Below are 72,089 nucleotides of genomic sequence, written 5' to 3'. Positions count from 1 at the left end.
CTTCTGTTCTCAGTGTGTTCTCTTTACCAATTTTTTTCTCCTTCCTTTTTTGATCCTTTTTTGAGGTCTGAACCACCACGGTTCATTAAAATTTTGTGTAGAATATCTTAAAGTTGAACCTTCCTTAGCCACCTGCATTCTCTCCAAGGTATCCAGATTATGATAGGACCACAATGATGATGATTTTGAGATTTGATTCCTGTTTGAGTTTACTTAAGGGATAGGTGTTAGTGATCGTGGGCTTAGTTGCAGGGCACTTCAAAATTTAAGTCATGTACATTTTAACAAGCCATCCGTCTCAGCTTGACAGCCAAGAAAGAGTGGAGCCCCCAGATTGAAGTTAACATGGAGGTTGGTGTCTGGCCATGGGCGCAGGTATCAGATCAATCCAGTGGCAAATTATGCATCTGTTGGCCGTGGTTGGAGCGTGTGAGCTGCAGGATTGGTCTGCGGAATGTTGTTTCATTTTGATGAAGATGCCGCTGGCCAAGACCAAGAACACCATCTTACCTATCCCGCTAGACAACAACAAGGAAACAGAGTGTCAGCTATGTTTATGAAACTTATTAAACACTCTTATGTAAGAGGAAGATATTTGTAATTAATAAGGTTTACTTATTGAGAACAGGAATATATAAGGTTTTTTGACGTAGAAATAGCTGGTAAGCGCTTAAACTGATTGGCTGCACGTCAGAGGCGGAGGTCTTACAGCAGCTATTTATAAAGATATAACTGTAATAAATGCTTATAAGGGATATTGGCAATTTTTGAGTTAAGATCTAGTGGATTTTGTGCCAGAAGGGCAGGAATAAAGGAATTGATGGCTTGAATAAGCCAGAGGAGAATTTTCACGAGTTAACTTACAGGTTAATGGGTGGTGAAATGTCTGGGGGGACAATTCCAGTGGCTCAATTACCTCCTTAAATACTGGAGAGGTCTTTGAGGGCGCTGAAAAGTTCCCATTGGTTTTGGCTATGGGTAAATGCCAAGGGTAGACGTGTAATCTGCCTTGGTTATGGGTATTTTATTTGTAAAATATTACACAACTTCCCTTAATCCCACACGTGACATTTGTATAACCAATTGTCACGTGAAATAGCTTAAATATGAAGTGTAATATCAATTTTTACTAAGTGTTACTCTCACCCGTGGTTCCTGTTTCACGGGGGAAAGGAAATTTACTAATTAATATAATTTTATGTATTTTAATTTATGTAAAGATTTTTTATGTAGTTTTTCCTGCTCTTTGGAGCGCTTCATGGCTATATGTACATATATCAAAAAATGTGTGAAGGAGTAGCAATGAGGGGTTACTTCGAGTGGGTGAACCCCCTTAATTTAACACAAGGATTCTGAATATTCAATAATATTTCAGGATTTTTAAGTGGTTTACCAGTTTTTGCAGACTTTTAGGATACTTGTTGTATCTCTAAGGCTGACAGGTGACCCCCCTTAATTTAACCCAAGGTTTCTGAATATTCAATAATATTTCAGGATTTGTAAGTGGTTTACCAGTTTTTGCAGACTTTAGGATACTTGTTGTATCTCTAAGGCTGACACAGAGAATCTGGCGGGCAAACGCAAAGGCAAGACACGCACAGCACTTGAGCTTATTGAGAAGCCCAACCATATTGGATGGATGCACAGAAGGGCAGGAAGTACCGGACCTGGAACCTGTGCTATTTCATCCTCAAGGGCCCGGACATGTATTATCTCAAAGCCCAAAAAGTACCACCCCTTGTGACAGAGATTCATACTGATAAGATGTGTGTGGTTTTCTGGGGGTAAAGGAGATCCTGATCAAGGGGCTCATGGGGCTGGCTGGGTTCAATGTGGTGATGTACACCGGATGAAGGCAAATATCCATGGGACTGAAACAGTAAGCTCCCTCCTCCCCCTCCAGGTTGGCCCGGGGTTGCCTGTCAAAGCCTTCTCTCCCTCTTTATTTTTTCCCTACTGACGCACGCCTCTCCATGAAAAGCAGCAAAAGAGCTTGAGCAGCCAACAGGGAATTGCTGGCTTGTATTAACAGCAAGAGCCGAGCTGATTTGGATCAACAATGTCGGCAACAGCTTCTGACTTCACAGGTACCATCCGCAATGGCCCTGTCATTTTCCACCTTATCAAGGCGCTCACTGAAACCGACTCCGGGCTCACCTGCCATCCTTTCTTGTGCCCACCCATCTCACCCTGCTTGAAAACCATTGACCCCCGCTTGTCATCAAGGGCCACAAAATACATCCTCTTTTTACCACTTGTACTCAACTGACTTTTTCTCTGCTAGCTTTTACGCGTTCATTCACAGACAGTACCAAGAAGAAATCAATTGCAAAGAAAGAAAGAAATGTAAACGTTAGAAGTAGGCAAGCTTCTTAGTCTGAATAAAATTCCCTCTCCATCAAGCCATGTACTCTCAAAAAATAGATACAAGTATAGTGAGAATTGCCATAATTGGGTTTAACTATGAACAGTAATTTTTCTCTGAAGATTGGAATGAAATTTATGAAGAATGGAGAGTGTTGGATGTAGTTGCGGTCTTCTGGAACTCTAAAATTTTGGATTGTGGATGATTCTTTTGGGTAATATGTACGATCCAATAATTTTTTACAATCTTCCACTGACCAAACATCCATTTCCTTTGGTGAGGAGTCTATATCATAAGCTGTGATGTCAAAATATGCTCAACCAAAACCAAAGTGACCATGATTTTTCTCACAAGCTGAACTCCAAGTTGGCCTGTTGATCCTGAGATTCACCAGCACATTCCAGCCTCCATTTTTGGACTCAAAGCTGTGGTTGGTCCTCTTCCACTTTTTGCTCTGGGTGCACCAGTGCAGAGACTTATAAGTAATGCTTTCATCCCTTCCACTTTGATTTGGTAAGTTTTTGATGTTAGGTCAGGTATTACTCTTGCTCCAGCGCTGTGTAGTGCAAAGTCCTGCTGGCCAATTTGTTCCCGTGTGTATTGTTGAAGCACGTCCTTCACCAGAGACGCAAAAAATTGCTTGTTACACCCTTGCCGTTCAACTGGTAGACATTTAGTAATTGACATGCTTCAGTCAGCTTTCCTCCCCTATCTCATGCATACGTTTTCCAGATACATACCAAACTCAATTTTTCTTATATGGTCTGATAACAAGCTTAAACTAGACTCAAGATTTATATTCTTGAAACTATTTCCTTGATTGTCTGAATTTCTGAATGTTGTAATTTTTGCAACTGGATCCAACTATACACATGGGTGTTGATTTTGGTTGAAATGTTAGCATGCAGAGCTAAAGCTACACTCAAGACGTTTTATTCTTGATGAAAGATCTTCAGTTTGCTGTGCGTTTAACTGTGAAAATATTACTAACAATTCTGATTCCTCAGATGTTTGGAAGATGGACGTAATTGAGAAGCTGACCTGTTTGCCATATAGATCTATCTTTTAAGGAGTTATAGGTCAGGCCCATCACATTATTACTTCTATCCAAGGATCAAAACTCAACTGAGCAAAAGGCCGGGTATGGAAAAGCAATACCAGTCCCAAGACGCAAGCAAGCAATTTCCATAATTGGGTGTTTAAAAAAGGTGATATGATTATGTTGAACCTTTTACCCCATCTTTTCCCTAGACTTTCTTGAAAGTAGTTGGCTTGCATGGTAAGTTGATTTTGGAATTGGGTTTGTGTAATTTTTTTATCTTTATCATCTTTCCTGACCACCTTCACCAATTACACCATGGATTTTTTCAATTCAAATATCTCACACCAGCCGATCCACCACAGGTGTGAAACCCTGTCAAATTTTTATCCCACAGCTTAGCTTCAAATTTGACCATCAACACCAACAGATTGTTCTATGGCCCAGTCAGGCAAGAAACTGGCTGCCAGCCTTGGGAAGTTTCAGCCGTGTTCACGCTTGAGTAATCTTTTTGGTTCCTCTTTTTTGTTGCCTGCCTGGGCACATCTCTCACCGGTGCATTTCATGATGCACCAAGTGTCTCAAGCCTGGGCTCTCATGGCTGAGGGGCAAGCTCATGATCTCACTTACCCATTGAGGAACTATTAATAGTGCCTCTGGCACTGTTAATAGTTCCTCCAGAACTGTTAGTCCGGGACTGTTAATAGTGCCTCTGGCATTCCTCCTGCCTCTGGCACTGTTAATAATTCCTGGTTTACAACTTGTAAACTATGGTTTACACCTTGTAAACTATGGCTTACACCCCCCTGGTACTGTTAATAGTTCCTGGTTTACAACTTGTATCCTGCCTCTGGCACTGTTAATAGTTCCTGGTTTACACCTTGTAAATTGTGGTTTACACCTTGTAAACTATGGTTTACACCTTGTAAACTATTGTTTACACCTTGTAAACTATGGTTTACACCTTGTAAACTATTGTTTACACCTTGTAAACTATGGTTTACACCTTGTAAACTATGGTTTACACCTTGTAACCTATGGTTTACATCTTGTAATTTATGGTTTGCACCTTGTAAACTGGGGTTTAAACCTTGCAAAGTGTGGTTTACACCTTTTCAATGGTATTTTACATCTTTTAAAGTGTAGTTTACACCTTGTAAATTCGAGATGGCCATTGGCACCTGCTGGTGGGTACCCACCACTCTTTATCAGGTAGCTATCTGCCCCTACAGGCAACCATGGCAGGTGCAAAGCTACAAGCTTGACTTTTTACCAAAATTGAACACCCCAAGCCTGCTGGCTGGCACTTCCCAGGGCATAAAGTATCTGCTGAAGAGTTGCAGGAACCCGCCAGCGGCTGCCAATGGCCATCTCTATTGTAAATGGTAGTTTACACCTTGGAAATGGTAGTTTACACCTTAACCACAGTTTACAAGGTGTAAACCACAGTTTACCCACAGTTTAAAAGGTTTGATCAGAGTTTACAAGGTGTAACCATGGTTTACAAGGTGTAACCATGGTTTACAAGGTATAAACACAGTTTACAAGGTTTTCCTCCTGAACTGTTAATAGTGCCTCTGGCACTGTTAATAGTTCCTCCAGAACTGTTAATAGTGCCTCTGGCACTGTTAATAGTTCCTCCGGAACTGTTAATAGTGCCTCTGAAACTGTTAATAGTTTCTCTGGAACTGTTAATATTTCCTGGTTTACACCTTGTAAACCATGGTTTACACCTTGTAAACCATGGTTTACACCTTGTATGTAAAATATGGTCTACACCTTGTAAAATGTGGTTTGCACCTTGTAAACTATGGTTTACACCTTGTAACCTATGGTTTACACCTTGTAAACTGGGGTTTAAACCTTGCAAAGTGTGGTTTACACCAACACTGGGTCGCTACGCTGCGCTACGCTACACTACACTATTTCAGCGCTACGTGTTAGTGTAGCGGCAAAAAGCGCCCATCTATTTTGCATAGCGTTAGCGCGCTGTGCTAATTTTCAGCAGCGCTAATAGCGCACCAATTCTTTGTTAGCGTTAGCGCGCTGCTACAGTTGCTACGCTACGCTGCGCTGCGCTACAGCGCTTTTAGCGGAAAAAAAGCCCTTTTTTTCCCCTAAAGGCGCTGTAGCGCAGCGTAGCGCGCGCTCTTTTGCGCCCTGCATGTGTAGCGTTAGCGCAATTGCCCGCATCTGCGCTAACGCTACGCTATCAGCTAAAATAGCTGCGCACCGCGTGCGCGTAGCGTTAGCGCATATGCATGCAATTGCGCTAACACTACCTTAAAAAATAGCGCATTCGCGCTGCGCTACGCTACGCTAACCGCTATGGTTAGCGTAGCAACCCAGTGTTGTTTACACCTTTTCAATAGTAGTTTACACCTTTTAAAGTGGGGTTTACACCTGGTAAATCATAGTTTACACCTTGTAAATGTTAGTTCACACCAAGACCGCACATATTACGCTGCACTTAGCATAGCAGTTTTGTAATTAGCGGTTTCTTGTGGCCACTAGGCTACTATTCCAATGTAGCCCATAATCAGCTACAATTACAGCTACAAAATGTTTGGAAAAAAGTGCATGTTTAGCCACAAATTACAGCTAATTAGCTGTAGCGGCCTGCTAATTAGCTGTAATTTAGCGTTAGCGGAGCTTAGCAGGTTGATATTACAGCTAAAGCTAACAGCCTGGAAGTTTAGTGGCTCCCAGCTATATTTAATTTTCAGCAGCAATAATGTAAATAGCGTAATATGTGCAGTCTTGTTTACACCTTGTAAATACTAGTTTACACGTTGTAAATGGTAGTTTACAAAACTGTGGTTTAAACCTTGTGCAATGTGGTTCACATCTTGTAAACTGTGGTTTAAACCTTGTAAATAGGGGGTATCATATATAAGGAATCCACAATTAGAAACCAGTCAATTGTCCAGAAGTGAAATTTGTCATCAGCGCATCCAGAAATGGGGTAGGTGGAGGAACCAAATATTTTAAAAATGGTGAGTTTCTTCATACCAGTCAATTACATGATGGTGGATCTGCTCATATTTGATACCCCCTGATGGGGTTTACACCTTCTGAATATTGGTTTACACCTTGTAGACTGAGTGAACTGTGGTTTAAACCTTGTAAATGGTGGTTTACACCTTGTAAACTGTGGTGTTCACATTGCAGTAAAACGTGGTTTGTACCTTGTAAACTGTGATTTACACCTTGTGAATGGTGGTTTACACCTGGTGAACTGTCATTTATACCTTGTAAATGGTGGTTTACACCTTGTAAACTGTGATTTACACCTTGTAAATGGTGGTTTACACCTTGCAAACTGTGATTTACACCTTGTAAATGGTGGTTTACAACTTTCAAACTGTGATTTACACCTTGTAAACTGTGGTTTAAACCTTTTAAATGGCGGTTAACACCTTGTAAACTGCGGCTTACACCTTGTAAAGTGTGGTTTACATCTTTCAAAGTATGGTTTGTACCTTGTAAAGTATGGTTTACACCTTGTAAACTGGGGTTTAAACCTTGTAAAGTGTGGTTTACACCTTGTAAAGTGTGGTTTACACATTGTAAGGTGTGGTTTACAGTAAATGCTAGTGTACAACTTGTAAATGTTAGTTTACACCTTGTAAACACTAGTTTACACCTTGTAAACAATGAAGGGTAGTTACGTTACGTTGCGTTATCCGCGCAATTTTGGTAACATAACTACCCTTGTTATCCGGGGCCCTCCATTACTTTACTAGTAACGGGGTCATTTCAGGCCCCGCGCGTAACGTAACGGGCCTCAAGAATGAGGCCTGTTATTGCGTTATCCCCTGGATAACGCAATAACGGACCATTCAAGGCTTTTTAGCCTCATTTTTTGCCTGTTCTCAAGGGCTCCGCGCACCCGGATAACGCAACAAGCATAAGAAAAACCGGCTCAACGTGTTGCAATAACGTAATTGCACTGCTGTCACTCGTAACACGTAGATAACAACAAAAATTTTGTTACGTTACCGTTATCTACGCGTTACGCGTGGCGTAACTAGCCTTTGTTGTTGTAAACGTTAGTTTACACCTTGTTTCCCCCTAATATCAGAAAAGGCAGTTGACTTGTTGTGAACATGGGTTTACATATTTGCAGGTTTACATGATTTTGTTGTTAAATGTTGCAAAACACCGTTTCTTTTTTTACATTAGTGGGATTTTCAGGGTGCAGTTGAGGTTTTTGCTGACTTGTTGAACCTAAAATGTCCAACGAGTTGGACTTGTCGGACATACAGGTCCAACGAGTTGGACTTGTCGGACATGGGAGGGTCAGACTAGCCTCTCCGACAAGCTCACTTGTTGGACAGCTCTGTCCGACTAGCTGACCTGTCAAACAGCAGAAAACAACCAGTGGGAACTGGTCGGGCAGCCTTGTCCAACATCTACTTGGGCAAGGCTGTCCAACCATCTGGTCTGAGGACTGCTCAAGCCACAATGGCCAACTGCAGCGCAAACTTGCAAGTTGGATGAATGGTCAGGCCTTGCTGCTTGAGAACCCGTTGAGCAAAAATGTAAACCCCCCTCCTCCTTTGGGGTTCACAAGGTGTCATCCTTGGAAACCTCACCTGTCACAACTTTGTATATAGCTTTCCCGTTATTCTTCCCTGGATCAGCAGAGAACTGAATTGTCTTTCTCTCTGAGCCAGGTAAGCCTTTCACTTCTTCCTCTCTCTCTGATCAACAGAGAGAACTTGTCAGCCTTAGAGTCAACACAGCTGACCTAAAAGCTGCCTTTTCTACCTTTTTACATATGAATTACTTCATATCTTTTTCATCTTAAGAGATAACCTTGTTTTGACTTCATATTCTGTGTTCCCATGCAATTTTAACCCTAGTTACAACTTACTACTTCTTTGTAACTCTACTCCTTCCCTGAGTTCTTGAGTTATGGTGCGCATGCGCAGTTGTGACGTGGCAGCGCTACCAGGCACGCCAACCACTTGTACATATGTAATTATGTAAGCAAACTCTGAAAATTTTCAAAGTCAGGATTCCCCCCTGCCTGAGGAGGATCTACAGACTTCAGCACATCAGAACCATACCCCAGAGACACCCATGATCACTACTCAGAGGCCACTTCACTCCCAGTATCACCACAGGATATTGACAGTAAGTACCTTCTTCTACTGACCTTGTTTATCTCAGAGGAAACTCTGTTGCTCTTGACTGCTCTCTCCCTGTTACTGTTTGTTTCTTCTACATCAAAAGATCCACAGGTTATCTCTTGTTAAGACCTTTAAAACCAGAGCAGAGTAGTCGTCCTACTTCTGATTCCCACCACTGTTTCCTTGGTGTGAGTGGAGACTGTTGCATATCTAGCACAGTTGGCAGCCTACTTTCCTAGGTGGAGCTTGGCGCATATTGAATTATAACTCAATCAGATCAAGTTTCTCTCTTCTATTCCTCTTCTCTCCCCTGCTTGTATTTCTTTATCCCAAGAAATTCAATCAGTTTTCCCCCCCTTTTTCTTGTGTCCTGTTGTCACAAAAGAGACTCAGGCTCACAGAACTGACTTGTCTTTCTCTCTGAGCCAGAAATACAAAGCTACCCCCTTGTTTGGTCCTAGAACCTTGTCTCTGTGCCCCTTGAGCCCTGTTCCAGCCAGCCTCCAGTGAAGGGGATTTCCACCCCTTACACTTTTTTTTATACACCCAACCAGCTACTTTCTGTTCCGTCCGAAATCTGTTCCGTTCCGTCCGAAATCTGTTCTGTTCCGTCCAAAATCCGTTCTGTTCCTTTCCATCTGAAATCTGTTCTGTTCTGTCTGAAATCCGTTCTGTTCCGTCTACAATTCTTTTCCCGTTCTGTCCAACCTCAATCTCAATTCCGTCAATTTTTTTTTCCGGGGTTTTCAAGTTTTGTTTTCCTTGGTTAGTTTCCTTTCCACCTTGAACGCACTGCCACCCTGTGGATGAGCACCAGGACTACCATGGACCCCAACAGCCTTCTTCCACTCACCAACACAGAAGCTCTTATCAGGAAATCAAACAATGAATGTCGTCGATTAGCGCAGATAGCCTCAGGGCAAACAACAACCAACAACAAGTCCTCTTGTCTAATTGCCCCCCTCCCATCATCCTCCACTGTGCTCACCACTCCTCCTCTTTGTTGGACCCCTCCGCTGACGTGACAGCCAAGAGCCCCAGTTTGGCTGGCTCTACATCCACCGAGCCAGTCAGGGACGGCATCCGGGATTGGCTGAAGCAACTGCTGAAAGCCCAACATTTGGCAGCCATCCAAGCACAAGAAGATTGGCGCGCGGCACGGAAAGCCAAAGAGTCTCTCTCTAGTCAAGTTAACCGCCTCAAAAAGATGATTTTAGCAATGGGGAAGTTAAAGACTGAGCCTGGTAGTTGGACAGGACACACTGAAGATGACGGTATCAACATGCAAAAAATCCAAACTTCAGACTGACCCATTTTTACGGGACCTTTCCAGGAGGTTGAACCCTTTGTGAAATGGGTCCATGAATTACAAATTTTCTTTTTGAACATGGACCTTGTGCAGTCCAAGGACAAGATCAAGATAGCCGGCAATCAAATTGCAGAAACAAATCTAATTGCGTTCTATGCCAATGAAGCGGCCTCCTATCTCACCAAGACTTGGGCCGAGTTCAAGACTTGGATGTTAAAGGTTGCATTGCCTACCAATTGGCGGATGGAGTTAAAAAGGTAGATCAAACAGCTGAAGATGCTGCCAACCAAATCTTTCTTGGGTTAAAGTACCAGAGCTTGGTGAACTTTGAAATCGCTATTACCTTACAACTAGGCAACTTTGATCTTGCTCAATACGTGGTCTTTGGATTACCGGAAGATCTCCAGGATTGAGTTGCCAAGCTCCAATACATGGAAGCAACCCCCTTCAAGTATGGAGCCTTTGAGCAGAGTGTCAGCACATTGTTCATCTCCATCCGTCACGCACATATCCCGCGCAGCTTTATTTGCCCCACTGCAGCTCCAATGGAGGCCTTGGCTCAAGAAAAGCTTGTATGGCGAGCTCATGTGTATCTGGACTCACAAGGCCAATGTCACTTCTGCAAAAAGACATGCGGCAATGCATCAGGCACATGCCCAGGGCCAATCGACCGGACTTTTGTTGAGGTCCTGGCCTCATTCCAGACCCCCCCTGCAAATTATTGAGCGCCCAGGGCATGGCCACCACCACAACAGACAACCAGCAGGCCCACGCACCCCCCAGCTGGGCTTCCACCCCGCCAAGCCGCCCCAGTGGCGGGAATCTCACAAGAACTCACAGATGCCATGATAGCGGCTGGCTTCGACGGCGCCGCAGTGGCTGCAATGGTCATCAAAGATGAAAGGCAATTGGCTCCACCGAATGAAGAGGCTGCAATGTTTGTTCAGTCGCTTAGCTGCCCCAGTTATCCCAAAGACAACGGCCCCTTGGCAATGGAGATGGCATACTCCTCCGCCATTGAAGCGCAGGTAGAACTGAATGAGAGGGAAGAGGAAAAGTGTGTAACCCCTCCCCCCCTCTGCATCCAGCGCCCACAAGCTCACTCTGGCACTCCTTCCCAGCATGTTGTCAGGTGACACCGTCTTCCCCTACAATGACAACAAACTCCAGAATTCTATTGCCGGGGTCCAGCCAGAACACTAACGCGCACCCTAAGTGTTGCTGCAGAAACACAAGGCCCCGGACTCCTGCACCAACTGTCCAACTCCTATTGCCACAAGCAACCATAACATGCCCTCCTGGTCTACCCCTTCCGCATCATCTTCCACCCTCCCCTCATCCATTCTGGTTCTGTTCCCCCTTCTTTCCTACTTTCCCATTCCTTCCCCCCCATGCCCCATATTTCTTGAATCATTTTTATCCCTTCTTTTATTTTATAGGAGGGGAGACTGTAAACCCCCCTCCTCCTTTGGGGTTCACAAGGTGTCATCCTTGGACACCTGACCTGTCACAAATTTTTATATAGCTTTCCCGTTCTTCTTCCCTGGCTCAGCAGAGAACTGACTTGTCTTTCTCTCTGAGCCAGGTAAGCCTTTCACTTCTTCCTCTCTCTCTGATCAACAGAGAGAAATGAATTGTCTTTCTCTCTGAGCCAGCAATACAAAGCTCCCCCCTTGGTTTGTCCTAGAACCTTGTCTCTGTGCCCCTTGAGCCCTGTTCCAGCCAGCCTCCAGTGAAGGGGATTCCCACCCCTTACAAGAAATGTCCGAGTTCTGCTTGGACACAAGAATCCAACGGGTGGGTTTGAGCACCTGTTGGACACCAATTTCTGACACCTGGTTGGACATGCCTGTCCCAGCTCTTGTCGGAGGGGATAATCCATGCAGTGAACTATACCTTTTGTTGACAACTCAGCACACAAGTATCCCGAATTCCTCCAGAGGCTGCTCATCAAAAAAGATCAAGGTATGCTCGCACCAATTTCTTAATCGATCCATCACTTACAATTTTTGGTTTATCAGACTGTTTAGATTTTCAATCTCTGATACAGATGTACAACAATGCAGTTTTGTTTACGTCATTACGCGCAAACATAGATCCGTCTGTTCAAGGCCAATACAATATAAACATCTTCAAGGTTTCAGAAGCTCTGACCCACCTGATCTCAAGCTTGGAGCCAGTTCCCTGCGTCAAGCCTGGTTTCTGCCAGATATATGTTGTTGGAGATAGAGGTCTTGGTGAAGCTCAACTCAGAGTGGACAAAGCACGTGGCATCAATGGCAATTGTGGCAACGCTTCAAACATGAATACCAACTCAGCATTTAAAATTATGAAATTCCTGTCCCTAAACAACCCATATGCTCAAATTTTTTGTTCAGCAAAAGAAGTTCTTGAACGGTCCAACGCAAAAACCCTAAAACTCAAAGGCGTCCCTACCGCTGGTGCCGACCTGTTATGAGCTGCCCCTGCACGCCTGACCTACCCATAGACATGTCATGTAGTTACTAGTACATGTCACAGTCCTCCACCATGAGGAGGAGCCGGGGAGAGATCCTCACACTCTCCCCATCTAGCAATCTATCAACTAGCTAGTGAACCCGTGCGGACAAGCCCGGAGGCAAGTCATCTTTCCCCCTAGGAAAAACCCTAACACGGCCCAAAACGCTACAATTGTCCAACAGTCAACAAAGTTGCAGCCATTGTGCAAGGCGCTGGTGAAATAGTTCACCCACGTCAAATTATCCTTCACCGCAAGGACAATACTCATGAAGCAATTTCAACAAGCCACTTGTCTTATTTCCCCCTCTGGTACCCATTGCTGTTCCCGTTCAGAGAACAGCAATGTGACAACCTCTTTACTACAACAACATCCGGAGGTACGCATGTTGCTCAAGTATTAATTTTTCTGCATGCTGATAGAATACACTTTGGTGCGCAAAGTAGAAAATTCAGCGCACTCAAATGGTTTTCTTTTATGTTATTTTGACGCAAGAAAAAATTTAACCCCATTCTGGCCAGGCGCTCCTTGCAGCAAGAAATTATTGTAGACATGTATATCTCTGTCAAAGGTGGACGTTTGTTTTTCATTGTTAATAATCAAAAAAAACTTTGAGCCGCTCAGTACAGCAAACTCATCAGGTCCCTTGAAAATAAATCTTCTATTACGGGACGGTGTGTGATTTTGCCAGCAACTTTCATCGGTAGCCCGAGAGGTATGAACCAACTTTATCACAATGCCATGGCAATCACAAGGAAGTACGGCCCGCCTTCCTTGTTTCTCACAATGACAGCCAACCCCAACTGGCCTGAAGTGCGGGCTGAAATCCCGGCAACCAACAATCCAGTTGATCATTCAACAATAGTGACCCAAGTCTTTTACCTTAAAATGTGTTACCTTTTGTTTGTTGTCCTCAAAATGGACCGGCTCAGGCAAGTAGTTGCATTTGTATTTACCGTCAAATTCCAGAAACAAGGGCTGCCTCATCTCCACTTAATGCTCACGCTACATGAAGATGATTTTCCGACTACGCCTGAACACATTGACGGGATTGTCTCAGCTGAAATTCCCAACTCAGTTGAGTCACCTGAATTATTTAAAGTTGTCTCAGATTTCATGCTTCATGGCCCATGCCAAGGACGGCCCTGCTGGAATGGGAAAAAATGCAAACATGGTTATCCTAAACCTTTCAGCAACAGGACTGTTAATTTCAACAGCGCTTATCCTGTCTACCTGTGACACAATACAGGAAGGACTATCACAAAACATACCACAACCTTCAACAATGGCCACGTTGTACCGTATTGCCCATTCCTGAGTCGTGCCTTTAACTGTCACATCAAAGTTGAAATCCCTGTCAACACATCAGCAATCAAATACCTCTAGAAGTATATAACAAAAGGTCATGATCCGCTAACCATGTTGGTTGATGACAGTGACAAGGTCAAGTCTTATTTGGAAGGTTGTTACATAAGCGCACCAGAAGGTTAGCCAGGATTCTTATACGCTTAATTTTGTGTGCTGAACTGATTTACAGCGTGTTGGTGTTTGTCTCAGTTTCTGCTCTCTGGCCGCTTGCCTTCAGTCACGCGTTTGAACATACATGACGCGGACAAACAACTTGTTTACTTCACGGGCAAAGAGGGTGCAGAAGGGCAAATCAACAGTGACAAGGCTAATCAGAAAAGCCTCACGCAGTGGTTTAACCTCAACACAGAAGATGTGATTGGTGCCAATGGTTGTCACGCTTGCACATTGCTGTATGAGGAAATTCAGCTTATTTCTCATGGTTGAAGTCAAAGAAAGAATGGGTCCCACGTAAAACAAAATTCAATGTTGTCAGTCAAATATTCTCTGTTTTGCATTTAGCTGGAGAAGAATTCTACATGAGAACCCTCCTTCTGCACTGGAAAGCAGTAACCTCACATAAAGATTTGAGGACAGTTGACGGCAAACTTTGCGACAATTACCAATCTGCATGCAATGAACTTGGGTTACTTGTCAATGATTATCTTTATGACAAAGCGCTTTCTGAGGCATCCTCCGTCTGCAGCGGTTTTCAAATAACCCGCTATTTTGCGATGATGTGTATTCACGCTCCCCCGTCCGATCTGGTTGTACTTTTCAACAAGCATTACCTCAATTTTACCGACGACTGTAATTGCATTGACGTGAAGAAAAGATTCTCTTGCACTCTAACAGATAAGGAGCTTTGTGTCATGGTGATCTGTAAAATGAAAGTTTTGCTTGAAGGCATGGGCGGCGATTTGACATCTGCAGGTTTGAGGTTGAAAAAACGTGAAGTTTGGATCTTGGCCCAAATGCAGGCTGAAGCAACCAAAGATCAGAACCAAAGATCAACTAAATTGCGTCTGCAGGCTATTAAATTGTCTTTCAATCAAAACCAATGAACTTTTTACAACGAAGTAAACTCTGAAATTTGCCGTCCTGGCGGAAAGTGTTTCTATCTAGATGGGCCGGGTGGTACAGGCAAAACATACTTGTTGAACACAATCATTGATCTATGTGCACTTGAGGGCAAAAAGGTTTTGGCCGTTGCATCGTCTGGTGTAGCTGCCTTATTGCTCAAAAATGGTCAAACGGCGCATTCCACCTTCAATGTTCCAGTAGATGCGGCGGAGGGGTCCAAATGCCCTGTTGAAGACAACACAATCTTGGGCAACATACTGAAAACAACAAACGTTATCATTTGGGACAAGATAGTCACCATTCATAAAAACTCAATAGACGCCGTCAATTGAACATTGAAAAGTCTGTGTTTATCGGAAGAAAATTTCAGTCGCAAGGTTGTCATATTTTCTGGTGACTTCTGGCAGAATCTCCCCGTAGTCAAGTATAACAAATATCTGCCGGCTTACAATGCCACCATCAAATCCTCCCTAATATGGCGCAACGTCCATCAGCACCAATTGGTAGAAAACATGTGCCTCGCAGACGCCCTAAGAGGAGAAAGTTGCAATCAAAACGCCCAATTCTCCAAGTCACTACTTGCTTTGGGCAAAGGTACAAATCAACATAAAGACATGATTGTTGTAGAACTCAAATCCATCAACGTCAAATCACATCCAACATGTGATCAAATGCGCAATGAGCTGATTAACTTTGTTTACCGTGATATCAAATTGGTCCATGGGGAGGGGATTACCTCTTGCGTCACATACCTCAATCAGTGATGTATCTTAGCTCCCCTCAATCGTGATGTAAAAAAGCTGAATCAGGAAATTCTCTCGAGACTACCGGGACAGTCTCACATTTTGAAATCAATGGAAATCCTGGACGCTGACTGTTTTGGCACTCTTCTGGAAGAGTGTTTGAACAAACTTTCCATAGCTGGACTCTCAGAACATGAAATCAAAATAAAAATTGGAATGACACTTGTCATTATTTGAAACATGGTAATCAAGGAAGGAATATGTAGGGTCAGCCTAAAGGCACCCCAACATTTTACTTGAAGCACGCCAAAAAGACGTGCTTAGGGCGGGCACGCCATATTTGAATGGCGTGCGGCTTGACTGCGCCAAAAAGAATGGTGTGAGAATTCCCATACGCCAAGTCTTCAGGCGTACGGGACCAGAGACGCCAATCCCCTAAGAAATGTTGGCGTATACCATCTGGGCACGCCAACATTTTTGGCGTCCCCAGGCCTAGCACGCCAATGCCAGCACTCCGGTAAAATTCCAGCCCGTCAAGAGCTCTTAGTGATATGAGGTCATATTTGCTTGCCCGGAGAGCTCTTGGCAAGCTGGAGAGGTCAATAAGCTTTGCCAGGAAGGAATACGCACCTCTCAGCGAGCTAGACCTTTGACCAGCTCACTGTGGGTGTTTTCCTGGCGAGCTGGTCAAATTTCAGCTTGCCAAGACAATTTAATACCTCCTGGTGAGCTGGTACAGATCCAGCTCTCCGAGGTGAATACATACCTCTTGGCAAGCTGAACTTTGACCATTTTGCCGGGAAAAACACCCAACCAGTTCGCCAGGAAAAACACCCTCGGTGGGCCGGTCATAGGTCTAGCTTGCCAAGAGGTACATATTCTTCCAGGAGATTTGGTAGATTGCCTGGAGTTAGATTTTAACCAGCTCTCAAAGAGAAATAAGGGAGGTGAAATGGCGTGAGCACGCCATTTTATTGGGCGTGCAACCTATCCGTACACCAAAAGGGTGGCCGTGGCAATTTCCTACGCCCCAACTTTTGGCGTGCTGAGGCCGGCACACCAATTTTACCTGCACAATTGGTGTGCTGGGACCCGTACGCCATAAAGGTTGGCGTACGCGGCCCGGCGCGCCAATAAATTGGTGTTTTTTTGGCTGTTTACGCCAATTTTCTTGGCGCACCTTTCCCCCCACGCCAAAAACATGGCGTGCTTTGGTTAATTTTTTGGTGTGCCTTTAGGCCGACCCAATATGTAACGGCTCAAGGATAGTTGTCTATGACTTTGGTACAAGCTTTATTGTTGGACAGCTCATGTCAGGGCCGTTTGCTAGAAAGGAAATAAACCTACCTTGTGTCAAATTGCATAATAAAGGCAATGCCAGGTCTTGACTGTCATTTTTCAGGTATCAGTTTTTGGTCTCCCCAGCGTATGCAATGTCTGTCAACAAAAGTCAGGGTCAAACGCTCAGTCAAGTTGGAATCTACTTAGAGACAGATGTATTCTTGCACGGACAGCTTTACGTTGCATTGTCTCAAGTGTCAAATGTCAACAACCTGCTTGTGGTCAAGCCATCTGTGCATGAAGGCATCCTGAATGTGGTTCATAAACAAATATTCTCAGATGTCACACAAAGTGAGTTGCAATTTCTCTATAAACGTGTTTTGATTTGATTATCTGAGACAACGATTGAGTTACAGGTGAAACACTCCCGGCCAATGACTGGTTGGTGTGGTATGCTTTATGGTTACCCATCTAGTCCATTACAAAATTTTTCATTTTCTCATATGTACACTCACAAATTAACCAACATGGTGACACCATTGGATTCTACGGCCAAAACTACACAGGACATCATGGACAACACACCTTACACCCTGCTGGACCACCAGTTACAACCCTTTCAAGACATTGTCAGCCAGTGTCACACACACAAACACCATACTCAGGTCATGTAATCCGTTACATGAACCACCCTTACCCAGGACCATGTAATCCGTTACATGGTCCGCTCTGACACTTGTCTACCCTTTACATATACTTTACCTCATCAGCTGCACTCATTAAATTGTGTTATGCACGTGTCATGCAGTGTCATGCAGTGTCATGCAGTGTTATGCAGGCTTATGCAGTCTCATGCAGGTGCATGCAGACTAGTGTAATAGGGGCTGCAGCTCATGCAGGTGTCAAGCTAGCAAAAACCCCTCATGCAGCTTACACATGACATCAGTTGACAGCTCAGGCTAGCTAAATTCCCTTGTATGACATCATTTGACAGCAGGTGACAGTCAGGGGCAGTACAGATGATCAGATGACCCAATGACATCACACGTCAATGACATCATAGGCCAAACTCAAACCTCTCACCTCCACTTTCTCACCAGCTAAATTCCCTCATCTAGGCTGTACCACCAGCCAAAATCCCTCATTTTGACAGCTCAGGGCAGCTAAAATCCCTCATTCCCTGGTTCCCCTGGAGCTAAAATCCCTCACCCTTTTCTATTTAATGAGGCTCTCCTCCCCCCAGTTGTAATTTCTCTCAGCAAACTACTTGCACTCAGTTTACCCCATAACAGTACAACACTTGCTCACTCTACAGTATTAGCCCCCACTATATTGTGGTTTTACTCTTATTACATAAACAATTACATACATACAACAACACTATTACATCACTCAATCATCATCCACCCCTCTGTCAGGGTGTTCCACAACCTCTTTGAGGCAACACACGGACCATATCAACTCACAACTCACTCAGCACTGGCTACATCACCCATATCCCCTAAGCCACTTGTTTGACGTAGGCTATCTTTTGATACACCTCCACTATCACTACATAAACCTTCCAATTGTAGATTGGGGGGCTTGTTTTAGTGTCTAGAGAACCAGGAAAGGCAGAGGTAATCTCATTCATCCCTTCCTGCACTCAGCAAAAGGTTCTCAGGAACACTTTTGAGCTTTACATTGGCCTTCACCTATGATCCCACAATATAATCAATCTGCAATGAGAAGGCCTCCTATATTAAAATTACAATGTTCATATTCCTTTTTCTTTAATGAAGCAAAACTGCGGTCTGGGCTGAATATATTGGCCAAGCCCAATAAACTATAAAGGCAACCATTACCTCATTTCAAGGGGCTTTCATTGGTTTATTTTCTCAAGCATTAAGCACAATTTTTCATGCACACCTAACTATGTCAAGCAAATGTTTGCTGAGGAAGATGACTAAGTCTGATTTCCTGCTGTGATTGCGAGATAAATTACAAGCTTGTCAATGACAAGTTTGCAGCTCTATTCTAAATAAGTTACATATTATTGCAGTTCAGGTGGTATCAAATTTCACCCTATAGTTCATAACATGAGGCAGACTTGATACAATAATTTGTCTGGGACAACCAATCTTTAGGACCACATTGAAATTATGTGACAAGGATTGGGTACAGTGTAATTCCCACCTAATGTTGCATTGTACAAATAACATTAATTTAAATAACCTCCCAGCCGCATGCAACATTTTCAGACCAAAAACTGGGAGACCAATGTCAAATATCAATGCGCCAACGGCTTGTCTTCACAAATTAACACCAATCAAATGAGAACTTTGCCTACAATGTAAAGCAAGATAAAGTATAATAGGTCAACTCACAGGTGACAACAAGATTTCATGAATCCGTGATTGCGTCCATGGCGTCAATTATTTAACTGACGGCAACACCACTCTTCACGTGAGATTCTGTTATAACCTACCAGCCTCATGGCTTACAACCTAGGCAAGATTAGCTTGTTAGTACACACTAAATGTGAGGCAGAATAAAATGAATACACAAACCTCAACAACAAGAGGCATCTGTGAGCCTTCACCGCAACTTAAGTATCCTCAAAATTGAACAATATTGCCAAAAAGATATTCATTCTTTAGTTCTTCTGGTACATCCGCAATCTTGATAATTAGAATTAGATTCAACACTGGGACAGCGTGCTAAAGATGGATCATCAGCTGAGACTCGGTACTTATAAGTCATTAGTTGACTTTCTGGCGGCATAATTTCAATATTGAACTCAGAATAAGCGGGCTCTGAATTTTCTATCTTCAAAACAAAAAATACTTCTTGTATAGACCCTTGGCCTTCAACAATCATCCTATTAAAAGAAACAGGCAAATGACAGGCATGTGATGGCAAGCCATAAGAGGATTGGGTTCAAAAATATGATTGCCGCCTCACTGGCATTGATGTTTCCCAAGATTGGATAGGATTCTCTTGCAGAAAGATTATATCTGTATTTGGTCAAGTCTGGCAATATGAGGTTGACTTTGATTCTCAAGCTGACAAGCAGATTGTGATTATTCAAACGCATGATGCCTTTAGGCACCATTAAAGCAAGTTGTAGTTGATAAACTTGCCCTCAGGCGTTGTCTTGGAGTCCTATTGAAATTGTGTAAGTGTTGGTCACAGAACAACATTAATCAGACTTGAGCCTCACTGATCCATATATTTTTACTGCGCCTTCAAACATTAAGTTATTGTCTCCTGGCCTGTTGTCAATACGGAAAAACGTTTCATGTAAACTTTGACAAGAGCTCATATTATTTTTTGAAGATAAATTGAGGGGTGATTAATCAAACGCCGTCAACGCAGTAATTATTGTGAAGCTTTTGTAAATATCTGAGACCGGGCATAGTCTTCTTGCCTAAGCAACCGTTCATTTGAGTGGAGTCGTATTGCCTGGTTCATTTCTCCAGGTCACAAGGAGGTAACAACATATTAGCCAAATTGCCTGTATAGTCGGCTTTGATGGTTTGCATGAAATTAAGGTTGCATCAGGCCACCATGTCACAAGCCATAGACTGGGCTTCAGGATATTGGAAAAATTTAACACGCCGCGCAAACTGACTACCACGACGGTGCCATTGACTTCCCTGGTTTTATTTGAGTTGGAGTCGCAACCGGTATAGCTTATTGGTTCTTTGTGGTAACCCTTCTGCGTGGAATGGAACCCTTGTCATGTTAGGTCAAAGTTAAGTCCAGGCAAGACCGTAATGGTTGATCAGGCCTGACTCCTTGGCCTGGTTTGAATACTGCAATTGATTTTTGATGCTCTCTTCATGTGAAATTGGTGGGTTAAACCAATACAAATTGTCAATATCCTCCAAGTGTTTAATGGCTGCAAAGCCGTGTTAACACGTCTGACAAGATTTGTCACTTATGTTTGGGGAGCATGTCCAGATTTGATTGACCAGTCAATGGTTTGGGATCATGGTTTGGACGCATGATTGATTACATTTAACCAGGTGGTACTCACAACTAAGACCTTGTGGACGAATTGGTGCCTTGATCTTGGTTGGGGCATTCCTGCCATCCATGACATTCAACTTAACATTGGTTTAATTGCATAACTTGTAATCTGCACAGTTCCCTTTGTCGCTGGTGTGGGTGGGCAATCTACGTTTGGTGTGTTGGTTAGATTGAGTCTCATGACATCATTCAATCCAGCAGATGATGGTGTAGTTGTACAAATCATTAATAAAACTTTACCCGACACAACGCAAGAAAATTGAATAGCAAGTTGGTACGTAAGAATTAATCAAATTGATGAGACTTAAGGGATCACGTGTTTGGACAATTTGCGGTAGGCATTTGATATATTTTTGCATGTTTAATTGTAGCAAAATTTTGTGTTGAATCAAGCATTGGGATGGCCCAAGGCTACATTAATGCAAATAGTGTTGGTCAATCTCCATAAGTCAATCCCTTCTGTTGCTGCCGTAAACAGACCTTGAACCTACCCGCAACTCTCAACACAATTCTGTTATTGGCTAATCTCATCAAGCAACGGAATCACAAAAACTTTGGGAATTCACGTGGAATCTTCTGACAGATCTTGTCCGTGAGTTGGTCTTGAACCTACGTAATGTGATTGGCAAAACGTTTAACACGTAGGGCATGATTTGTAATTATTGTTTCTAATCAGATACAAGGAAGTGGCTCTGTGACAAACATCAAGATGAACACAAATGTAAAAGCAGCTAATCACAAGGTGACCGGAAGGCACTCTGAACGCCCTGATATATTGGGGCATTCTTCAAACATGACAATGGGTGTTGTCTTTGACTACAGCGTTCCAAATTTGGTCGTGTTGTCCAGCGTGCTGTTTTTGAGCTGCGGGGCAGTGCACTGGAAAAGAGGAGCCGGATTTTATGGTTGTCATAGCAGCTTGCATGAGGAGGAGTCGATTTCACAAAAGATTCAGTGCAATTTGATCTACGGGGAGAGCCGTTGCAATTAATTTGCGGGGATGACAACGAGTTTGCTTTTGATAAAAAATCAAGGTAAAAGCGCACTTGCTTGGTAATTGTGACTTTCATTGCGTATTCTAACATGTTTGGAACATGTAGATCAAATTAATCTTGGGAGCCTGCCGACAAAGATTGAAGCTCGTGCCGCGGATAAATGCGTTGCGGCAAGCGTTGCAAATTAGAAGCTTGGGAGGTGGTGCTCAGGGGTTGTTGTTCAATAACAATAATGCTTGTTACTTAGAAAGTGTCTATAGCAAGGCTTTGCCTATGCGAAATCAAATAGTGGCTGATTGAGCCTGTGGATAATGATACACAACTTTTTTGAGCTTAATTCCACTGTGGAACATTCATATTCACGTGATTTCAATTTCTTGCAATAGTATTCCTTATTTAACGCAAGTTTAAGTAGTAGATGCAATACAAATTCCTTGTTTTGGGGTGTGATTTGCAGTCAAAAAATTTACCATGTAGTCACTGTTTGACACCGGACACTCTACCAGAACATATCTAAATAAATAACAGATAGATTCAAACCAAGTTTGAGGACAGTTTCAACTTTGAAGTCTCACCTTGACAAAGGCTCATCTGTTTGCTACTTTGACGCCAGCCAAATCACCGTAAAACCAGGCGCAGAGACCAATGTGGTTTGAATCAAGGTCAAAATTCCAATTGACACCTAATGGTATTATGAAGTCAATAACAAGCTTCGGCATAAGATTCTGGGCACAGAATTAGCTGGTTGGACAGTGGCTTTGTGATTAGTATGACTCACGCCTGTGGTGTGTTCAAGGGTGATGGCGCATACGGGTCCTTTGCTAAGGATATTTGTCATTGAAAGTCCACAAATTGTTCCAACTGCGTTGACCGTTAATGGCAGTTTGTTGTTGGCAAGACTCCGGAATGGGGGTTGAGACATGACTGACGGTGTGAACTTCAATTGTAGTGCGCCGTTCAGGTTAAGTCCGTCACTTGAACCTTTCATGTTGTACGCCTGCTCAACATGGGGAATTGTGCCATCAATGAATGCTCCCTGCAAGTTGATGAGGAACAAACATGGGTTTGCAGGCAGGCAGGATAATAGCCAACTGCAAAATGAAGTTCTTTTGCCAAAGCGCACCCCATTGGCGCTGGGGGGAAAGCTGTGCTATGGTTTCAGATGATAGTATTGCAGGATAATAGCCAACTGCAAAATGAAGTTCTTTTGCCAAAGCCCACCCCATTGGTGCTGGGGGGAAAGCTGTGCTATGGTTTCAGATGATAGTATCAGAATGTGTGCTGACGGTCATACTCACAAGTTCATTGATATATATGTGACCGCAGGAGTTTACCCTGTCGGCCAATAGGGTTCCATGGGGGGTAGTTTGGAGGGATCAATTGCCTGGGGTCATGATTCCTGTCGTGACGTTATAGATCTGATTTGGTTGCAATTGGGGGGGTGGGGGGTGGTGTTGGGGAGGGATGTGAGGGTTGGAATTGTGAGGGATCTTGGACTTCAACATTTTTATACCTTGCGGTGGGAGAGATTGGAGTCTTGACTCTGCGGTTGCTAGATCTAGGTGCGACTGAGACGTCTTGGATTGGGTTCCTCATTTGCGGCTGCCTTGGTCTTGGCCGTTTGCCGCGGTCAACCAAAGTGTGTGGGCAACCCGTGGCCCTGTTGCGCGCTGCGGGCGACTGGACGGTGTTGGTAAGGCCTTGCCGGGAAGCTTGTTTTGGTGGGGGGGGGGGGGGGGGAGGTATTGGGTGGGACCAGGCGCCTGTTAGGGGGGGCGTGTTGGGGACAATGGGCTGCCCTGGTCATTGTTCATTGCCTGTTGGTAGGGGAGTGGGGTGCGCGCTGCGCCGGGGGGTATGGTGGGGGGCGAGGGGGCCTGCGGGCGGCCCTGCGGCGGCAAAGCCGCTTGGTCTCTATTTCATATTTGAAATTTCACTCAAGTTTTTAGACTGCTGTGATATGCAACAAAAAAGCTATTCAATTAGCCAGATTTTTCCCCTTAAGACTGCCGCAAACCCCTTATATCTTATGTTTTTATGCCACCCCATTGCTGAAACTTTCAGGACACAAAGAATATACAGATTTATGATATTCCTGAAATTTTTAGCTTGTTTGGAAATGTAACAAAAAAGTTATTCAGTTAGCGTGAGTTTTCCTACTAAGCCCACTGCACACTCCCTGAAAATCCTCAAAATTTCAGGGAATGTAGAATATTCACAATTATAAGTGCCCTGGAATTTTTGTGCGGCTGGGACATGTAACAAAAAATTTATTCCCTAAGTATATACCCCAGAAAAGGGGGTATGCAAAAAATAATTAATTAATTAAAATTGTTTTTTTTTTTTTTGGTATTCTGATTGCATGATAATTTTGTTCATCATTTTAGAAGAATTTTGATATTACTTGCAGTGTGTAGAAATGAGTAGAAAAAAACTGGGTACGTACACGGAAAAGGGGGTACGCAAAAACCGGGTACAAACGCGGAAAAACCGGGTACGTTTGTTAACCCCCTATATTAATTACATAATAAATCCCCCTTTTTTTTCAAGAGTGTTTAAAGGGGCTGGCTTCATGCACTCCAAATATTTACTACATGCACTCTAAAAAAGGAGTGAACTTGTGTCTACTCCAATAAATGTTGGAGTGAGCAAAGGTTCACTTCACAAGTGGGCTAAATTGGAGTGTTCAGAAGTTCACTCCAATATATATTTGGAGTGAACCTTTGTTCACTCCAAAAGTGGGCTAAATTGGAGTGTTCAGAAGTTCACTCCAATATTTATTGGAGTGAAAACTTGTGCACTCCAAAAATGGAGTATAAAATTAGGCACTCAAAATGTGGAGTGGAGTTCAACCCACTCCATGTTTTCTTTTGGAGTGTGGACCAATGGACACTCCAAAAAATTGGTTCCAGTGATTCCCATTGAAAAATAGCAGATAAATAGGCTCAGACTCACTGGAATCTTTGGGGCCTAGTCTTAAGGAGAGGAATGTAAATGTGGTGGAAGTTTTTCTGTAGGAGGAGGCAGGGTCTCCAAGGGTCAAAGTATGACTTTGTTGATCTGGAGGAGTTCCGTGGAGTGCATGCATGTATTTAAAATAGGTGTAAACCACAATAATTATTGGATTGTACAGTAAGAAAAGGGGGTATGCAAAAAATAATTAATTAATTAAAATTGTTTTTTTTTTTTTTGGTATTCTGATTGCATGATAATTTTGTTCATCATTTTAGAAGAATTTTGATATTACTTGCAGTGTGTAGAAATGAGTAGAAAAAAACTGGGTACGTACACGGAAAAGGGGGTACGCAAAAACCGGGTACAAACGCGGAAAAACCGGGTACGTTTGTTAACCCCCTATATTAATTACATAATAAATCCCCCTTTTTTTTCAAGAGTGTTTAAAGGGGCTGGCTTCATGCACTCCAAATATTTACTACATGCACTCTAAAAAAGGAGTGAACTTGTGTCTACTCCAATAAATGTTGGAGTGAGCAAAGGTTCACTTCACAAGTGGGCTAAATTGGAGTGTTCAGAAGTTCACTCCAATATATATTTGGAGTGAACCTTTGTTCACTCCAAAAGTGGGCTAAATTGGAGTGTTCAGAAGTTCACTCCAATATTTATTGGAGTGAAAACTTGTGCACTCCAAAAATGGAGTATAAAATTAGGCACTCAAAATGTGGAGTGGAGTTCAACCCACTCCATGTTTTCTTTTGGAGTGTGGACCAATGGACACTCCAAAAAATTGGTTCCAGTGATTCCCATTGAAAAATAGCAGATAAATAGGCTCAGACTCACTGGAATCTTTGGGGCCTAGTCTTAAGGAGAGGAATGTAAATGTGGTGGAAGTTTTTCTGTAGGAGGAGGCAGGGTCTCCAAGGGTCAAAGTATGACTTTGTTGATCTGGAGGAGTTCCGTGGAGTGCATGCATGTATTTAAAATAGGTGTAAACCACAATAATTATTGGATTGTACAGTAGTACACTCCAATCTTGAAACATACCAAGTTTCAAGATTGGAGTGCACAAGTTTCCACTCCAATAAATATTGGAGTGAACTTCTGAACACTCCAATTTAGCCCACTTTTGCAGTGAACAAAGGTTTAATCCAAATATATATTGGAGTGAACTTCTGAACAGTCCAATTTAACCCACTGTTGGAGTGCATGTAGTAAATATTTGGAGTGCATAAAGCCGGCCCTGTGTTTAAAACCCTTGAAGTGGCATATTTACCACCTAACAAGTTTAGTAATTTACATTACTAGTGTTTACATCAGCACAGTTATAGTGCTAGGGCCCAAAACCCTTGATTTTGACTGGTTTTTGCCCTAAGTTTCATAAAAAGAGCTGTCAGAAACGCACAGGGAGGATGGGTTGAAGCAACTCTTAGACAGTGCCGCACACAATTGAAGTCACATCAGCTCGAAGCACTCCATTTCCTCAGGAAGAACAAGTCCTCCGGAACTGACCCCCTGCTGCTGTGGAATCATCCTGCTAAGGCTTGGATTTGAGACTTCATGAATCAATGTTCTATTGACTTAACACCATATTTGCGAGAAAGCCGTTGCCAAGGGTCAATACTTGCGGACAATATGGGCCTGGGAAAGACATTACAACCCTTGCTTAATTTCTGGCAACAAGTGATTTGGCGGCGGATTTTCAGTGGGCGGATTGGGAAAACAATTCTGCAGCAACACTTTTTATTTGCCCCCTGGCAATGCTGTCTATCTGGGAGAACAAGATCAAAATCCACTTCCCAGATTCAGAAATTAACTATCATGTTTTCCATGGACCCAAACAGAGGAAGCTAAGTAGAAATGACCTACAGACATCACTGGTGGTTCTGACCATATACAAGATGATTAGTGGTAGCGGTGTAGGGACTCTTGTGGGACACTAAATGTTTATTTGGTGAAAATATCCTCTGAGGGGGAAATAAATTGCTAATAGGTTGAAAGGCTATTACAACTTACAGGTGGTTTCAAAGACCTGCCCCTCTAATGGTACTATGCAAATAACTAAGAGTCTTGTAATCAATATTTATAAAGATGTGGCTGATTCCAAGATAGATCTTACTTTTGTATAGTAATCTCCATCAGACCTAGATCAAATCACTATTCTTGCAGATCTGTTACAACTTCTGATGATGGGGGATAATATAATCCAGTGGGATTAATTATGTAAGATAAAATTGTTGTTGATGATGGGTTGTTGATGAGTATGTTGGTATTGATCTTTTCCTTAAACAATCTCTTGATAAAGCACTTTAATCAATACTAGAGCTCCTGATTGCTACTATTAATACTACTACTACTACTGTTTGTTATAATTGTTGATGATGAAGTTGGTAATAATCTCTTCCTTAACAATCTCTTGATAAGGCACTTTAATTACTACTAGAGCTCCTGACTACTACTACTACTACTACTACTACTACTGACTCAAACTGAACACTACCACTACCACTACCACTACCAATACCACTACCACTAAATAAACTAACCACTGAGGGGGGGAAAGAGGCCTCCTTATATATCAAAGGGTGAGGGAATTTAGCTCCAGGGAAACTCCTTGTGAGGGCTATTTTCTGCAGGGGATATCAGTTGCGCAGCAAGATATGTATGTGTTTCACTGCCTGCCAAAAAATGAGGTAATGGATTCTGCAGGGGGGGATATCAGTTGCACAGCAATATATGCTTGTGTTGCACTGCCTGCCAAAAAATGATGTAATTGATCCTGCAGGAAACTCCTTGAACACCTTATCTGCCTGCATATGCTGCACTGCATGATATAATGTGTTGCTAGGTGACCCAAACAACCTTCCGTAACCTACCATAAGCCTGCATGTCCAGCTGTTGCCTTCTTCCCTCCAGAATATTGGGGGTCAAAGCCTCTCCTCCCACATTGCTCCTTCCTTCCTTCTTCCTCCTCACCTAATTAATACTTCCATCTATATCCCATCATACTGAATCCCAGACCCTTATAAAGCAATATACCACCCTTATGAAGATAATATATCCTTATAAAACTGCCTCACTTGATACACCACACCATCCTTCATTCCATTCCTGGTTGAGACATGTGCTTCCAATACCTTCCACCTCTTTGATTGATACATCCCTCCACCTCCCTGCTGTCCTACCTAGTCATGTTCCTCCATTCCCTCCCTGATCATGCCATCCATCCTATATAATCCTAGTCTGCCGTTCCATCCGTGATAACACCATCCATCATCCATCTGTCTGTCATGACTCCATCCCTCTCATGTACACATAAACTGCTTGTGTTATATATAACTTCATCCTCTTATAATGAATGATAGCTGTATCTATGCTGTCCCAATACCTCTGCAATGTGCTTTTGGAATTGTCACACCTGACAAATTTGGGCTAAATAGAATAGTTTCAGTAAGACAATAAAAATAAAGAAAATACAATTTGAGAAAGTGAGATAGTTTTTACCTAAATAGAACAGGAACAAGGTTGTGGATGAGAGCTATGAGAGAAATCAGAAATAACAAAAACTAGGACTTTGAGGCTAATCAGGTAAAAAGGTAATCAGATAAAACAATACCACAGCGGTCAACAGGAATAAAAAGAAAAGATAAGAACCTAAGGATAGCCAGCCTAGACTGAGTGACCTCGACAAGTGAACCGCGGCGTACAATGATATGATTGACAATTTGATGAGCCGCGAGTGAAGTGGGAGTCGAGATGAGGAGAGGGAAATTGAAGTGGCGGTCAACAGCCTTGGAAGAGGACAGTCAACTGCTCCAGAAATGCAGTATTGTCACTTGGAGCTCTTGACGTCATAAGTAAAAGTTGTACCGTCACCGCTCCGCACGCGCCGTAAACCGTAAAACCGTAGAACAACTCATTGAGACCTCCATATTCCAACAACACCAATAAAGCACCAAAGCGGGAATGGCAGGCAGTTGACAATTGATTCCCTTGGCATCCGGTGGTTTAGGATTGTCTTGGATGAGGCTCATTAAATCAAAAGCTCACGTGAAATCTGTCCAGAAACTTATTGCTTTAAAAAATTCCAGCCTGATCAGGAATCCAAGCGCAAACCGGACAAATAATATTCAGCAGCTTCATGCAGAGTTTGTGCTACTTTTGACGGGGAACCCAGTCCAAAACCGCATCACTGACCTTCAAAGCTTAATTTTGATGTTGAAGATTGTGCCTTGGGACCAGGAGATGATCTGGAGAAGATGCCTAATACCAAAGATGAACGTAGGGGCTCCTGAGGCTATTGAGAGTCTGAGCAAGCTGATGCAAGCTGTATGTTTGAGGAGAACAAAGGCCGCCCTGTTGAACCTGCCACCAAAGGTTGAAACAGCCATTCTAGCTCAGTGCAGTCTGCAATGGGAGGAACAGTCATGCCATCTGCACCAAAATTTCATCTGTGTTTTTGGTAGGCTGCACACGTCTGAAAAGTGTGGAAACCCTGCCAAAATTTGCCGTCAATTGACATTGATTCATCAATTTTGCAATCATCCCATATTTGCTCGGACGGAGATGCTGGTCCATCCAACTTGGCAATGGCAAGATTGGGGAAAAGTTGTCAGCCTGTGTGATGCCAAGGATATTATCCTTCTAGCTACACGTGGTGCAAAGCAAAAGATTAGAGTTTTATAACTCTAAGACAAAGGTATAAGTGATAATTCCAACGTAAATGTTGGGAATTATGGCATAAAAATAGGGCAATTTGGGCCAACTAGAGGCTAAGACGGCTGTGCCGCTGCAGGGTCTACCTACAGTTTTGAGACACCTGGTAAGCAATCATGCCTTAATGGGGACCCCGGTCTGAGGGGCACCCAGACTTTATAGGCCTATCTAAAGTAAATTTTTTGCTTAACATCTTCACAATCAGACTTCTAATCATGACAGATCTTGAGTTTCCAAACTCCTTGGTTTTTTAATTAGCATGAAGTATTAAGATTGGCTTGCTGCAATTTTCCCCACGCAAATGACAATTTTTCAACATGACCCAACAACGAGAACCTCACTACTATGATGCCTCAGTCCACCCATTCCCTTTGCGCAAATTTAACATAGTGGTATAGCCAATAACTGAGGATCTCAATTTGATTCTCAACCAGACAGTTAGATTAATATACCCACATGTTAAGGGTGCTTTTTTGCTGCAGGATGAGGCTCTAACCTACACCTTAAACATATCACTATCATAAGGGGGTTGCAATGAGCTGTGTCAAGTAGTATTTGCTCATGTCGTGGTATTAAGACAAGACAATTAAAAATCAACCTTAGATTGGGTTCAGACTGCGGATGAGCTGCGTTGAAGCAAGGCTCAGGAGAAGACATCATCATGATTCCCATCAGACACGTGCATGATTTGAGCTACCTCAATTAACTTGCCAAAGCATGCAACCAGATACAAGAAGCCCTCAGTCCTACTCTGCACATGGCTGCCAATAGCGCCAAATTAATGCTGACCTTGGATGATAGTACCAGCGAGATGAGGTAGTTTACAAAGACACTGGTTGGTGGGGTCTGCAATAGGTATCTGTTTTTTTTGTGTTAGACGGAGAGGTATGGATATCTATAAGGCTGTTGATGCTGGTAGTCAAGAGAGTTAACCACTTGCCTCCCTTTCCCCCAACATGGGGTATGTATGTACCGTATGTTTGGCTTTGGTCTATTCATTTTAAAAAAGAAGACATATACTCAGCATCAGGCAGTTGATAAGGATAAAGATATGAAAGGGAAAAGCTCAAAGTGCTTTGAGGGGTGATGCTTGGTTATAAAAAGCTTGCCAAACAAGCCTGGCGGGTCTGCACGCTCCTCCAGACTCAAGAGCAGCTTGTCCACGCTCAGAGGCTTGCCCGCACCCGCCTTTTTCCGCCCGGAGATCCAACGCGGCAGCAGCAGCAGTGTGCCAATCAGCGCAAACACCGGCGTCCAGAACACGTAGTCTGGCGGCGGGGGACGCCGCTCAGGCGGAGGTGACACGGGCTGGTCCGTGCCGTTCTTCTTGTCTTCTGTTGTGGCAGCCTTGTCGAGACGCGTTGGAGGCGGACCAACGTCAGGATTGGGTGCTTCTTCCTCTGCAGAGGATTCGACCAACTGCACAGGCTGATGGGTATTGGGGGCAGGCGAAGATTTGAGATTGTCAGCTGGCTCGGCTTCGTCGCAAGAAGGTAGCACGACTTGGTCCGGCTCGGTGTTGGGGACAATAGGCGGGGCCCTGAGGGGTGAAGGATTGTCTTTCTCCGGCTGGTCAATATTGAGGGCAGATGCTAGTTTGCAATTGTTGTCCGGCTCTGTTTCGTTGCGAGAAAGTAGCACAACTTGGTCTGGTTCGGTGTAAGGGACTATGGGCGCAGTATCTTCCTCTTCAACAACGCGCGGCTCGTTGATGATTGCGGCTGGGAAGAGGTCCTTGGTCGGAGCAGGCCCATGGGCAAGCGGATGATTGAGGGGAGCCTTATGCAGGCGCAAGTGATAGAGCCATAGACGAGTGCAGATGCTGCAGACATGCACAGGAGGAGAACCAAGCGGCTTTTGACGGGGCTGTGACGCGGGGGGCCTGTGCTGGCGCGGATGGGGGCAATGGTTTGGGGGGTATCGCGGGGGATGGGGTGCCTTTCAACGCTGCATGGCTGGGTTGAGAAGACGCTGGCCGGGATCCGTGGGGGCACTCCTGGGCGCTGATGGCAAGGTTGTTGCAGAGGGAAGGGCGGGGTTGGGTGGCGCGGCTGACAAGAGCAGCTCGGGTGTGAGATAGGACAAGGAGAGGTCCATGGCCGGGTCCAGGGGACAGTCCACGGCGCCGCCCCCGCTTGGCGTCTCGGCTGCTGGATGTCGATTGGGTTCTGGGACGGGCAGGTTGGACTGCGCGGGGGTAGCTGCTGAATTAGGTCTGGGAACTTGCAGTCAATCTGGTGCTGGGTGGACTGTTTGCTGCTGCTGGCAGTCATTGTTTGGTTGGTTGTTGGTTGGTGTTGGTATGGCAAGAGGCGCGGATGAGACTGGGACATTATCAGTACCTGGAGGAATATGAGGCGGTGGCGTTGCGGTGGAGCCTTAACAACGGAGATGGTCGTTTGACCTGCGATTGTCGTGGCGTTTGTTTTTGCTTTGCGCTGGCCGGGTTGGGCAGAGGTGAGATGGCGGGTGGGAGTGGCTATAAAAGGGGAGGCTGTGGCTGGCATGGATTGCCAGTCAACTCGCTGCGCTACAATTCCAGCCAGGCAGTCGACTCAGGCCCCTCCGCTGCTGCACTTGCACAGTTTGAGGAGTCAAATTTGATGACCCCCCTTTGCAATTGCCTTAAGTGCGGCACGCTGGGGGTCATCGACCCAATACTTGCAGCCTCTCTAGAAGAGGTTGGGTATTGGGTGCGGATTTGATTTGATTTTTTTTTTGATGAATATGCAAGGAAAACCCTTGAACTTTGTTTTTGTGATTGGCTGTCTTTAATAAACTTAGATTAGACGTAATAAAATTGATACAATTAACTTTGAGAGGGGCCTGATAAATCAGGGGTGTTTAATCCCTCTAGAATAAAGAACTGGGGCCTGTAAACAGGGGTGTTCCAAATCCCAGAAAGAAATGGCGGAGAATCTCAAGAGAAGGGGCTTGAACTTACTAGTATAAGACCCTAGAGTCACTTGAGGTTCTTCATGCGTGAAGTTGGGCAGTTCAAAGCGCTCAGAGGAGGTAATCTTGAGGGCAGGGTGGTTACTGGACAGCTTCAAGGCGGAAATTAGGGCTAAAAATCACAAAAGTAGGTTTTTTACCTGGCAAATCACAGGCTATTGAGGCTGTTGAAGGCGGGTAAAATTCTAATAATTAATGTAAAGCTGGGGAATCTCCTCTTGGGCGGAGAAAGGGCCCTTTTTATAGCCTAGGAAGGCCTCCAGGGGCACCCAAGGGACAGGGGGACACTTGTGGGCGCATTCTGAGGCAATTTGGTTGCGCTAGAAAGCGCTGTTGGTTGTGGAACCTTGGGGCTTGGATACAAGAGTTGCCAAGGACCTTTTACAGAGGTTTTGCATGGTTTTACACATGCTTTACATGTCATAGGGGCTGGTTTAGGGGTTCTGTGACGCTCATTTCCGTGGAAATGTGCCCCCATTTACGTGGAAATGTGCCCTTATTTCCGTGGAAATGTGCCCTCATTTCTGTGGAAATGTGCCACAGAAGGTACTAGAACTAGCTTCTGTGCACTTGTACACTTGCAAGCAGTGCCTGATACATGTTCTGGAGGCGCTTATTGAATGCTCCAGCTCATTTGAACTCTTCTACACATTTACTACCATTGTAATTTACGTGTAGTAAGGCTTGGGAGAAGCTGGGGCGCTTTCTTGTCTCTCCTGTGCATGCTGCAAAAGTCCTTTTCAATCTAGGATGTTTTTATATTGAATGATGTGGTAATTACATCTTGTTTGGTGATTAATTACATGTGTACAAGACATATAACACATGTAATATTGCTATTGGGGCGTATTCTGGCCTATTCTCACTTACTGGTAGCCCAAGCGCTTTGGTTGCGGGCTATTTTATGCATTATGCATATATTTACAACCTGCGCGCGGGCTTGAGCTCTAGGCAACAGAGCACGCGGGCTTGGGTGTGCCACGCAACAAATAAAGCCATCTTCTAAACTATACACAACACCTTAGTTACATCACTAAAACTGGGTGTATACATATGTACTTAGATATATAAGCATACAAGTGCATTCACACAGGGCGTGATGCACTTGCTTAAACTTTGAAGTTAGTTTGCACAAGGAAGGGATAATAATTAAGGGTACGTGTAGGTGAGGTACCCTAGGCTTTTTTACCCGTAGAATCAGAATCTTCTATAACATTTTACTTATTAATTACACAAAGTTAAGTAATTAACTAGACTTTCAAGGCGGCTGCGCCGCCGCTTGTCGCTGGTTCCCCGCGCGGGCCTCCGTACGCCTCACCAGGCCCCCCCGGCGCCCACTCCCCCCCTGCCACCCCCCCACCCCCGCACTCAATCCCCCCCTCGCACACCCCAGCTGTCTCCGTACTACCCTCAGCCAAACCTTGACCAGCAGCTCGAAGGCAACGACCCACCCGACCAATACTGATTGCCACCAAACCCTGAGAGCACCACAGGCCCCGGTATACTGGACCCGCACGACCATCACCGCAACTATTCATCCACTCCCTCCGACCACACGATGGGCCAAGGCATAACTACGCGGACGGCTAACTCCTCCCCCCCTCGCCCCCCATCAATTCGACCAATTTCCCTCGCCAATCAGCTGCCAACTATACCCAACACTAACAAATCTAATCCCAATCATCATGATATGGCCAGTCACTTGGCTCGAAAGTCTCCCCACTCGCGACACCTTGACGTTTTGTGGAAAGTTCACCGCGATATCATCTGTAAGTCCCCTTCCCGCAGCACTTAAGCCCGTCGCTAACGAACTATTCCAGGTTTTTGAGTATCAATCCACCCCCTTTGAAGCACAGCTCACCCGATCCTTGTTTCTCAACTCACCTACCGTCCCAGCGAAATTTCCACGGGCATCCATCACATTAGCCCCTCTTGATACCACACGACAACAACTCGAAGACGGCGAGATTTACCGCCTTGAAGGTCAAGTCGCCCTAACCGACCGAAACGGCAACCAACAATTCTACTATCATCCCCAACGAGTCACTTGGAAACGCCACACACGAGCTCAAGCCTCTCCCGCAAAAATTACAATGGAAGGCACCGGGACTATCCGACAAGTTACCCTCCCACCAAATCACTCGGACAACACCACCCAAACCTCATCCCTTCCATATCTAGAGCTCATCATTGAGCACCAAACTAACGTTAGTGTCATATCTCAAATTTTAAGACGATTACTGACGCCATTGACTCATAGGCCTATTCCGGCGCAAATTTCTACGCCAAATACATCATAGAAGGAACGTCTGCCCTTCCTTCCGATATCATACCACTCGAACCTGGGGTAAAAGTTCAACTCAAAGGCACCTTAACCGACCGATGTGCGATTACGGGGCTTCTAATAATCAAAGTGAGCCAAAACCAAACCCCAACAGTTCACATAACTGACATCTTCCTCAGGTCACTTCAGGCTACGTTGGGCTACCCCCATTATTCTCTAACGGTCCTATCCGATCCGTCATAGATCTCACAGACTGAATCCCCCGCCTATCTGTAGCCAATCACCCAAAGACCAATCTGAAGCGACCTCTACAATCGAGATACCCACAGACATTTACACCAACCCTATCTACCGCGGTTCAACTCATCAACTTTACCACATTCGCCATATGATAAAGCAGAACCCCCCACTTTGACAAGTCCGAGCTACGGGTCAAAGCACCCAACAACCCTCCCCGAAAGACTTTCACATCAACTACGCCACAAGAAGTACGACACGCGATTTCTCGTGCATTGCCTTTGATTTGCTTATCTCCGAATTGTTGTTCTCACATGACCGCTCCATACCTGAGCTTTCCGTACAAAATCACCATGTTTTCTGATTCCCCTTCCCATTCCAACTTGTGCCTACAGTTTTTGTTTCATTCAATTTGAGTAATGTGCAACACCAGATGATATTGACCCGATCATCACCCAATGATACCTCACGCGCAACTGTGCTCCAGCTCTATTGAGTCTTCCATATCAGTCGCAAGAAAATCAAACAAAGCAATTACACAAGTACAAATTGTAGTATTCCGAAGATAAGAATTTTAATTAAAAAATAAAACAATTCCGGAGATTAATGGAGGAATATAGGAACAATGCAACAAAGTGAAAGAAAATAGCAATTGCTAACAAGAGTGCGACTCTTTCATCCACAGACGGCCCCAACATGTGAGATTTCAAGTACGCCGCCTCCCATTGTGACCTACAGGTGAGCCTAGCGTACGACCTGACTTAGCTGCATTCATCTCTTCGCAAAGAATGAAGATCGCACTCACCAAAAATAGACTTGTGAACAACATTCACAAGGCCTTCCTTCCTGTCAAGCTTACACACAATCAAATTGTCCTTATGTGTCACTCTGGACAACGCAACGTATAATTGACCATGTGCAAAACATGACACCCACTCGCGCGAGTGTCTGACCTTGCGACTTATTAATTGACATCGCGTAGGCCGGAGTTATGGGAAATTGATGTCTGAAAAAACTCAATCCCGACTTCTGACTCCCCTCGTGATGGAGTTTGATTTTTGGCAACATCACCTTCTGTCCTTTGAATGGCCCGGACATCAAGACACCCTCTATTGATCCTGTCCCAATCCTAGTCAATATGAGACGAGTGTCATTACATATCCCCGCGGAAATGTCCATGTTTCGCATGACTAATACCGGCATTCCCACCTTCAAGTCGATGATATGTTCGGGGAAGCTAGGTATGCTCATCTTGTTGAGTACTTCCTCCGGCAAACTGTCAACTCCTTTGGGATCTGGCATATCAATCGATTTCGCCCTAACAAACGGCCCGGCAAGTCTCAGTGCCACTTCACGGTTCAACTTGCGAACGTCGGCATTCAAGGGTGCCAAGATACAGCGCTCCGCTAGGTAAGGCAGGTTAGTATCCACGCTGAAGTTATGCCTTGAAGTCATATCACCGTAGACAAAATCCACGACCGTCTTGTTGCCTTGCGCCTCGCTCGCCGCGTGAGTTATATTGATTTCAGAGACTTTGACAACGTGGTAGTCTTCTGTTTGACCGATACCTTCACCTAAGCTGAGCAGCGAAGATGCAAATTGACGATTCTTCTTGGCGTCCTCAGGTACTGTTGAGTTTGCCGCGATTCGCATGTTCTGCACGAGTTTGAACTGCTCCAGTTGGCCCCAAAGGGGAGAAGACCTTATCGTTGCGTCATAGGACGGCGGAAATTCATCAAATTTGACGACTGGGAGGATTTGCCTGAAATCGCCTGAAAAAATTACTACTTTCCCCCCGAACGGCAAATCAGAGCGGCAACAACGCCTCAATGATCTGTCAACGGCTTCAATTGCGTACTTGTGAATCGTCACGATTTCATCCCATATGATTAAATCCGTAGTGCTTAAATCCTTGCCTAACTTATGGTTAGGCTCAAAACTGCACTCTAATTCTGGCTTGAGATTGATTGGTATCTTGAACGCAGAGTGAGAGGTTTGACCTCCCTTCAGCAAGAGAGCAGCTACTCCAGACGACGCTGCCACGACGGACCGTTTTCCCATGAGGCGACATAGGTCGATGATCGCATTCAACAAAAATTTCTTGCCGGTGCCTCCGGGGCCGTCCAAGTAAAACAAACTCGCCTTCTTAGCCTTGACCGCGGTTCTGATCTTGCGAAAAAATTGGGATTGTTGTTGATTGAAAAGGCCTTCTGAGTGGTCGAGGTGAATTGCTACAGCCGCGAGAGACTCGATTTCCCCTGGTATCTCGTTGAACTGTTTCATCTTGCGTTGATCCGTCGACGACACTATCATCCCGGCATCCGCCAGAGTCGAATTCATTTTTCCTAGCATGATTGATAGTTTAAACAAACCAAAGACCCTCCTTCTTGACCGGCTTAAAGGAATCGCGTTACGATCCCCTTGATCCAATCTCAACAGGTCGTCAGTCATCGAATCCCAATGCTTATTGTACAGGCTTGTTGGGTTCGACGGTGGCGAGTTTACCAGCATGAGTGCGAAGAAGTGTCGTAAGGCATTACCACTCTGATATATAGATGCTTCCTTGAGAGCTTTATCATACAGATAGTCATTGATCAACAACCCGAGCAGGTTGCAGGCATCTTGGTAAGACGCCGCAAGAACCCCATCAACAGTTCTGAGAACTTCGTGGGACAAGGGCCCTCTTCGGTGGGAGAGGAGAGTGCGTAAGTAAAACTTTTCCCCCGCCCGAAACGACACGCTGAAGATCCTCCCAACTGAAATCGTCTTGTTTTTTCTCGGCATCCAGACCTTATCCACCTTGCTCCACGTGAAATACTCCGGTATTTCTTCATACAACAAGGTTCGCGCTTTTCGCCCTTCGGCCCCAACAGCGTCAGTCTGGTTGAGGTCGAAAAAAGCCAATAAATTTGTCTTTTCAGGTTCTTGAAATTTCAATTTGTCCGCTATCTCTCCTCCGTCCCTGAAATATATCATTTGTTCATCCACATCGTGTATTGAGAGGCGCGTGACTGGGGGCCACCGAAAAGAAAGGGGAAACTTGAGTAAACGCCATGCGGCTAATTTTATGTGTCAGCCAAAGTCCCACTAAACACATTAGACAAACTGCGTACCTTCTGGTGCGCTAATGAATCTCGCGTCAATAAATGCTTTAGTCTCGTCATTATCCCTTATCTCCATAGACGATTGGTCATGTCCCTTTGTGATATACTTGTAGAGATATTTCACCGCAGTAGAGTCCACCGGTATTTCGACGTTAATGTGACAGTCGAACTTCAACGAAAGGTATTTGTTATACGGAACAACATTAGAGCTGTTGAAGATTTGTTTGTTTTTTGCAACAACAAAATCAGTCACCCTACGCCGATATACTGGGTACGCCCCACTGATTGTGATTGTCCTTGGTGTGAGTGGTTTTGGATAACCCAAAGAACAGCCTTTCTTCGACCAACACGGGCGTCCGGGACAAGGGCCGTGGATCATTAGCCTGGAGACAATATCGTAGAGCTTGGGCTCACTCAGTGGGTCAGGCACCTCGGCGCAGACAAGAAAATCAATCTTCTCGGGGGTGTCCGGCCTATCTTCTTCCCTCAGTGTGACCATTAAGTGGAGATGGGGAAGGCCCCGTTTCTGGAATTCAATGACCCCCACGTATGAAATTACCGCTCCCAACCTTCCGTAATCGATAACTTCTTCAATTAGTGCGTCGACTTTCAATTTGAACACACGGTCGAGAAACACAGGATGGTCAGCCGCGGACGCCAGGAGTCCGATTTTGTCGGTTATATCTTTCCACTTTGGATTAGCAGTCATGGTGATGAAAAGTGACGGTGGGCCATATTTCCTTACAATGGCCATCGAGTCTTGGTACAATTGGCCCATCGCCCTGGGGCTGCCGATAAAAGTCGAGGGGAGTATGACTCGCCGGCCCTCAGGGACCTCGAAGTTCTCAATGGATGTCTTAAGGGACTGGTATTGATTTGCTTTCAAGGCAAGTTGATGGTTTCGAATGAAATTAAGACGGGAGCCTTCTACGCATACGTACATATCCACGACAAATTCCTGAAAAAGCGTACGGCCATGGAGAATGATCGAGTATCGACCAACTCTTGCAAACAGGAGGAATGCAAACCATTCCAATGACTTGACGCGTCTATTTGTTTCTATTTCGAAAGCACCACTATTAAGACAATGTCATTGTTCTGATCCGAGAAAAGGACTCACTTCGAGAGGTTGTACAAACATATATGTTATCCCACTGTTGGGATCCGTAAGGGAAGAATAGGGGGTATCGAAGAGGGAAATAAGATGAATGTAAATCGGAGATATGCTCTAATTGTCCGTCTTTCCGCCTCAATTGAATATGACGGGTCTTGTTAATTTCACCTCCCCCTTTGACAACGATCGCAACTTCTTCCGGACTTGGAAGATTGTAACGCTTCGGGTTCGTCCCCGGTTTATGAATCGTCGTTAGGGCAAGCGTCTTTGACGGTGAGTTTTTCAAGACGGTTCTAGCACTCTTGTAAACTTTCGCGTATGGGTTATATGAATACATAACCTTCATCAAATCTGACACTATGTCTTCCTGCATGACGAATTTGGCACCAATTGGGTTTCGTCTGCCAGAGGCTTTCTCAATTTGCAGCCGGGTTTCTTCTTGTCCGCCATTCCCAATGACGTAAATTTGTGCATAGCCTGGGTTGGAACGATTGAGGGGCTCGACACTTGGAATCAGGTGGCTCAGACCGCCCGAGATTCGGAAAACATCGATGCCTAGTTGACCGCGGACGGTTTTGTCGACATTAGCTCCCAGCAACGTGAAGCTAATGCAGTTATTGTAAAGACTGATAAGAGCCTGAAAGTTGATAGCTCCTAAAGAATAGTCAGCCAAGAAGTTAACATCCCTTTTTGTCAAATGTGTTACATACTCTCGTCTGTTCCTGAGAACAACTGTTCGAGTATCGGAGGCGTTTCAGGGGCAGCTGGATCCATCATGGGCAATATGACCTGCGATTTCTGACAGCACATCGTGAAGTCTTTCTCTGTCTTCCCACGGTTGAGTTTCGTCGATTCTTCATTGAAGTGAAGGGCACCACAACCTATACAGATGATTATGCACCTTCCAAGCGAGTGGGGAATCGTAAATAGGACTTGGTTCAATATGTAATTCTCATTGTTGTCACATTCACGGGTAATAGCCTTGAACTTGAACGGCATCGTAACTGGGGATAGAGATGTGATAAGATGTTGACGAGATGAGGCCCGATAGTTAATGATTATCGGACAATTCAACAAATATAAGGCAACAACGAAGAGGGCTGTCCAAAAATTTATCGCTAGAAGACTCACACACAATTTACGGAGAATGTTGTTAGTGAGGAGAGTGAGGACTATGAACTGGTCAATCGTGTTACGCACCAACCACTCGAGTAACTTGGCAGAATTAGTCCCGAGAATGTCTCAATGAAGGTTGAATGTTGAAATCGCAATGTCAACTGGCCCCCACAACTGGTATCAAACCAACACCAAGAGGCCCTGAACGTGCATGACGGTAAGGCGAATGTGGCTGGACCAGTCATTTGATGATGAATGGGCCTTCAGGTCGTGACACTCAAGCAAATCCAGTTGGCCCAGTAGATCTAAGAATCCTAGCTCATGAAGGACAACTAATAGCGGGCAAATCGCTAGCAAGGGTATTGGGGCCTATCCAACTCGAATGACCGGACTCGCATTGACATGTTTGGTCCTGGTTGTGAGGCGCGGGCAAAAAGTACGGTTGTTATTATTTGGCTCTCATCTAACTAACAATATCCACAATTTGGCCCGCTTTTTTTTTACAAGACTATTCTAATTTTTTTTCTATTAACTGTGGCTCTTTATGATAAGATTTTTATGTTGATTTTTGAACTATGCGACACGACAAAAAAATGAGCAATGAAGGGAAAATGGATCCGTACAAAGTAAGAAAATGGCCCCGGAGGGTTCGATCTTCGGCTCACGGGCGCAAGAATTCGGGCAAATGGACTATTGATCTTCAAACTTTTAGTTTTCTCGGTTGGGGTTTGCTGCCGTCGGTGGCCCGGTGAATCATTCATTTTTAGACTTTTTACTTCCCTCGGTTGGGGGTTGCTTGCGTGGGCGGCCTGGCCCTTTCCTCTTGAGGAGCGGATAGTCATCTTCTTTGACCTCGTCTTTGTCATGGTTGTCGTGGTTTTCATCATCGGCAACTTGGACCTTGTCGGGGGATGCTTTTTCTTTTCCTTTGCGAGAGATCGGAGTGTGTAGCAGCCCAGTGGTGCCAGATTGAGATGCGCAGGGGGTTGGAGAAGATTCTGAGTCTTTCTTGAAGGTGATACTGGTGGGATAATCATGGTCAGAACTAATCCGATCTTGAATGATGAATTAAACTAACAACTTCCTTCCACGCGAGGCTGGAGTCGAGGGTCCTACCCCTAATTTGCCATTGCTACCCTTTGACTGATGACCACTCGTAACACTCACGCCACCAACCTAGAATTAATTCCCGAGCAATTAGTATTAAGATATGGAACAGACAGTATCAACTCGACGCACAAGAATGATGGGCATCTTTGCCTTGATATCCCAATCGACCAAAGATCCAACGATCGACATTTCCCGTCCCACAGTGTAAAGGACATGGGTTTTCACCATGTTGCGAGTAGCTGGGACTATATACTTCAAAAGAAAAGCTCGGTGGGAGCGTGCCTAGACTGGGTATTAGTACCAAGCGTTGACTTGAAATGAAAATCTGACTTACAACAGGATCCCAATCATTGTGAGAGACAATGACTTCGAGTTGATCTTCCTCTCCAGGGTTCGGGCTGAGAACTTCAGCACGTTCAACAATTACGCCTAGGCCGACGATACCCGTCTTATTCGTGAAATCGAGGTTCAAATCAGTCGCTTTGCCAATTCGCATGATGGAATCCTGTGTGTAAGTCACGGTAGGAGGACTCCCGTCGTTAAGAGCAATCATTGGAGCACCCGTGATCGAATATATTATCCCTTGCTCAAGTGCATTAGCGACGGCCGTATTGGCCATTAATTTGACCTCGAAATCAACCTCTTTATCGCCTCCAACCCCTGCGCATTGGAAAAAGGTCCCGGTTGTCAGGAGCCCGTATTGGTTTCCTCTGACAACGTCTATTTCAGACTTTTGAGGATGGGAACGAGTAAGTCACAATCCGGTCAGGTTGAAGATGGTGGGGTGCTTACGTCGGACAAGGCTTCAAAATGTCCGGATACGATACTCGGATGATTTGAAGGTCGGACGTTCGACATTGGGGTAATGGTACTTGGTGGTGGGAGACGATGTGCGTGGATCTAATCTACAAGGAAGTTTTCAGGTGGCAGGAGATTAAGATGAGTGTGATCAGGTAGTGGGGGGTGGGAATGTGAGAAGGCGAGCAGGTTTTAAGTTCAAGCTAAGCAGTGATATCGCGGTTGGGGAAGTTCAAGACAACGGCACTCGGGCCAAGGAGAATATTGGGCCATGTTGTGAGGAATGGGGTCCACGGAGAAACACGGGTAACACTACAGAAGGGTTCGAGTGAAAACAATAGAATTGGGCGAGGGTCAGTTGTCGCCATGCGCAATGTTCGATGTTCGCTCGCGGAGCTCCTATCGCTCCGTTTTTTCAGGGCCTGGTGTAACGGACGATAAGGACACGGTGGCCATGGTAGCGAATACTTGAGGGAAGGGGTGAACTAAGAAGTAAGGGTGACGATAGGGAAGCGGTTAAGAGAAGTGAATGTGATCAGTAGACGGTGACATGTCGGAGCTGGTCGCGCGCGATGTTGTCAGGGTCTTAAGAACTCACGGGAATGACAATATCAGGCAACGTGGGCGGGTATTCATGCCTAGAGGTCCACAAAAAACAATGGGTGACAATACGGAAGGGTGGAAGAGCAAGTAATGGGATAGGTTGAGGGTCAGTTACCGGAGATGAACGCGTTGTATGCACACGTGCGGACCTCGTACCGAAGAGAGTTCGACAATCGTTTCTGCGAGACAACGCCTCCAGCTTGGGAAGGCGTTGAGGGTCGCAAAGGCGGATACGAATCGGAATGTTTCCTCGCGGTCCAACTGCGCCCCTGAATGACAGGCCCTTGTGGGATCAGTACAGGAAAGATTTAGGTAAAAGTAATTCTGGAAGGTTCCTTGTGGACCCCGGTTGCGAGGGGATGGTAAAAGATAGGAGGTCATGACGAACAGGAGTGGGTGAAGTACCGAATTGGTGAGGCTGTCGGCCCGTAGGCAACAGTATTGGCCGCAAGTAGCGAGAAATTGGAAAGGAGGAGCGACGGATTTGATGGGTAATCGAGACCAAGTTTGGATGAGGGTATCGAGAGGCGAGTTTGGGCGTCTAGGGAGTATCATACAGTGAGTTCGAAGAAAATCGGAGGGGGAGGCGTTTGGGGGGGGTGGCAAGGATTAGGGTGCGACGTGTTTTGAATCCGAGAGATCACGTGGGAAGTGAAAAAAAAGAGGGAATGGAAAATTATAAATAGAGACTTACGGCGCATATGGATTGCTCCTCGCGGTTCCGGGCTTTGGCTTCATTATGCCGCCGGAACCGCCATTGTGGGCAAAGGGGGTTATAGCAAAGGGGGTTGAGGTTTGTTAGCGGGACTCGCGCCAACCTCGTGGATTTTCCACATTGAATTGGAGAAATTCATATTAAATTGTTGGCTCTAGGCTGGTTAGCGGGACCTGCGCCAGCCTAGAAATAAGATGGGGAATGGGGAGGGAGAACCCATGATCTTAGGTTCCATGAATCATTGGTTTCATGAAACTTAGATTATTTATATATGTATTCAATGTTTTTGCGTAGTTTTACATATGTAAGAGTAATAATGTCTCTTTCATATGTAAAACTACTTTTTATATTTTATTTGTGTATTGTCACATTGGCTCTGCCATAGTAGCCAGCTGACATTCCCTACCCCTAAGATGAGTCTCTGCTGATAAAAAGAAAAGGTCTAAAAAAAATCTGGCCATCTCATGTTGATCTCTTACTTGCTCTTGGTTTGTTAGGTGAATGGGTCCATCTGGTATAAAGAGTAATAATGTCTCTTTCATATGTAAAACTAATTTTTATGTTTTATTTGTATATTGTCACAGTGGCTCTGCCATAGTAGCCAGCTGACAAAATTTGTACATCTGTTGAGCAGCCTACAGACATTCTGGAATGTAGCCCGCAGAATTCCGCATCCCAAGGTAGTAAGTAGTCTTTTCAAGCTTTGTGGCATTTCTGGAGATATGAGTGAAGGTTCAAGAAAATACACACTGTAGCACTTGCTGATTGCCCAAATTTGCAGCATCGGACAAGCTTCAGAAGAAAACGAGTCAATGCAGCTTGGCTAACAGGAGACCTCAGTGTGCAAAAGTGTGACAACAACCTTCAAACATTTTGATCAGAAAAGGACTGCAAGGTCCTACTTGCATCCCTGCAAGCAGCAGGGGTTGGAATTGATCTTTGCTGTCCTCAAAATGTGTACCTCATGGTAAGAAGTCACAAGTAATTTAAGTGACAAGGTACCAGTCTAACAGGGCTGTAATTTCACAGGAACCCAGTTGGAATCCTGCAAGTGAATTCCAAGCATTTGATTGACTCTACCAATTGGGACAGATACACCCGGTTCATGTGTATTGTTACTATGTACAAGAGAGCATAGAAATGAACATCTATCAGGTACAACAACGAAAAGGAGAATTGACATTGTAAGCAAGTGTAGTGATTGGCTGGTTTGACTCCGCTTTCAAATGGGAACTGAATGGTGTTTCAATTGCAGGCTGAGCATACCAACCGGGGGCAATGAACAATACGAGTGTGCTCAAATGCTGATGACTAACCTCCTGGGGGGTGAGGACTGCAAATCTGCAACTCACGTGTGCTGTTACAATTTAGCTGATTGTTTGGCCATTCTACCGGATCCTGTGGATTGAGGAGGTGTCTGTCCGATTTGTAGAGTGGGGACATATATTTTGTAGAATAGCAGTTGGCAGGAAGATTTCGCAGCACACTTTGAAGCTTGCATGAAGAAGAAGGTGGGGATTCCTTTCTTTGTGCCTCAAGGATGAACATGTGTAAAAAGATCCGGCCGTTGGTGTTGATCTTCTTCTGTGCGTATATCCTATTGAGCATCTGGGCAAAAGCAGTGAATTCCTCTGATTGCCAGGGAAGCAGCACCCTATCTAGAGTTTTAGGGGAAGTTTTTTTGGTCTTGGAGGTACATTTGATGTTGTCAAACAGTTTTTTGAAACCTAAGGGTACGGGCAGTGTTGAAAGGGTTTTGCAATGGTGTTGCTGAATCTGTTGTGACAATGATTAGAGTTACTATACGGCAGAAATTGAATGAGCGGAGAGGCCTACCTGCATGCGCATTTTTGACTTCTGTTCTGATTGTTTCTTCTTTAATTTATACTCTGGCAAAAATCTGCCCAGCCTATATCCGTCTTGCCTCCCAAAAAATCAGCAATGGAGCAGACCGAGTAGGATAGACCAATTTAAAGCCTCCACTGGATCAATGAAAAATGGTTGGAACGCGCCTGCCTGGTAGGCATTCAACCAGTGCTTCACAATGAAACAAGCAACCAGAGGATTCCAGTGCGCATCCCAGGGATGATCCCAGACAAAAGAGGAACCAGGAAATTTAGATCTGGACAAGTCTTGAAGGAAGAATATTTGAAAGCTTTGGTGAACAGTCTAATTTTTGCTCAGGAAAGCTTTGGGTGGAATTGGGTCTATTGGGTGGACAAGGATGGAGTCAGGAAGGTTGGAGCCAATGTGAAATTTGTGCGCAGAGGGACGGTTCTTCCAATTTTCTGACGCTAGTTTTGTAGGAGCAGGCACCAAGTTGAGGAGAGTTCAGAAAAAACGCTGAGACGCCTCAAGTGCAGGGTGAGTTGGAGATGGGGAGGAGGGTTGCATATGTTGCATTGAGTCTTGCGACCCCGCACGCTGGTTTGCTGTCTAGGAAGTTGGCCTTCAACAGTGGCACTCCAGGATATATTGCGTGGGTTGGGCAAAGAAGCTAGGGGTGCAGGCCAGGAGTAAACAGAAGGAGGTTGCATTTAATAGTGAGTTGCTGAGCCATCTAGACTTCCTTCAAACAAAGGGTGGGCGGTGTCTCTTACTCTGAAGGGGGGCAATTTGACGGGGTTTGGTTGGATTGTGGGGAAAGTGCATCAAAGGCTGGTGTTGTGCAGGCAATTGGAAGTGTTTGGCTTGTTGGCACTTCCAGAATGTTCACCCTATTGTTTGGCCAAACAATAAGGTGGCATTTGGTGGCTTGGGGCTTGACTCTCACAGCGCAATTACACAACCTTAACATATCCTGCTGTAAGGTTTGGTTTGGGTAAGTCTTGCTGCAACAGACATGTCCACCTTACCGTTCAGCCAAACAATAGGGTGGACAGGCCCCCTGGAGGAGATCATGGACCTTGGGCGATTAGGCAAGGTCATATCTCATGTTTTGGTCATTGAGTTCCAGAAGCGTGGCCTGCCACATCTCCACCTAATGGTTACACTGGCGGAAGAAGACAGGCCCGATACGCCGGAAAAGATAGACTTGCTGGTGTGTGCGGAAGTACCCGACCCAAAACACAAACCTGAACTGTATGCTATTGTCTCTCAACTCATGATCCATGGGCCGTGCCCTGGTCGCCCTTGCTGGTCAAAAGCTGGGTGTAGTGCCGGTCACCCAAAGCCACTCACCCCAAGGACAATTGCAATCAGCGGCGCCTACCCAGTTTACCGGCGCCGGATATCAAATAATGTAGTTGTCAAAAATAAACAAACATTTGACAGCTCCCATGTCGTACCTTACAACAAGTACTTATCACTCAAGTTTGATTGTCACATAAATGTTGAAATTCCTGTTGACTCGACTGCTGTCAAGTACCTCTATAAGTACATCACAAAAGGTCACGACAGGTCTTCTATTGAAATAAAAGACGGCGACAAAACAAGGGTTTTCTTGGATACGAGATTCATAAGCGCACCTGAAGAGGTATGATTTTCCTTACCGGCTTTTGCGCAAGTTGAATCTGACACAAGTCATTAGCTGCTTGGAGACTCCTTAAGTTCCCGCTCTCCAGGCGGTGGCCCCCGGTAACACACCTAGCAGTCCACGACAAGGGCGAACAGCTAATTTATTTCAAGGAAGGTGGCAATGTTGAAGACCAGTTAAAACATAAGAGCCCTGATAGCACAAACCTCTTGGCGTTCTTCAAGCTGAATGCCGAGGACGCAGTTGGCGCTGAAGGTCGCCGGGCGCAGAACCTATACTATGAGGATATTCCTGAGTACTTTACTTGGAACGGAAAGGACAAGATTTGGACGCCACAAAAGAACAAGACTATTTCAATTGGACGGATTTTTAGCATTTCCTATCTCGCGGGTGAAAAGTTTTATTTGCGGACATTGCTTTGCCATCAGAAGGGACCAACATCTCATGAAGATTTGAGGACAGTCAACGGTGTTCTGTTGCCATCTTATCAGGACGCCTGCAATCTTCTTGGCCTCCTGGTGAATGATTATTTATACAACAAGGCCCTTGAGGAAGCATCTTCTTTTCAAAGTGGCCATCAACTTTGTCACTTTTTTGCTCTGATGCTCGTAAACTCCCCACCTTTGGACCCAACTGCTCTTTTTGATAAGCATTGGGACGCAATGACAGACGACCTTCTTTGTTTGAATCGCAGGGACCGCAATGGTACTCCGCTGAGCCGTTCAAGGAGAAGAGTGTATGGATTATTCAAACTTGAGTTGATGTTGGAAAACATGAACATGAGCCTAGCGCAGAAGAGAGTCATTATTTTGCAATCTGATAAACGTAAAATGTGTCAGTTCAAAGAGATACCTGGAGATGTTGAGTCAAGGGCAACAGTTGCTATACGGTTGGATCATGCTGTCAAAAACTTCAACAAAGAACAGAAAAAATTCTACAATACGGTGGGGCAATTGTTGAAGAAAGGCCTGCCTAAGACCTATTACCTTGACGGTCCGGGTGGAACTGGAAAAATGTTCTTGTTGAACTCAATCATTGACTTGTGCCATTTGACGGGAAAGAAGTCGGTTTTTGCGGCATCTTCGGGTGTGGCCACATTGTTTCTGAAAGGTGGTCGCACATCACACTCAGCTTTTGGCATTCCAATTAAACTTGAACCAGAAATTGAATGCAACTTTGAACCTCACCACAAGTTAGGGAAGGAACTTGCCGCTGTAGACTTGATTGTTTGGGATGAAATTGTAACAATACATAAGTACGCCGTGGAGGCTGTTGACCGTTTGCTCAAGAGGTGCTGTCACTCAAATCTCCCCTTCGGGGGAAAGGTAGTCATCTTTTTTGGCGATTTCAGGCAAATCTTGCCGGTCGTGAAATTTGACGAATTCCCACCCTTGTATGAAGCAACCATCAAATCATCACCTCTCTGGAACTCGATTAGGATCTTCAGACTCTTGAAGAATATGAGGTTGGCTCTTGATGACTCAGGTTCTAATATATCAAAAGAAAACGCTAAATTTGCAGCATCCTTGTTGCGCCTGGGAGAGGGAATTGGACAAATTGACAACTATCACGTGGCACAAATCCCCAATGTGGAGACTGTTTCTTTTACAAGCAAGCGGGCAGGCAACAAACGTCTTGTCAACTTTGTCTATAAGGACTTATTGCTCATGGAGAACTTCACCAATGAAGGCTCTGTCTCTTACCTCGCGGAGCGCTGTATCTTGGCCCCACTCAACACGGATGTGAAGAAGTTGAACCAAGAGGTTGCAACTCGATTACGGGGCCAATTTATTAGGGCAACTTCTATCGATTCCCCTGACCCAAACAGGCTGGACAGTTTGCCCAAAGAAGTCCCGAACAAGATAAGTGTGCCAAACTTTCCTGAAAATCTTCTTGACCTGAAAGTTGGCATGCCAGTATTAGTTATGAGGAACCTTGACATCTCATCTGGCATCTGCAACGGGACCCGGCTTATCCTCACACAAATTGGAACCGGATCCATGGAAGGCATCCTGATGTCTGGGCCATTCAAAGGGAAGAATGTGACATTGCCAAAAATTAAGCTTCACCACGAGGGGAGCCGGAAATCAGGTTTGAGTTTCTTTTGACACCAATTTCCAGTGACCCCCGCATATGCAATGTCAATAAACAAGTCTCAAGGTCAGACTTTGCAACGGGTGGGTGTCATGTTGAAAAACTTGTGTTTTGCGCACGGTCAGCTGTACGTTGCGTTGTCTTGAGTGACACAGAAGCAAAATCTCATTGTGTGCAAGTTGAACCAGAAGGAGGGGCTTGTCAATGTTGTTCATAAGTCTATATTTGGTGAAATATTTTGCTGATTTTCATTTTTTGAGCACACAATGTTGACTTCTTTTTGTACTTCAGGCCCGACTCCCCACTGATATTCACTGATTGGAACTGTCTGTTATTACTTCACCGGAAACTAATGGCTGACCGGGTGGGCTATCCAAAGGTCGTTTGAAAATGAGGGAACTAGGTAAGAACTCGCTCGCTTCTACTTAATCTTGAAAACAGAAATGTATATGAAATTTATGAGAAACAAGTGCAGACGCACATGTGTAATCCAAGTTTCTTAAATCCACACAAATGTGGAAACCTAGATCTAAGTTTTGGTGTATTTCTAATTTACAAAGGGCACAATTTGGACAATACACACAGCAGTTGAGAATATCCCCAAAGACCAAAGGCCTTATGGATGACCCTCCAGCTGTGCCAGAGCAACAAGCAAAAAAGGGCCGGTGGTGAAAAACTCTGTGAAGAGCTGTCAAGGAGGGGCCTAATCAAGCAACTAGGGGGCTTCCAGGGAGGGGGCGGACGAAACCGGAACCCCTGGGGCAACAATTGTGCGTTACTCCACTCTCTTTAAATACTCGTCAACAACCTACATACAAATCACGCCGCACTTGATCTCCTGCAGTCTCATCCCCACCGCCATGCTTTTTGTACGGCAACCGTGTCTGCCACTCTTCTCCTGCCTTGTTCCACAAACCCTGTCAACTGACATCCCCGCTGCCCTTGCACCAGCCTGGTCCTTCACAATCACTGCACACCACAACAATACTTTACTTTGACCCGACTAAACCACCAACGGTCCAAGGCCTGGACAGACGACAAGCTTGAAACTGGCTTGGTTTGGAGTCTTGTGTAAGGCAACCTTATCAGTGTGGCGCCGGAAAGAGGCGGCGGTGTAGAACAACCAACTCCAAGGGCCCAAGCCCTACTGCTCTCTCACAACGGTGAGTGTCCTTTTTATGCCTAACAGGGCACCGGCCCAATCCTCAGGACCAGAAATTGATTCCCGCTGCTTTTGCCAGTTATTGCGTCCATGATCTCATTGATCCCAATACTTGAGGTACCTATCAAGCCAGAGCCATGGCTGCTTCCATTACTCCGTCGACTGAGTAACATCTTGGTGGCCTGTTTACTTTGTAGCCAGTCCGAGCCGATCAAACTCACACTGCTGTTATCATCAGAGTTCCTCAGAGTTGCGGCACACAAGTTGCTCTTCTTGGAGACCACAAAGGGTAATGTGAAGTTTTAACCTTGGCGCACAGTTCAACTTGAATCAACCTGCAACTGCCACCCATACTGTGCACAACTTATCCAACAACAGCAAGTCTGAGACTACTTGACTCACACATCCGATCATCCTGGGCTTCTCCAGAGCCAACTTGTTCACACGCACAGAAGATGTTTTCCAGTTGAGCTTTGAGAGTGCTTTTGCCGGTATCAGTAACAGCTACAAAAATTCTGACCCCATTGGTCAGTCACAAACCATCAAGCATATCAGCAGAGGGTTGAGAAGCCTACCTAACAATGTTTTTGGGCAGAATTTCCCAGAAGATCCAAATTTGCCTTGCTTGACAAACTCCTTCCAATACCAAAACCGAAGCGGGCCGCGTAAGTCAATCAGCTTTGGCTCGACCAAAGGGTTCAAAGGGAGCTGGAGTGCGCAATCACCTGGCAGTAACATGGATGGCGATATGGCTTGCCGTTGGATCAGCCCAGCATCTTATCAGAGCCTCTCTAGCAGAGGACACCATGAGACACAAATGGAAATGTTTCACGCTGCCCCTGCTTTGCCAAGGCAGATGCCCGCAGATTGGATGATCAAACCCAAAAAAAAAAAATGCTGTTCACAGATACCAGTTCCCAGAACTTGAAGGAGCCACCCAAGTCCGACCCCGTCAAGCCTTCTCACCCGCCCTTTGGCTCACCGCTTCCATCTTATTACTGGTACTCGGCGCGGTCCTCGCCACTTCTTTTGCCTGCCCTCTCCGATTCCCTCCCCTGTCATTGCCAGAATCTGTTCAGCCTACCGCGCCATGGTGCAGAACTTGCAATGAGCTGGTGCAGCCTGTCCTTTATACAGTCAAGACTGTCATCTTCACAGAGAAAGAGGGCGGGGTTTTTCTTGGCAAATGATTTTTATGTCACACTGATCAGACTCCCGCCCTCTTGCTGGTCCCCCGCAAGGCCCAACCCGCCGCCAATCTCCTAAAGCCCTTTGTCCTGACCATCCTTGGGCTCTGCATTGAATATGCTCCCGCAAAGCTTGCATCTTTGCTCTCAGCTCTTGGCCAAGCCTCTATATCCATCCTTGGCCCTGCGGAGGCTTCACGGGTGTGTTTGGGGGAGTCTCCTGGCAAAGGCTCCGCCGACAAAGACTCAGCCAACAAATCTCAGAAATCCGGCCCTAACGCCAAGTACCAAGTCGCCCCAGGCACAACCCCAATCACCATACCGATCCATGCCAGCCTCCACCCGCCACCCTCCTTGCCCAGACCCTTCTTTTCTGCCGCGGCGCCTCTGTGTCCGGCACGGTGGGCAAACGGGCTGTTGCTTGCACCCTCCGGGCCTCCGTTGAAGTACACATGCAAAAACAATCCTATTATCTTGGAATGACATTAGATTTGGTGAAATTATAAAGGCAAATTTTTAATTCCCCTGGTGCCTTTGAAAACACAAAGTGTTGATGAAAATTTCTATGCATTGTGTGATGATCCTTCTTTTGATGTTTGGTTGACATCAAAGTTGCTTCCTATCTATTCACTGGTTCTTTATTTCTTTATCTCCCAACAAGAGACTCACAACCAACTGGAGGAAAAGTGGGACAAGAAATCAAAGGCCAAATAATCATGTGAACACTGAAATTATGATATTGCCAATACTTTCCTAGAAGCATCTTTAAAATGCCTTAGGGTCTACTGGAGTTGAATGGAGCTTGTCCTAAGGTACTGTCAAGTCATCCATAACTTGTTCTGTGGCATGGATACATAGCACAACAATTGAACCAAAATGATTTTTGACTTGGAATCATAGTTCAACTTTCAACTGAATAATAACTGGGAATTGATGTGGTGAATATACTATGTAGTATGTAGAGATGCTTTTGTTGGGGGAATGGAGAATGAGTTGATTTCAAGATTAATACATGAGCACCTTGAAGATTCAAATTTGACATGAAGGCAACAAACAATGCAACTTGTAAATTGGAATATCTTTCACAGTCATTTGAATAGAAATGGGGATTCAGAAGCAGTTTTGGCAAAGCTCCAGATGTGTTGTGAGTAGCTAGAGGTTTACTGAGTATATATGGTGGCAATTTTCAGAGTGTGCTTTGGACACCACAGGTGTGTAGGCAGAAACCTTAGATTTAATGACATGTTTGCTTTGAATTTCCAGTGTGCTTTGGACACCTTGTAGAGGATGTAATATGTGCTTGTGTGGTCTTGGTCAAGTACCACTTTGGTATTGATATGTCTTGCGTGGTGGATTTAGTGGGCATTTGAGGAGTGATTTAAACCAGGGGTGGAGCGGCTGAACCATGGCGTTGCAGCGGCAAAGCCGCCTTGGCCTCTAGTTTGTATAAAAACATAAATTGTGGAGCTTCAAGAAAATAGCAGAACTTGACGTATAGCGTAGAAATTTAGAGACGAGTGAGATTTTTATAAATTTGATCATGGAGAGTTGTAAATGGGGGACCAATCAGCAGCAGGACTGAGTGCGACTTATGGGATAAGGTGTGATATGCCTACTGGGCCCTGCTTAAACTTGTTTTTGTGTTGGTATTTCACGTATTAGCTACTGGACATGAAGATAGTATAAAGCTGGGCTGCTGCAAGTTGAGGATATTTTGCTGGAAGACGAGATTGTAAAACATCAGAGCGGCCTTTTGGGAATAATGATAAGGCTAACTCAAAGCCTAATCTTCAATGAGGACGAATTCCCGGACTGGCCCATTTGAATATACCGGTTGCGGCCCAACAAACCCAGATTTGACCTGCGAGTGTTTGTCAATAAGTGGTTAATTGCGTTTACGGAGATGATGCTAACCTTAATTGTAAAGATTCCAGATTCGGCACAAAAGCCATGAAGGAGACCGCGGAGATGAATCTTAACCCCGGGTTCGAAGTCAGCTACATCCGGAGTTGTGACAGATTTGACGTCAATTAAATATCTAGCGTAAAATTCGTTACCCCCAGAAACCTATGACACTAGCTGATGATTAGTTAAGTCAAAATGGAACGTTGGGATAAAACGCGTACAAACATTTGAGTTATGACCAACAATTAGCTCAATGAATCTAACAAGGTCTTCCCCTGCGCCGGAATGGTTAAAGTAATTGGTTGAGTTGACTTGACAGATATTCCCAGTGCCTTCCAGGTTTACTGGCTGAGGAGCAGACAATGCCTGAGTGTATTGTTTCCATTGCATTCGGGTGGAAAAATAGTCAAACAAGAGGTTACCTTGTTGATCTGCAACTGTCACTTTGCCTTCTAAGCAGTAAATTTCCCCCTTGCGTAAGGTGTGGCGGCGTGGCGCATGAGGACTAAGGCTTATCAAAATCTTTGGGATTGTTTTGGGTGCGACGTCTGTCTCTGTCACCACCGCCAAGGATCTTGTGACTCGTTGGGAGAACTCCGTAAATTTGTATCCAAAAAACTTTTGGGCATGTCAGTACTCCGGCTTTTGGCGGATGGCTCATTGGGTACTCACAGAGGAACTTGTTTTGAATTTACCACTGAACATTAAGGCGTCCGGTTCACTGTTGTCTTTGAGCCAAGGGACAGCAATGATCATATTTATGAAGGGAGGCGTTGGAGGCGGGTATCAAGTTTTGAGGGTGTTTTCACAAGTGAGGGCCTTGGTTCTAAAAGTTAGGGGGGTAGGGCAAAGGATAGGAGTGCCTACCTTTGTACGGCACAAAGACAACTATTTATGGAGTTGCAAGTCTGCCGAAGGGGCTTCAAGGAAAGGATACGATTCAACGGTATGGTTTCGGACCCTCACAATCTAGCGGCGTCATGATCCCTTATATCACTGTATGTCGTCTATAGGAACATCCAAGGTTTCCTGGAGAGCTGTTGGCAACGGTAGTGGCAAGTTGTTGTGGTGGATTTTTTGGATGATTGAAGCCTTGGAAATTCCGTAATGCTCAGAATTTGTAATTAGGCAAATCTACATCACAGGTAACTGTGGCTTCGGCAAATTGCTGAGATCGTTTGCCGTAATAGTTGAACCAGAGTAATATGCCCGGGGGAATGGATGTGAGCGGTGATTGCGTGAAAAAACTACCCGAGTATCCCTGAAACAATTTGTGATCCGAACCTAGGGTGCCTGTGGCTAGAATAGGGAGTGGCTGGGGAGAGTACCGCATGGTCCTTGATAAAATGGGACGGTATGGAGCGCCTTTGACAAGGGTTGCATTTGGAAAAAGTCTAGTGTTGTACCATGAGGTCAATTTTGACGGCATGCAAAGGTCAGCCCCCACATGAATTTGAAAAAAGGGTTTCTCCTCGGACATTTGTGGGTTGAATTATTGGTGTGACCATTCCAGTTTGTCTGCCCAAAGCCTCTCACTGGTTGTGAAACAATTTGTGATCTTGAAGAGTCACCATCAAGGGCTGATGGGCAACGAGTGAGAGAACGCGCCTTTGTAGGCTTAACTGAGACGAGCGGCGGCGTAGCCGCCTTGAGAGTCTAGTTTTTCTTCTAAAAACAAAGGACCATTTCTAGACATTTCAGTGTTGAGATTATTGAGGAAAAATTCTCTATTTGAAGGATCAGAGAGATTGTCAATATCTAAATTAAGGCCTAATGGGGAATCACTACTTGAGGAACTTTTAGGCAAAGATTCATCTAATAAGGGCCTCTCCCCCTGGCTCTTCCGCGTCCATAGCCTCTCCTCACTCCTCTTGTGGCTCTCATTAGGTCTTCTCCTATTTCTAAAAACCTCTGAGTGTTGTCCCATGGGCGTCTCCAGTTCCTCTCTGATCCTCTCCAGTTGTTTTGAGGATGAGGGGGGTTGTGGTCTGCAAATCCTTGCGGCATGTGAGGATAAGGGTGTGGATTGTACCTGCCAGTTTGAAGATGCGGGCTGGGGGGGAATAACTGAACCACTTCTTGCAGTATAGAAGCTGGTGGCTGCCTCACTTGGAGCGTCTGCGGCAGTGGCGGTGGTGACATTGGAGGTCCTTGGTAATTCTGGCTCTCTAGGCGCGGCTGAGATTGTGGCTGTGGCTGAAACTGAAGCTGATTGGAGGGGATAGGACCCTGGAACTCCTGTGCCATAGCTTGTTATAGTTGAGAGCCCGTGGGTTCTGGCGTTGGCGTCGCTAGAATAGGTTGCTGACTGGCGTGCGGCACTATGGCTAGCTGTGAAGAAGGCCGGATTGGTTGTGTTGTAGGGTTCTGTGGTCCTGGGCCGTTGTTCTGAATCATTAATGAAGCTTCCAGGCTGTGTAGCTTGTCTCTGGGTATCCATTCTTGACAGAGACAGATACCATTGTTCCTCCCAACAAGTTCTATTATTATCTCTTGGGTCAGAGAAGCTTGGGAGAGGAGGCGCCTCATGTTTAACGTGTTCTGCGCCTCCCTGGCGCAGAAAAATAGGTTGAACTGCTCGTTGAACATGCTGATGAGGCTGGATAGTTCCTCCTCTTCCGGGATAAGGTCCATAGGTCCGGGGGAAGCCTCCCGTCAAGGGTTCTGAATGTACGGAAGGAGGGCTAGATTAGGCAATGCCCTGGGTCTCCCACCCTCTGGGTTGGTAGGCTGAGAGGGCAATTGACTTGTCTGAGGAATGTCCACCGTTAAATCCATCTGTTCCCTGTCTATTGGGCGTGGAACCGGGGTGGATCTGCTTGAATCTAGAGCTATAGAAGTCTCTCTCAGATGATACAACGCCGGAGGGATCCCTGTATCCGGGGGGAGCGGCTCCTCTTCCGGAAGCTTGAAGAAGTCCTCCTGTAGAGGTGGCAAGGCTGCTTCTAGCCCTTCAAAGCCGTTCTTTGGCGGCTGGGCTAAGGCGGTATCTGTGGCGCAGTTATTCTGAGAGGTCTCTGCCATTTCTAAGGTGGGGGGAATGGTTATTACAGTTATGGATTGAGGGAATAATTGAAAAAGGAATTATTGAGAGGTATATACCTGCTGGTTTAGACTTAGCAGATATTCTTTTGCTTTTTCTTGTAGTAGAAGAAGCTTTTTTCTTGATTTCCTTTGCACTTGACTTCGCTGAGGAATTAGAGTTCCACCCGGCTATATTGACGGGAGCAATAGTCTTTTTTTGACGAGTTTTCAGCGCTTTTGCGGTAGCTATGGGGGTCCACAAGGTACTACTGATTAAGTTGCCGTTGCGCGGGTTTGCTACTATTCGGTCGTCGTAGTTTTCTTCTTCTGCGCTAGTCTGCGCAGTTACGAATTTTTTTACGGTCAACTGCGGTAATTGTAGAGAAGAACGAGGAGAATATTTTGAGCACACTCCGTTTTTCTCTATCTCTTCTTGATCCAAAGATATAGAGGGTTCTGGGGAGGATAAGTCCAACGACGGGATAAACAGCAGTGCGGAAGAGTCGCAATTCTGCACTTTCACGAGTACACAAGACGTAAAAAAAAAATTCAAGGGTTCAGTTAGGGATTTTATCAACATAAGACAAATTTGGGATATTTTTAGAAGATTTTCAGCGTTAGTAGGATATGTAGAAAAAAGTTTTAAGTGATTTTTTTGAATTTTTAACAGTTTTTTATTTGATTTAGTCAGGATGATCAGTCATTTGGCTTTAGAGCAGTCTAGAATTATGAAAAGGTGAGTAATTTTCTTGATGAGGCCTCCAATTGTGAGCCTGAGTCTCTATAGTGACAGCAGGACGCAAGAAAATGGGGGGCAATATTTGGATTTCTTTGGATAAAGAAAATACAAATATAAGAGAGAGAGAGAAAGAGAGAGAGAAACTGAGCAGATTCAAGATAAGCAGATATTCAAGGTTATTCTGGTGAGAATACACGTCCACTGGCAATGCTATCTCTTCAGAAGAGTGCTGCCAAGCTGTGCTAGAGAGTGCTACAGCCTCCTCTCACCAAAGAAATGTGGAGGGATCATGGATTAGATAAGTTTAATCCAGCTACAATTTTTTAGCTTCCTTCTGGATAGTCAAGGTTCTTTAAAGGGAAACCTATGTGATTTGTTTCTTGCAAAAACCACAGAAAAAGAATGCAGATATGAAGGGACAGCCCTGTGATCAAGAAGAGGCAAAGGCCAGCAGATATGGAGGGACAGCCCTGTGATCAAGAAAAGGCAAAGACCAGCAGAAAAGAGCAGATCAAGCAAGACACAGAGTTGTACCTCTGAGATAAACAAGGTTCAGTGAAAAGAGGTTACTTACTGTCAATATCCTAGGTGCCTGTGACGGTAGGTATACTGGGAGTGTTGTAAACTCTTTGGTGGTGATCCTGGGATTATCTGGGGTGTGGTTCTGGTGTGCTGAAGTCTGTGTATCCGCCTCAGGAAAGGGGGATCCAGACTACAAAAATTTTCACAGTTTGATTATGTAATTTACATATGTACATGTGGTTTGGCACGCTTGGTAGCGCTGACACGTCACAACTGCGCATGCGCGCCACAACTCAATAACTCAATGAAGGAATGTAGTTATAAAGAATTGGTAAGTTGTAACTAGGGTTTAAATTGCATGAGGAAACAGAATATGAAGTCAAAACAAGGTTATTTCATAAGATGAAAAAGATATGAAGTAATTCATATGTAAAAGTAGAAAAAGGCAGACTTTAGGTCAGCTGAGTTGACTCTAAGGCTGACACCACCAACTGATTCCCTCTTTGCTACTTGCGCGGCAATGCACATGAGTGCTTATCTAGGGGACAAACCTCATGGGACACAACATTCCCATTCTGTCACAAATTCACCCATCCTAATCTAACACAGTCCCATTCTCATGACTGCTGTGGTGCTCCATTCCAAACCATAAGTAGTATTTTATTGCTTTCCTTTACATATATTCATCATTACATTGCCCATTTACCCATAAAACTTCACAAATACCTCATTATTATTGCATATTCAGATTCTATGCCAAATTTTACCTATAGTCACTTGTACATAGTACCCCCTTATCTTCAATGGTTCAATAGTTATAGAGGATATAAGACTTACAGAAACCTTACAGTCTGCATTAGTTACAAAACTCATTTCATTAGTAACTTACTTGAATCATTACATTACATTCCTTTTACATATATATTCTCACATACTAAACCCTTTACATACATTACTCATTATGTTCTATGGCTATTGTACACATTACATCATTGGATTTGTGCTTAACTCTTTCAGTAGTGCTCATCATTACAAGTTGTTACTATGTTCACATCATCTTCCCCATTTTTACGGTCTTTTCTTCCCATAGCCAGAACCCTTCCCCATTTGTACAGTCTATATTCCCATAGCCAGAATTCCTCATTGTCTGTGCTCATCCCTCCTTCATATAAAGAACTGTCCTTCCCCCCTCACTTGTACCCCAGCAGACCCTAGAGCAGAGCAGAGAATTATATGCAGAGAACTATATGCAGAATTTATAGAGAATTTTAGATACAGAAATTGTAGTGCCCATTCTCATCAACCCATTGCGATTGAACCATTGCCAATTGCTTTCCCCTCCTTCAACCATTGCTCCAACACTCTCACCCTCAGTAGTCAGTAGTCAGCTCATAGTACTAGCTCCTAAGATCAAGTAGAAATCAGCCACACCTTTTCTTCTTTTTCTTAGTGTTACTCTCATCCCTTCAGCATTAGTCAGGAAGGCAGCCTCATCAGCACCCTTGCATAGCTTACATTAGTACTAGTTTTGCTATCCATTTCCCTTCCAAGCTCTATTCTGCCCTTTGAGTAGTTCCACAAGTTGTGTCCCAACAGTGGCTCTTCTATACCTCAGATATCTTCAGCTCTAGTAACACTCTTACCATCAGCTACACACTACTTCACCTACACTCCTCATACTCCTCCTTTTATAAACCAACTCCCTGCTTTTAGAATCAACTTCAACCAACAGTAACACTATCAGCACCTCCATTATCAACCCTCAACACCATTCAGATTCAGATTCAACTTACCTGCTTCAACCATGTCTGCCCAAGGATCTCCCAACACCAATGTTGCCCCCAGTCTTTATTCTCCAGTGGATCCTTCCAGTAATGCTGCAGTTCAGGACTCCACCACTTCCAATGCTGGTCAGACTCAGGTTCCTCCCACTGGTCCAGGTCACCAACCTTCTTCTACTGGTCCAGGTCCTCAGGCTCCTTCCAATGCTCCAGATCCACAGGGTTCTTCTATTCCACAGGCCAACTCCAGTGCTTGTAGACCTCCTCCTAGACCTCAGACTTCCAGTGCTCCTAGATTCACAGGATACAGGGATACCAATCAGCCATCAGATGATTCAGAGGATTTAAATGTTCCACCACCCCACTTTCCCAGGTTCCAGTGCCAAAGGGACCATTCAACTCACTCTACTAGGTCCAACATTCACTTCTTGAACAGAGAACCAGCCATGCCAAGGTACCAGGATCCAGTCAGCAGAGGAGTCAAGATTAAACCCATGGACAAGGAGCTCTTCTTTGATGGAACCAACATGCCTGTGGAGAAGTTTATTAGAAGGTATGAAAGTGCTGGGAGAGATGATGGTGCTAACTCGAAGGAACTTGCTGGACAAATCATTGCTTTTATTGAAGGATTGGACCTAAAGGATGAAGTGGAAGACATGTCAGGCCATGAAAACTTGGATTGGGAAACCTTGAAGAAGCAGCTACTCACCAGGTTTGGAACTTCTCAGCCTTTGGTCAGATACACCAGGGAGGATCTCAGGAAACTAGTCTGCAAATCTGCTCAGTATGGAGGAATCAGCACCTTGGAAACCTTCAACACATTCAGAAACAAGTTTGAGACCATCACTCACTATTTGGTAAGAATGGGGTACAGTACCAGCTTGGAGGAATTCAGAGATCTTCTTTTGGAAACTCTCCACAAGGATTTGGAACAAAGGGTTACTAGAAGCCTGATGAAGGATAATCAAATGCTAGCCTCAAAAGATGGAGGTGATATCTTGCCAGACACTGAAACCCTTCTTACCTAAATTCACCAGGAGGTTTACTCAAGATCAGTGGTCAATAGAAGGACTGAATGGAGGGCAGAAGATAAATTCACTTTGGACAACTCACCTAGGATCTCCAAACCCACACCTGCTACTCAGGGAACTGCTCCTACTGCTTCTACTTCTCTGGACAAACAAGTGGAACTCCTTACTAAACAGTTTGCATCCCTAACTTCTGGAAAAGGACTTCCTCCCCACATGGATAAACCTGCTAGGACCTGGCCATTCAAATGTTATTATTGCCACCAGGAGACTCATGGAACCAACAGCTGCTCTTAATTAGCCCTAGACATTTCTAGTGGTGCTGTTACCAGGGATGGAAAGGACTACAGACTTCCAGACAAATCAGTTATTCCTTGAGGAGTACTCTAAGACTAAGCTTACATCTTCTTTTGGCCAACTAGAGGAGGACCCAACCTATTATCAAACCCACAGTTATGAAGCAGACCTTGGAAAGAGGACCAGAAACAACTCTAAGGATCAGGATGAAGAGGAACCAGCCAAGTCAGACAAAAGGATCAGAAAGGAAAAACAGGACCTAATAGATATGGATACAGAGGACTTACTTCACATGGCCCAGCCTCCCACTCCTAGTAATTCCAAAACCCCTACTTCTAAAGGCTACCCTCAAGTCAGATTCCAGGATAAGGATAAGGAATCAACCACTGCACCTAAGGACAAACCAGTTAAGAAGACCTATTTGGAGAAGACTCTGGCCAAGGAATACCCAGGAATTGAAGAAGAAGTGGCTAGTAGGATGTTGACTGCAGGAAAGATGGAGTTGGCCTTTGGAGAAATCTTTGCTATATCACCAGGAGTTACTGACTGTATCAGGAAAAAGATCACCAACAGAAGGGTCCCATTGGATGGTGTCAAACTAGCAAACTTCACAGACATGGAGGATGAAGAAGAACCAGCACAGGAGCCACCCACTACCCACTATTTCTGTCCCCTTGGATACATCACCATCACTATTGGAGGAGAGAAACATCAAGCACTCTTGGATACTGGCTCTATGGTTAACATTATTCCTGAGACTCTTGCACACAAACTTGGATTGGTGCTCACTGCTAAATCTATGAAGCTCAAAGGAATTGGAGGCCACCTTACTGATATTCCTGGGATTGCTGAAGATGTGGAGGTAACCATTGGAAAAGTAGTCAGGACTGTTCATTTCTGGGTAGCCAAAGGACCAGTTCAGATGATTATTGGAAAGCCTTTCTTGATGGATGTCTCAGCCAACATCAACTACAATGGAGCTAGAGGAGAAGCACTTTCAATCATGGATTCAGCTGGTCAGACTTTCTTGTTTCCAATCATTCTCCCTATCAATCAGAAGTGGGAAACCAGCATACCTTCCAATTCTGGTCTGGTAAATTTTTTAGATTGAGACCAGGTTTTCAGTTCCCCTCACTTACAACTGCAACCCTGGAAAATAACCAAAAGCAACAAACTGTAGTCACTCATTCAGCAAAATATAAATCGACTCTAAAAAAAATAAAACCAGTAAGCCAACCAATGCCACTAGCTCTCAATCCTCCATTATCAAGGCCACCACTCTCCAGGGATCCTTACCTCACTCCTTTAAACCCTTTTCCTCCACCATTCATTCCTACCTCCAAGATTACCCAAGAAAGGCTGGACCTCATCAACTTTGGACCTCCAGGATGGCTCTCTCTTCAAGAATATCTCCTGCTGGTATGGGTAATTGTGATTAGACAAGGTGCTTTGGCTTTTGTAGAAACAGAAAGAGGCCTTCTCAAACATACCTATGGACAACCTTATATCATTCCAGTCATTCCCCATGAACCTTGGCAACAGAAACCAATTCCAATCCCTGCACCCATCAAAGATCAGGTTATAGAATTGGTAAGGGAAAGACTCAGCACTGGCCTCTATGAAAAATCCTTTTCCAGCTATTCCAGCCCTATATTTTGTGTAAAGAAGCAGGATGGTAAGCTCAGAATTGTACATGACCTTCAGAAACTCAACAAAGTCACCATTAAGGACGCTGGATTACCACCAAAGACAGAGGAAATCATTGAATCATTCACTGGAAGGGCTTGCTATGGACTAGATGACATTATGGGAGGATATGATGAAAGGGAATTAGCTCCAGAATCCAGACCTTTGACCACTCTGAAACACCCCTTGGAAGATTTCAACTTACCAGATTACCTCAAGGAGCCATCAATTCAGTTGCAGTTTACCAGGCCCAAATGATGTGGATACTCCAGGATGAATTACCTCAACATATGGGAATCTTTGTGGATGATGGAGGTATAAAAAGACCAACCTCTGACTACAATGAAGAAACCCTAAAGGACAACCCCCAGATCAGAAGATTTATCTATGAATATGCCATTACTCTGGAGAGGATCCTTTTCAGAATTGAAGAAGCTGGACTCACCATCTCTGGAAAGAAATTTGCTTGCTGTGTACCTGCTTTGGATCTGGTTGGCCATGTGGTTTGTAAGGAAGGCAGAAGGATATCCATCAAGAAGCTCAACAAAATTGAAACCTGGCCAACTCCCACCACTCCTTCAGATGTCAGAGGATTCCTAGGTATCTGTGTATATGTTAGAATGTTCATTAAAAATTACTCAACCATTACTGCTCCACTCAGAAGACTCACCAGGAAGGACTCCTCTTGGGATTGGACTGAAGATTGCCAGGATGCCTTTGAAGACCTCAAGAGGATTGTTGGAACTGACATCACCCTGAAGAAATTGGACTATGGACCTGATTCTGGCTTAATCAAACTCTCAGTGGACTCCAGTGTTATTGCTGCAGGTGCTGTACTTACTCAACAGGATTCAGATGGATTGGATAGGCCTGTGTTATATGAGTCAGTAGTCTTTCCACCCAGGGAATCAAAGTACTCACAATCCAAATTAGAACTCTGTGGTGTTGCCAAGATCCTCAAGAAACTTCAAACCAAACTTTGGGGCAAACATTTTCAACTCAGAGTGGATGCTCAGTGCCTTATTGGAATGATCAACAACCCTTCACTTCCCAATGCCCCTATGAACAGATGGATTGGATTTATTCAGTTATTCTCCTATGACCTTATTCACACTCCTGGAAAAACTTTCACCTTACCTGATGGACTTTCAAGAAGGCCCCCTGATTCTGATGAAGATTGTTGTCCTAGCTTTGATGAAGATGAAACCTGGATCAAACCTCACCCTGGATTTGGAACTAAACACTCTTCTTTTGGCCTGCTTCTGGGGACATCAGCTCAGTTTGGGGAGGGGGTAAGCAACTTGCAGCAAGGAATTTGGAAGCACCTCCAGGAATACCTTTCAACCATGAATAAACCTCCAGGATGCAGCAGCCTGGAATTCAAGCAAATTTTGCACAAATCAGCCAACTTTTTCCTTTCCAATGGAGTCTTGCACAGGATCAACAAACCATTCTCCCAGATAGTAGTCACCTCTCCTTTAGCTCAGAATTCCATCCTTAACTCCCTTCATGAATCCTTAGGTCACAGGGGTATTGTTGAAACCTACAGAAGAATTAAACTCAGATTTTGGTGGCCAGGTCTCAAGAGAGGTGTTACCAAGTGGGTCCAGTCTTGTGAAGCTTGCCAGAAGAGGAGTTCAAAATTGCCAATGGAACCCAAGAAACCTACAGGAGCAGCAACCATCTTTGGAAGAGTCAGTTTGGATACAGTTCACATCAAAGCTGTCAAATGGAAATACCTGGTAATTGCAAGAGATGACCTTTCTCGATGGGTAGAAGCAGTTGGACTAGAAAAGATTCAGGCAAAGAAAATCTCTCAGTGGTTCTTGGACAATTGGATCTACAGATATGGAGCCCCTTGGTCAGTCACAGTAGATGGAGGCTCTGAATTTGGACAACAATTTCTAAAATCCCTTCTGGAATCTGGAATCAAAATCAAAGTCACCACTCCTTATTATCCTGAAGCAAATGGTATGGTAGAAAGAGGACATCAGGCCATTCAGGATACCTTGGTCAAGCTCTGTGGAAAAGAAGGCAAGAAGTGGAGGAATTATTTACCTTTGGTTTTATTTGCAGACAGAATTTCCACCAAAAGATAAACTGGTTACTCACCTTATGAACTAGTTCTTGGACAGCCCTCCATCTTACCCATTGACCTAGAATTGGAAACCTTTTTTGGAGTGGATTGGTCAAAGGTAGAATCAACTCAGGATCTTTTACTGGCTAGGACTCAGCAGCTTGAAAACAGGGATACCATCTTGCAGCAAGCACACCATCAGCTTATGGACTCCAGGAAGAACTCTGTGGACTATTGGAACAAGAAGAAAACATCAAGGCAGCCACTAAAGAAAGGTCAATTAGTAGTAGTGTATAATAAATCTTTGGACTCTCAGTTTGGCAAGCTCTTTGAAAATAAATGGAATGGCCCTTACAGAATCAAAGCTCAAAACCCAGGAGGATCTTACATCTAGGAAGAATTGGATGGCACAGAATTGGCCAGAAGGTTTGCTGCAACTCATGTCAAAGAATACCACTCCAGGTAAAAACAATAAATAGGGAATAATCAATTCATTTTCTCTTCTCTTTTCTCTCTCTCATCTTCTTACACAAAAAAAAAAAAAAACATAAAAACAAAATAAAAATAAAAATCAAATCTATAAATAAATCAGAAACAAATCAATCAGCTTCAAAATACTCTCAATAAAAAATAACTAAAATAAAATTAAGCTCGCCTCTTCTTCTTTTATCACTACATCATCTTCTTCCATTTCTCCTTCCTCTCCCTCTTTTTCTTTCTCTTTTCCCTTCTCCTTATCTGAAAATAAAAATCAAAAGACATAAAAGAAAATTAAGGCATAGCGTTAGTAACAATCCTAAATAAAGAATAAAAAATAGAACTTACCATCAGCCCTTATCCTCTCCATTTCTGCTTCTACTCTCCACCCATCTTCCTCTTCTTCCACTTGGTCCCTCATCCTTAATAGCTCCAGGGCATTCCTCTCCTCAGTTTCCTCAACCATGGCATCTATTATGGAATGAGTATCCATCTATAAATCAAAATAAAAACAGGGATAAAAAAAAAAATTGGTATTATAATCAACTCTCTCTTTCTAAATTTTCTTCATATACATACAGAATCCAGTCGACATACATGTGCAAAGGCGTTATGGAACCGGCTATACAACTTAAGTCGTGCGTTTTGTGCGGTCACCGGGTTGTTGAGGTCCTCACAAGCAAAGGTGAGGAGTCCTTGCTGGATATAATGACGCAAGGCATCGACCTCTTTGGGCTTAAAGCTATCCCTTGTGAAAGCGTTGTATGCGGGGACGTTGTTGACAAACAAGTGCGCTCTTCGGATAGAGAACAGGAATTCGTGCGCAGGTCTAATAGCGGCCTCCTTGTCGAGCTGCAAAGAGGATATGGACGTATTGGACGAATAGTCTATCAAGTTATCAATGTTATCTTTTGGCAATGAGGGTGTGGAAGTGGCGTTGGAGGAAATCATCACGGATATCAAATGCGATAACGGAACTTTTCCGTTGACCGATGACCTGGACCTTATAGACACTGTTTCTTCTTCACTTTATGACGTCACTATTGAAGCCTTCATCTTTCAGAATTGTTTGGCGCGGTTATTCTTTCATTCCTTTAATATTGACTCTGGTGTTTGACCCAGTTTAATTAATTTTTGGAACGCTTTCACATCATTCTTTCCGTCTGCAACCTTTTTCAATCGATTAGCCAGCGTCAGGAGTCTAATTGGACAGCTCCTTGGCGTTACCTTAAAGTGATTTCATTGTGTATTCATCTTATTTCAACTCTTATACGATGAAAACCGCGGAAAATTATAATGACACTTTGAACGGCTCCAACAACCATTTGGCCGGCCACAAAATTAACATTCCCGGTTTCAGGTTTGATCTTTCCGATCTTGCCTTTCATCTGAACTTGGTTCTAGACGGCTCTATTGAGCTGTTTAGAAGATATAACCCCTCAAAGTTTCCCAAGGATTTACGCGGCCCCGCGGGTGCCATTCATTAAAACGTTTGCGGCGACCTATTGGCCGAAAGGAATCTCAACAGATCTCCCCTTGCCCACTTCTAGCGCTCGCCATTTTCTTTAGGCACAGTTCTTGCATATCTGCATCGATAAAAGTCCAACAATTCATAGAACCATAGTTTTCCATCTTTGCGACTCAGCTAGAAACATAGTTTTCCATCCTCATAGATCAGCCAACAGGTATTTACCACAAGGTTACTTGATCATAGCCCGTTTTTGTCCGCAAACCAAAAGGTCTTAGTCACCACGAGGTTGGAGAAGCATAAGCCTATCCGAACCAACAGGCCTCTGTTGCCACAAGGTTTGATTGTTTCACACAAATTTCTTAATTGAGCCAACATCTCTCATTCTCCATAGACTCATGGATATTGTTCTGATTCATTGATGTTACTGTGACCAAGCAGACTTCAGTTACGCGTTCAGCTCTAAAACGATCTACGACAAAAACCTTTCCCCAGCCGTCTACGTCACAAGCCGTGCACGGCAAAAGACCTGTACTTCATATTGACTCTGTGATCATAAGGATATCCACGCCAAAATATCTAAGTAGGTTGATGGATATCAAAAAAGTTTGCTCAATTAGGCTAGAGAAGTACCTGCTATTGATAATGATTGTGTTCTTTAAATTGAGTAGGGAGTGCGCGGCAAAACCACTCAGTCAGTCCCCCTTTCTCCTGTTCTAAACAAAGTTGGGTTAGCGGGTTGGTTTAAAAAGTTTTTTGAGTTATTTCCTCCCGTTGGGTGTGAAATAACGAGTGATACTAATGCGGTGGAGAGAGACGGAGTGGTGAGGATGGGGGTGACTCTGGCCAGAGTTTGCCACCAATATACACCACTTGTTATTGCTCAGCCAGGTGCTTGGGCCTCATCCTTCTCCGCCCTTTGGTCTTTCTGTGCTCAGTCCGCATTACTCATGCTCATGGACTTAGGTACCCTCCCCAAGTTCCTTGGTTGGGTACCTTCAATCCATTATGCATTCATGGTACTATCTTCTAGTACTTGTGTCAAGGAGAGGTTCTGGAACCTTCTAAGTGTGGTCCATTTTGCTTCCTCTAGGGTGTATAGGTGAAACTAGTTCACTCAGTCCACCCGAGTCATGGGATAAAATTGAGTAAACTTTATCTAAAAAGTTTGCTCAATTAGGCTAGAGAAGTACCTGCTATTGATAATGATTGTGTTCTTTAAATTGAGTAGGGAGTGCGCGGCAAAACCACCATCTCAGGGATAGGATTTTACAATTTGAGCCTGAGCCCTTGGTGCAAAAACCCTAATCTCAATTTTAAACTCTTATCTGGCAACAGCCAGATAGTGTAATTACAACCAATTCTAGCTAGAAAAATCTCTGCCCCCTATGACAAAAGGGAAAAAAAACCAGGTTAACCAACCCAAACCGAGTTGAGGAAAGATAAAAAACTCCTTGTGGCTGCGAGCTCTTCTTTTGTATAAGGTCGGATGTACAGCTTGTAGCAAGAAGACTTCCATCTCCCGAGGTCGCAGATGTCGTTGACAGGAACTCCTAGTGCGTTCCTCAAGGATGCCCCGCCCACTCTGAAGGAGTGGCCCATGATGCCTTCAAACCCGTTACGTTTCAGAATCGCTTGAATGCGCTTGACCGTTGCAGTCCTAGTCAAATGATGGCGCTCGCCGTTATTGTAAAAACCAAACAGTGAAGTAACTGAACCTTTTGCCTTGATTAAGCGTTGCTCAATGGCCCCCACCGGGCATAACAAATTCTTCAAACTGTGGAGGACCAGCTTCTGAGGTAACATTGGGTCCGCCGTTTTTGCGTTCCGGATGGTGAGATACATGTTCCGTCCGAATTTTGTCTGCATCTGCCTGACGTCCGACGTTAACAAGGAGTTGGCTGCATTCAGGTCCCCTACAGAGCGGTCGTACGTGACTCTGCCAAACAGACTAGATGTTTAATCAAGATTGCCGGTTTCGGTGGTCGTTCTGGAAGCGTTGCATTGATTCTGATTGATGCCTTCAAAATCAACTCAACACGTTTGTTATAGATGGAGGGAAATTCTTGTTGGTGGAAGGTGTGCCATGCTTTCAGCCTGTAAATGTAATTCTTGACCAAATTCGAGTTAATCTTGTGTCTGCCGTTCTGGTGTTGGTTCCGCCCTGCCCAGAAGCAGAAGTATTCGATGTCTCTGGCGCTGATGGGTAATTTGAACTCCTCAGTGGTCAAATATCTCTTGAAAACAAGGAATTTTTTCACAGCGCAGTTGTAGCCTATCAAAGTTGACATTTGCCAGCCCAATAGTATGTGTTCGTCGATAGGGTCAATATCTCTTGGGCAGGAACCATCCAACAGAAAACAGCTGAGCTTCATGCGCCATTTCACGTCTTCCATATCGTATTGATGATGCAAGGATTTCTCAAGCTGATGGAAAGAGGTACGCGTTCGACGGTCTTAATCTCTGTCAATTGGATTAAAAATTATAAGAAAAAAGGTCTTCGTGAAGTATGAGGAGAGGACAAGTCTTGTTGAAAAGATACAAAGAGGGATGCAAAAATGCACGAAACTACTACTGTCTTTATAGGCAAGTGTTGAGATATCTTAGTCATTTGTAGGGACCAAAACGTCTACTAAGTCTGAGGGGAGATCAAAAACGACCCTGTTTTTATCCTGATGTGTACCCTTAATCCCCCTGGACAATGCGTCCGCTGTATTGTCCCCTGACTTGACCCTTTTCGCTGTCAAGTCGACTTCTTCCTCTATTAGGACCCGTTGAATAATTTTCCACTTGGAGTTCACTTGTTGGCCTCCAGATTTCTTGTTCTCGATGACTGCCAGCGTTGTATTGTTGTTGGTCCACACTATCAAATTGGATCCTTTCCGGATTCTTCCTGTATGTTTCAACATCAGTAGGCCAAGCCGTATCACTACCGTTTCTAACCAAGCAATGTTGTGGTGTTTATCCGTATCTGTGCTATCTGGGATCAGCTTGAATTGAGCCCAAAGCATTCCAATTTTTACGCCTATACCAAAACTAGTGCTTGCGTTGCCAACCCATCCAATGTTGACCGGTGTTCTTGAAGGGACTAGTCTTGTGTGTTTGAAATATCTCATCGTATCGCTCCATATTTGTAAATCTTCAAGGACTTCCGTCGGGGTGGCTCTTTTGGCGAAAAAATGCCTCCAGCTTGCCATCCATTTATAAACACTATTTAAGTAGGCTTTCAACTGTGGTAACATATACGCAACGTGATTTAAACGTCCTGCCAGGATCTCTACTTCATTAAAAGTAAACAGTTGAATCTTTACCAAACCCGTAATAATCCCTTCTAATTCTGGCAAGAGACCCGCGGTTTTTAACGCTTTTTCCCATTCAGGGACGTTCATTTCGCACAACACTGTCAAAGGCCAATGTGTTCTTCACGAGACACATGGCAAGGGATTGAACAAAACATACCGTCAAAAAACAAAGATCGGGAAAGAAAAAGACAAAACAGGTTTGAAACCGCAAGGAACAAAGTCTCTGAAGCCTTAATATGATATACACAGGCAGTACAAGCAAATTGTCTTGCGCTATTCTTGGATAAGCACACTCCAGACCCTCTCCATTGAGAAGGGGTCGAAACGAGGAAAAGGAAACCTCCGCTTATAATAAAAATCCGGAAAGGTGTTGCGAGACATGTACTCGTAGCGTGAAGAACAAGCAATTTACAACCTACTTCTTTTAGTTGACAGCTGGCCCATTACCCTGACCATTTCCTCCGCTTCTCCCATGTCGACGTTCCACAAACCCCTCCAAGAAGTTAGAACCTTGATACCCTTTATTGCGTTTTCTCGAGTCAAACGGCGCATACAGAGTTGGTTGATGATAAGAGTTACTGCCTGACGCGTATTTGTTTTGATCTCCAAAGCCTTGGCCTCTAAACTGGTTTGATTGACGTCTGAAATGGGGATACGTCGGCAAATTGTAAAACTGATCTGTGTTGTGATGATAGTGTTGCGCCGCGCCGTACATTGGGGTGTGGTGTTGCTGAAAACCTTGAAAATGTGATTGGTGGCGGTCGAAGCCATTTGGGATAGGGGGAGGGACCATGAGATGTGCGACACCAACTTCAGGATCCGCATAGGAGTATTCTTGACCTGGGGCGTATTTATTCTCTTTCCACCCTGCTTCCCCAAAAGTCCTAACCACAGTGTAAACCTCCTCAATGAGTGTTTGTTGACAAACCAAAATGTCTTGAATGGCGGATCCTTTGTCAGACGCGATCCTGTGCGCGAAGGCCGAGTCGCGAACCGCCATATCGTACCGCAAAGCGGTCATGAATCCGTATCCGCTTTGAGCAATGACGTCACAGTGTTCCTTATGCGTTAATAACCTTGCTGCAAAGAGACCCATGCCATATACATTGCGCAAAGTTAGATAAAAATTTCAATGGTTGATTGTCCAATCGGAATGAGTTTGAGTCCATGGGGCCGTGTAGGCCAGACCTTTATAAGCCCGCTCTGTTTCACCGGATTTGACATGCCTGAAAGTGATATGTGCTTTGATAGCGCGTTTCTTCCAATCTGTGATACCCAACAACCATAAATATACGAATTTCAAATGTGAATGTGTCTTCATAAATTACTCACCGTTATTGAAAATAGTTAACGGGATTGGAGCTTTCAAAGCTTTAATATTCTCGTCAAAATAGGGGGTGAACCCCACGTCGTGATGACTCAAAACTGCTCCCACCGCATGAATCAAATTGTGTTTGCGCTCTGTCACTATGGAATTAGGAACGACATCCGGTTTCACCGTTAAAAGGACAGGAGTTGCTGACACAGTTCGCAAAACAGGAGGCTTGGAAACCGGTCCAACGGGCTCATCCATTGCGGCCAACATGTTAGATAGATACTTGTATAAAATCTTATTGCCGGCGGACTGCGCTTCTTTCACTTTTGCCCATAAATGCGTGCGTTCTTCTTCCAAGTCTGGAGCCACCTCTATAGCTGGTGGAGGCGTTTTGGTCGCCTCTAGCACGTCTTTCACCGTCTCCTTAGACAATCTTGGTACCGAGATGATAGAATCAACATCTAAAATTCTATCCGCTGTTATGTGAATGCAACCAAATAAACATGCATCCCCAAGGATTGCAATTGAAACTTCTAATAATCGCAATCTTAACTTACCTTTGTCTCCTTGATCTCCCTCCTCTTCTGGGGAACCTATATTCTCTTCTACAGCACAACCTTTTTCCCCGGTGGTTTGAGATGCTGCTTTTATGGTTGCGGCAGGCGTAAGAAGCAATTCTGCCACAGCTGAGTCTTCTCTACGCGCATTTGCATCACCTTGTTTTGCTGCTAACACTCTGGTAACGTTCTTCTCGACCATTTTTATATGCGCTAATAAGATGGGCGTCTAGCAACTAGTTCTATATCAGCATTGAGTTGCCTTATGCGTGCGGTGCGCAAAGAAAGAAAACCTGAGCCATCTCACAATAATTTAATGGGGTCTTATGAATCTAGAACCTTTGAAAGATTGTGGAATGATAAACTTCACGTGCTAAATAAATTTATGTCGAAGCCCCAATCCAGAATCATCAGCTCTTATACAGTCAGGAGATGAAAATTGATATCCATCAACCTACTTAGATCTTTTGGTGTG

At 44.5% G+C, this 72,089-nt stretch overlaps 1 protein-coding gene across 1 annotated transcript; it reads right to left on the bottom strand.

Annotated features, from left to right (window-relative positions):
- Positions 1 to 30,508: 30,508 nt before the first annotated feature.
- Positions 30,509 to 71,816, bottom strand: PtA15_3A420 (uncharacterized protein; the record flags this gene model as incomplete). The annotated part of the gene is made up of 3 exons (XM_053167388.1): positions 30,509 to 31,304; positions 71,266 to 71,533; positions 71,615 to 71,816. 3 exons carry the CDS (start codon positions 71,814 to 71,816, stop codon positions 30,509 to 30,511), a joined length of 1,266 nt encoding a protein of 421 aa, XP_053018609.1.
- Between the last annotated feature and the right edge of the window lie 273 nt (positions 71,817 to 72,089).

This window comes from Puccinia triticina, chromosome 3A (assembly GCF_026914185.1).
Source record: "Puccinia triticina chromosome 3A, complete sequence".
NCBI lineage: Eukaryota > Fungi > Basidiomycota > Pucciniomycetes > Pucciniales > Pucciniaceae > Puccinia > Puccinia triticina.
This window is presented reverse-complemented; position numbering and strand designations above follow the sequence as displayed.